The 71,373-nt window shown below is 38.0% G+C and overlaps 3 protein-coding genes and 1 pseudogene across 6 annotated transcripts; 2 read left to right on the top strand and 2 right to left on the bottom strand.

Annotated features, from left to right (window-relative positions):
• Positions 1-19,508: 19,508 nt before the first annotated feature.
• On the bottom strand, positions 19,509-21,311 carry LOC103464164 (UPF0462 protein C4orf33 homolog; annotated as a pseudogene).
• Positions 21,312-22,563: 1,252 nt separating this feature from the next.
• lg1h4orf33 (linkage group 1 C4orf33 homolog) lies at positions 22,564-28,014 on the bottom strand. 2 transcript variants are annotated; one of them, XM_008408118.2, is made up of 6 exons: positions 27,710-28,014; positions 27,183-27,376; positions 25,493-25,553; positions 25,339-25,390; positions 25,049-25,248; positions 22,564-23,303 (listed from the first exon to the last, which is right to left on the bottom strand). In XM_008408118.2, the coding sequence occupies exons 2-6, from the start codon at positions 27,361-27,363 to the stop codon at positions 23,207-23,209; spliced, it is 591 nt and encodes a 196-aa protein (XP_008406340.1). In that variant the 5' UTR covers positions 27,364-27,376; positions 27,710-28,014; the 3' UTR covers positions 22,564-23,206. The 2 variants fall into 2 exon arrangements, with proteins under 2 accessions (XP_008406340.1, XP_008406332.1); XM_008408110.2 differs by lacking the exon at positions 27,710-28,014 and adding an exon at positions 27,449-27,684.
• A 55-nt stretch (positions 28,015-28,069) lies between these two features.
• Positions 28,070-46,388, top strand: sclt1 (sodium channel and clathrin linker 1). Of its 2 annotated transcripts, none has more exons than XM_008408129.2 (22): positions 28,070-28,140; positions 28,444-28,483; positions 28,690-28,745; positions 31,586-31,638; positions 31,785-31,857; positions 32,032-32,087; positions 32,358-32,493; positions 34,407-34,529; positions 35,854-35,919; positions 36,638-36,708; positions 37,879-37,969; positions 38,232-38,323; positions 38,574-38,751; positions 38,937-39,035; positions 41,706-41,777; positions 41,899-41,973; positions 42,084-42,226; positions 42,315-42,507; positions 43,373-43,569; positions 44,799-44,877; positions 45,938-46,033; positions 46,160-46,388. In XM_008408129.2, the coding sequence occupies exons 2-22, from the start codon at positions 28,450-28,452 to the stop codon at positions 46,217-46,219; spliced, it is 2,043 nt and encodes a 680-aa protein (XP_008406351.1). In that variant the 5' UTR covers positions 28,070-28,140; positions 28,444-28,449; the 3' UTR covers positions 46,220-46,388. The 2 variants fall into 2 exon arrangements, with proteins under 2 accessions (XP_008406351.1, XP_008406368.1); XM_008408146.2 differs by lacking the exon at positions 28,070-28,140 and adding an exon at positions 28,177-28,192.
• An 80-nt stretch (positions 46,389-46,468) lies between these two features.
• Positions 46,469-59,755, top strand: LOC103464202 (dynein heavy chain 6, axonemal-like). 2 transcript variants are annotated; one of them, XM_008408156.2, is made up of 19 exons: positions 46,469-46,589; positions 46,774-46,861; positions 48,355-48,422; positions 49,799-49,978; positions 50,176-50,529; positions 51,136-51,270; positions 51,382-51,530; positions 52,664-52,841; positions 52,957-53,043; positions 53,131-53,232; positions 54,284-54,364; positions 54,476-54,596; positions 56,159-56,310; positions 56,746-56,898; positions 57,033-57,284; positions 57,996-58,124; positions 58,720-58,833; positions 58,938-59,081; positions 59,206-59,755. In XM_008408156.2, exons 2-19 carry the CDS (start codon positions 46,783-46,785, stop codon positions 59,371-59,373), a joined length of 2,646 nt encoding a protein of 881 aa, XP_008406378.1. In that variant the 5' UTR covers positions 46,469-46,589; positions 46,774-46,782; the 3' UTR covers positions 59,374-59,755. The 2 variants fall into 2 exon arrangements, with proteins under 2 accessions (XP_008406378.1, XP_008406386.1); XM_008408164.2 differs by lacking the exon at positions 53,131-53,232.
• Positions 59,756-71,373: the final 11,618 nt, after the last annotated feature.

The raw sequence follows: 71,373 nt of genomic DNA, 5'->3' as shown, positions 1-71,373 counted from the left end.
AATTAGAATTGTGCCTATTTTGAAAGGCACAAGCATTTTTCTCGTTCTGTTAACGAATGTAATTTTGAGATGTGCCATTAAAACTTACGGTTAAACCTAAAATAGTTAATTTTGAGAGTGTTTTAGTTGTTGACTTTTTAATGTATTTGTCTTTATGTTTTTTGAACCGTCACCTTCTTTTTTTAAGATCATGTCTTGCAATTTTCTATCTAGAAAATCTTGACTTATTCTTTTCCTGGGCTTGTTTCTGTATTCTGTGGATTGCGTGACATTTTAATTTGCAGAGCCTGTTTCTTGTTCACTTTTGATCACATTACTGATTGGCACTAACCTTTTCTCTGTACCTTTACGTTTCCTCCCTCTGAATGCTTTCTGGTCCTCTTTGTTCTTTACTAGATTATATGAAGCTACTCTTTCAGTGTGTTCTTTCTTATATAATGTTCTTTGTGCAGAGCTCAAAAAACAAAAGTCAGTAATTAAACTGTACCCCGGACCACCAAAAGAAAAAGGTCAAACGATGTGGCGTAATCAAGTTTATGTTACATCATTTTGATGGTGTGTTTGTGTGCCTTGAACTGCGCCACCTAGCCAGCGAATGCCACAGACCATGACCCTTTCACAGAACTTGAACCTGTTAGCTGGAGCATCTTTCAGCAGGTTAATGTAACCTGCAATAAAACAAACAAACAAACAAACAAAAGAAACATGGTTCATCCTCATAAAAGTGTTCAGAAAAAAAAACAAAACAGACTTCATTGACACCCCGATAGCATATTTGATCTCCAAGACAGACAATGCTAATTGGTATATATAATGAATGAAAGCTGAATGAGCTAAATCCCATGTTTTCTCTTGGGATGTTATTTATTTCAGATGAATGCAAATAATTCATTTGAGGAGATGATTTGAGACCCACATGAAGAGCAAAAGAGGACATACTCAGGTACTGAAATTACAGCTCAATTAATAGCTGGAGAGTTTTTTTGGCCCGCGCGCGACTGTTGGGAGGGGCCTACCTATCACCTTAATATGACAGACAGCTTTTGGATGGGATTCGGTCCACTGAGAATCAGCCGCTCACCAGCGCAGTCAGTCACCTTCATAGAGTCTGACACCGGACCGCTTTGGCCTAATTCAAACTTCACATCCGATCACTTTTCATCTTCTCATAAATCTCGCTAAGCCCCGCCTCCTTTCCCACTCGGCTTAGGTGATTGTGTGTTTTAATTGGAGTCAGCGAATCGGCCATTAGCTGCAGCGGACAAGCTACTCGTGTACCGTCGGCCAGGAGCCCGGCAGCTGTGACAGTTCATCCTCTTTCACTCACTCACTCACTCATTGCCCAACGTGTACTTGCTAACAAAAATTAAATGCCCCCGTCCGCTTTTAGGAGATGAGATTAGCCCAACTGCTCAAGCAGACAGGAACAGACAGGAGCCCTGAAAAACAGAACACAGAGCAGATGGGTAAATCTGACTTCCCTTGCTCCTGGGCTGTTAGGTTAAGGAGTAAGATGTATGCTGACATATTTGCAAGGTGTTGCAGAGCGGTAGAAAAAGAAAGAATAATAGAGAAGAAGATAGAGTTAGTTAATTGCAGTTGCAGAGGGTGTCAGTGTATTATCAGGGTCTTTTTTTTTTTTTTGCTTTGGAGTTGACTGGCAGCTTGAGAGAGGCTTTATCAGAAAGAAGGAGAAGTGAAAAGAGGCTGCGAAACAGGAGGGAATAAGTGATGAAAGAGAAAGAAAGAGAAGGGAAGAAATAGAGCAAAAAAACAAAAACAAACTAGAGATGGATAAGAAAAAAGATTTTCTTGTTTTCTTATTTGCAAAAATGGAGACGCTGAATCTTCTTCATTCATCAAGATCCAGTTCAGAACTTCAGAGGATTTTGACTTGTTGCCAACACAAAAACATTAGCAATTATGAAGAATAGAAGCTAAACAAACTGGCTTCCTTTTTGCTAATTCAAAACCCTCCTCCGCACAGTTCTTGTACAAGAAGGCCTGGTTTCGACTTTTTGCGTTTATTTCTGTCTACAAACATGTTTGCCCTCCATAACTGCCTCGCAAATTTTCCATTTTTCACGAGTTTTTGTTGCTTTTATCTATTTCCCATTTTGTTCTGTGCTGCTTGTGCTTTTCAGCTCTCCCACTCTACATTAGTTCATATAGTGCCTCCTTGCTCAGCTTCCCTCCCCTCTGCTGCACTTTATTGTCCTGCTCCAGTGAAATTCAGATCACATCTTGATATCAAAGATGCCAACCCTCCAGAAACCACTACTTTCAAGTGATGAAACCTGCTTATAATCCTTTCAAAGCTGTGCAGCCCAGGCTGAATATTAACATCCCACATTATTGACCTTTCTCCCTCCACGAACCTTCTTTGACTGCTATACTCAAAGTGTCTATGAACAACAAACTCCTGGGCAAAAAGCATCCCATCCAACATCTGCACATTAGGTAGAGTAGTTTCATTTGCTGCAGTGTAAAGGACGCAATGTTCGTCCTTGCCATGGTGAACGAAGTGTTCTGGATGTCAAGAATGGAGGCGCTTTTTTTTTTCTCTTTTAGTGTCACAATGTTTCCTCTTCAGTTGATGTCACGAGGCATAAGGTCATATTTTGCAGTTTTTTTACAGTTACCTAACCATTGCAGTTTGTCCAAATTGAAGATGTTTGGATGCTGACTAACCTGAAGATGTCAGCTGTGACGCTCCAATGAATGTCACATCACCTACAAAAGAACAAAACACAACAGAAAATGACTTGCTTATTAATCATGTTTTCTTTTCTGTCCTTTCTCTTTTAAAGAAGACAACATACATCAGTGAGCTGAATGGTTAAATACAATCTTCTTTTCTAGAGTTAAAAAAATTGGGAGTTTTCATGAAGCAGCAATCTCCTGCATTTTTGCACCTGTTTTATACCCATATTCTAAAGTCATTACATGATGTTTGTACAGATATACTATACTAAACTGCACATTTGTAATTATATCATAATATTTGTTCATTAGGCAGGATGTAAAGTTATTCCTTGAATGTGCCTCACCCAAATTACAATACAAATTTTTTTTTTTTTTTTTTTTTTTTTTTTACAGTTAATGTATTTAAATTCTGCTAGTTTATGTGTGTAAAGAATAATCTGCAGTGCTTCACAATCATAAGGTCAGAGTTGCACATCTAAAAAAGCTAAACAACCTTTTCATCGATTAGTGAAATTATTTGCAAAAATATTCGTCAGATCTTTCTAGAAGAGAGGATACTTTCCCTGAACTCCCTGACCCAAGTTTTTTATAGCCAGACGGACAAAAGGTTTGTGTTTTTTCTTCTTTTTCTTCTTGAACCAAAACGACACTCAGACTTCAGCAGAAGGGATTTGTTCACACAAACTCTGTGGTACGAGTCTTTGAAAACTTGAAGGTATATGGTCTGGCTGTAATTTTCATAAAGTATGGACAGACTTTCCCTTAAATGCAAAATAGCTAATTTAAGTGTCCAGGAAGGGAGATACATTTTGCTTGTCCATGATATTTTAAAGCTGAATTATGCAACTGTTATGATGTGTTAAAACTGCCACCAGGTCGTGACAGTGTAGGAGACAGATAATCTGTTCAATCTTACGATCCTTCACCTTCTTCCACTGCTACTATTGCCTGAAGAAATGCACCGCTCCCAGTCAAAAACAACCAATCAGAGCCAGAAGAAAGGTTTTAGTGCTGTCAATCGAGCTTGTGCATGTGCTGCTAAATGTGCTACTGGTGGAAAAACAGCTGACCATTCCAGGGAAAGACGTTTATATGTCTCCATCAGTGGCCATGCCAACTAACCTGAGCATTCATGACAGCCTCTGCTGACAAGGAAAAGCTCTAGCATGGCAGAGAGCAAGGGTGGATGTGAGCAGCATGGATGACTTACAGTGCTAAGCCCTTCCTGCTGACTGTGACTGGTTGCTTCTGACCCAGCTGTGTATTTCTGTAGTTAGTACTGGGAGCACTGGGAGAAGGCAGAGGAGCTAGATTTGTTTGACCACTCAATCACACCACAATTTATCAGTAATAATTCTGAACGTTTGGAGTATTTATTTTGTCATTTCAAAGTGTCGTGAAATGCGATTTTACAGCTGGACCAAAATGCACACAGAAGGATGGGATAATCAATCAAATTCAATCAATCAAATTTTATTTGTATAGCACATTTCAGCAGCAAGGCATTTCAAAGTGCTTCAGATAATTAAAATAAAAACAGCATGTGACATTGAATAAACAGTGAGAGAGGGAAAGAGATTTTAAGAAAGCATTAAAACGGAAACAGTGAGAAAGAGAAATAAAAATAAATTAAAAAGTAGATATAAAAACATTAAAGAAATAAAAAGAAAAATACAACAAAAACATCAAAGACATCAAAACCCACACTCTAACCCTAATTTAGCTATAAGCAACTCTAAACAGGTGGGTTTTAAGTTGAGATTTAAAGGCACCCAGTATTTCAGCTGTTTTACAGTTTTCTGGAAGTTTGTTCCAAATTTGTGGTGCATAGAAACTGAATGCTGCTTCTGGGGATGCAGAGCAGACCAGAACCAGAAGATCTGAGGGGTCTAGACGGTTGGTACAGCAATAACAGATCTTTAATGTATTGTGGTGCCAAACCGTTCAGTGATTTATAAACTAGCAACAGTATTTTAAAGTCTATTCTCTGAGCTACAGGGAGCCAGTGTAGGGACTTTAAAACTGGTGTTATGTGCTCCTGGTTTTAGTGAGAACGCGAGCAGCAGCGTTCTGGATCAGCTGCAGCTGTTTGATTGATTTCTGTATTGATAATCATAGTAGAGGTTTAAAAATTAAACGTACAGAACTTGCAGCAGTAGAATGAGGAGTACAGGACATGGAGCACAGATAGACAAACGGGAGAAACCAGTGACGAATAATGAAAACCAGTGTGCTTAAATGCTGATGGAGAAAATAATGATAATGGATGCAGGTGAGGAAATCAACAGAATGGGAAAACCCTGAAGAAACAGCCAATTGACCAGGTGGGAAAACACATAATGCGACACAGTTATAACAGAGCTGCTAGGTGCTTTGAAAGATATGCTTATGTTCACAGTAGCTGTTCGTGGCGATCAGATGTTATCTCAAATTCATCAACTTTAACATACTAAAAGATGGAGTTTGATAATTGAGGCTTCTTAGTAAAGTTGTCGCCAAGAAAAGCTCTCTGTTAAGTGGATTGATCTGCCTAATAATGGAAGCACAATTAATTGAGTCAGGGGAGATAAATGGCTGAGCACCGATGATCCGGTGACTTTGCAAGAATTGATTTGTCCCTTATCTTTGCTAATAAGATGCAGTGGGAGGTGAGGGGGGAGTAGCGCTAGTTATTCAAACTTAAGCTTTTGTATCTAACTTAAGGATGAGGCTGATCTCTGGTAAAAACAATATTTGTTTAGTTATCAAATGTGACTGAGAAGGAACTGTGATGGGAAATTCAGGGTTCTTGAGGCAGAAAGAGAATTTGTAATTCTAATTCTAATCTAAAACCCAATGAATATGTGTAAGCAGCTTTAAAACAAGAAAGTATTTTACTGCTGTAGGTTGAGCCTCTAAACTATTTGACCCACTAACTTTGGGTTTTTCCATTCGAATGCATTTTAGTTGACAACTGCACCAGTAAATGTGCAAATTCCTGAACTTAACCAGTCACATTTAACATTTACTTACTTATTTTGGCTGTGATCCTGCATCAAGACTGTGATTAGTTGGTGTTATCCAACTCTTTTTACACTACAACTGTTTCAGGGAGCAAAGAAACCTTCAACAGTGTGCTACAGGATGAGTGACTGTGCCTCATGATTGTGCCCTATTGCCACAAAGAACATTGCCACTTGAACAACAGCGACCATAGGCAGCCCTACTGGGTGCAATTTCAGAATAAAGCATTTTCTATGTTGCAGGCAGCAGAGGGCTGCTCGGCCTGAAAACATGACATCCACAGATAAATTTCCTGATTACCGTGCCTGTAGTCGCTCCTGCAGTTGTGAGATAAGCACACTTTAAAATAAGCGCATCTTGCTTAGAGTTGTTTTTAGTTAACACTATTCAAACTGCCGTTTTACTGAAGACTGATTGCACCTGATCCATCTTTACTAATTTTAGTGGAAGTCTCATCAAGTGGAAAAGTAATCTTTTCATTAGCTGCGATGCATCTGAAGTGACTGCCGGTTCCTTGGGGTGTATGCAACCTCTGCATGGTCAGAATGTTTTGGAAATACTCCAAAGATAGATTCATACTTTGTCAAGAAATGTCAGTAGATGACCTGCTTAAGGAAGTAACACATGGGGAAAAAAATGGATAGAGAACATAATAGTTGACATTCTGAATAAAAGACTGACATGTAAATTATATGTGTCACCTCTCTCTTGCATAGCGTATAGTATTTCCCCTTAATAAGTGAGGTGCAGGTGCTGGACTGATGGAACTCGGTGAAAGACATTTCAGCCTTTTATCTGCTCATAATGTGGCAACGGCAGCCATGACACAAAACTTAGATAAATACTGTAATTATTATTCCTGCCTTTCACAGCTCACCCGTTTGCCAATCGTCTGTCTTATTCATCATGCCTACACAAACACGTATTTGCACACATGCCAACAGACAAGCATGTGCACGCAGTGTTTCGATGTGTCAAAGCTATATCCATCGTGGCGAGTCAAAGTGTGATTTAGTGCAGCACACTGGCAGGGTAACTGCAGTGTGGGCGACTTCATATTAAATTGTCTACTGAAGTGGGCCAGATTGTGTTAGGGCCAGCCTATCCATTCATCTGGGTTGGTGCTTTACTGCCTTCATCTATTTCATGAGGGGTAACAGAGGAGGACAATTCCTCAGGGAGAAACAGAGGAATGATTTTTTTTTTTTATTTTTTTTTTAGAAGACCCAAGATAGAAAGGTCGCTAAAGAAATTAAAATTAAACCAAAAATATGCAGCACTGTTTAGATAAAAAAGTATGTTCACAATGCCTACGTAAAGCTGCTGCTTACATTTGCCTGGCTCAAGTACACTGGGTTTTTTTGAATGTCTGCATATTTTATTTGCCTTTACTAGTTTTTAAACTAATTACGAGTCCTTCTATCTGACAATGACAGCGTAAGAAATTAGGAAATCAGATGACAGAAGAAAAGGGTCAAGGTTAAACTATATGTTGCAGTTGAGCCATATTAATAACACAGAGTTTATAAATAGTTTTCTTAAAGGTAGATTTCACGAATCCCATTCTGTGATTTAAACAGTTGGTAATAAGTGTAGAATACACTGCAGTCCAATAATACATTAGTTATTCAAATGATATTGTGCTTAATATTTATGTCTAATTATATGGTGAATCTATGGTTTAGCAGATTCTGAGAAAAGTTTTAAAAATGTGCATATATTTCAAGCTGCATTTTAAAAAATGTCTCCTCAATGTGTGATGACGAAGTTTGGGTTTGACTGGTTCAATCTAAAGCAGCTGGTGGCGGTCAGAGGGCCGGCAGCCTCGCTTCTGTCAGACTGGCCCAGGACGGCTGTGGCTACACTGTAGCTTACCACCACGTGCATGAAGGACTGAAAATAGTGTGAAGGAAGCGCTTTGAGGTCCTCTTGACTTTATAAAGCGCTATACAATACAGGTCATTTACATTTAAAAAAAAGAAAAGTCTAAGCAGATGCTAATTTCAGAGTGATTAATGGCCAATTTCTTGGTACTTTGTCACTCTGTCAGAATTTCTCTTTGCTGTTTGCAACAGTATGTTGCTGGCCCCTTTATCAGCATGGCCTCTCTCAACATAGAGTTTGTCTTGCAAAGTGCTGTCCAGTTGCTGCCACAGCATGTGAGTTTGCCCGGCAAAAAAAAAAGTCTGAAATGCTATTATAATCCTAGCCTTGGAGAGGAGCGTTTCAAGCGCAACACTGCTTGAAATTCCTATTAAAGCATTAAAGCAATTAGTGTTTGAGCTGCTGTCCTGTTGTGTTAACATAACCCTTGTAAAAATATTGTTGGCCTTACTGGCAATGCTCTATTCAATAGTGAAGAGCCTTCGACCCCGTTTAAGTGTTTGTGTGTCAGGATTCTGGGTCCTTGGTGGCAATAAAACAAACAAACACTGACATAATGACAGACAAGATGTGGTTTGTAAGAATCGATTCCTGAGCACACTTTGACTAACCAGTAGCCACAGATGATGCTGAAGTCGGCATCTGCTTCAGAGTTTATATGAAGATTAAATGAATACAGTTTGAGATTTGTGAATTTTTCATTCATTCGTAAAAAAACAAAAAGGGGGCATTTTATCCTATTCTAATTTTATTAACCCATTTTCATGTATTGTTTCATGAGCTGGATCTATCATTAGGCCAGCTATTTACTATTGTGCAGTACAATACCATACAGACCCATTAAATAAGTTAGAATTTTAAGAAAAAACCCATTTATTTCAGTAGAGAAATGCATCAAGTAAAATATTTAAATTAAACAGAAACTGATATCTACAAGCCTTTTTTTCTATTAAGTATGTTTTTCTCCTTAGAGCTAATAAAAAAACATTTAAGATCATAATATTACATCACACCAATTTAAACTTCTAAAGCAGATATGTGGGCTTCATGAAAAGTATTAGCACCTGCTTGAAGGCCACCGTTTTTTTCAAAAGGTACTTTTACTCCTCGTTTTGATTCATCACCAAGAACTCTACTCTCTCTGCCCAATTCAACAGAACCCAGAGGAGCTGGGGACCCTTTGGCATGGAGAGTGCGGCTCCTCGTTGTGTCGAAGAGCTGTCAGTTACCTAAAAGCAAAATAACAGAAAGCACAATAATCATCACCATTTAACCAATAACATGTTCCTCTGAGTCTGCCTGTTTTCTGAATTATGAAAATGATGATTAGTGGATCTCCACTCTTAAGAAAAAAAATTTGTATTACAGATTGCAAGTGGCCTTGGAGTCCTAGCATGATAGTTGTAATTTTATGTTAGTATCACCTCAATGAATTCAGCTGTTGCTTCAGACTGTTGAAACCGTGAATGGCCGAGGTCCCTCGGCGCACACAGACGGTCACTGTGACAGAGCGACTCAGAGTCTGTGCAGCAAGGGACACCTTCATCTTCTGTGAATCAAACTTCGCTTGTCTGTTACCCTGTTGGCAGCATGCAACCCAGCTTATGTTTGGACATCGTTCAGATGAATGATGTATCTCCAGTTGATCCGGCCACTGGTGATTGTTAGTGGACTGTAAGCCTGTAGCCTATCTTGTGCCGACCTTAGCATGGGGCAAGCATCCATCATGACAAACACCCTGTCACCAAGAATGTTTTGAAGGGTTCAACGTGGCTTCCCTTTAGCTGCTACCCAGATAGACAAGCCCATCCATTGAAGTCACATACCACTCGTGTACCACATGTGTGCAGTTCGTCCAATGGATGAACAAGCAGAACCTCCTGAGTTTCTGGCGACAGGCTCTCAGTCAGGTAGTAAGCTACCAGGGCCTTCCAACAGCCTTTGTTGGCCAACCACCATAGGAGAAGAGCTTCAGTGGCAACATCTGTCCCACATCCACAAATTTTGTTATGTGGGTTGTACTGGACATGTTTTTAATGTCTAAGGTGTCCAACATGAGACACACACAACCATATTTAGCTGGGTCTTCGTCTTGTCTTTCCTTTAGCATGTCCAGCATCATGACGTTAAGGTCAGGCTTGGTATCCACAGAGCCCGTCCACCGTGGCAAGAAGGAATAGCAGCCATTTAATGTGGCTGCCTTGCTAAAGATTTTTTTGTTTTGTTTTCACTAATCCCCAGAAGCAGTATTGGAACACGTTTTTCACGATAGATGTGGACATGTCCAGCTTTTACTCTGTGCTGTTAAAACAGAATAAGATGCACAGCTAACATGGAAAATAATTCAAATAGCATGAATAAATCTCTTTGTGGATGTGGGAAGTTGAGATTAAAACTCAACTTTGAACCACATACAGTTGAAACCAGACATTTACATACACCCAATAAAAAGACAACATAAGTGAGGATAGAGATAATTTAGGTAATTCGAACTAAGCTAAAACAATAAAAGTTTGGCTGGATTTAACTTCACAGTGAGAACAAAAAAGCTTGTTTGTGTCCTTATTTGGTGCAGGTTGGAGTGTTTATGGCTTTGTGTTGTCAAGAGGTTCTAATTAAATTTTGAGATTTAACATTCAATTAAAATTTTAGATCTCAAGTTGCACTGAAATCATTGCCACAGTCCAGTGAGAGGGTCTCCTGTACTCTCTCAAAGGATAAACGATGGAAATGATCCAGCAGTGCAATGCAAAATACATCCTTGACTCCTTCACATTCAGAAAGGGGAAAACATACAGCAGAGCTACACTGCAATCTTGTGGAGATGAGCTGTGAAGCTGAGGACTAAAGGAAACCTCTCCAGCTCTGATCCTGACTGTCTCTGTCCTGTCAAAATCATCTGGTTTGAAAAGCTCATTGCAGAGCATGGATGACGAGCTAGCAGAAAACCGTTACCGCTTCTGACAGCTGTTTCTCATTGCTTTCGCAGCACTGTTTTTTGTTTTTTTTTGGAACACAGAGAATACAAAAAAAGCTTGCTAAGCAAATAGCAACAATCACAGTTACTTCCGGCCAATTTAATTAAATAGTAAATATGTCTTGGTTTTAGACTGGTTGAAGGGCAGAAAATCACAGCATGATGCACGGGAATTCACAATAACGTTAGGACATTCTGCTTGTAAAATGACTATATAATGGATAAATACAGTCATACATATGTTTCCATTGATTGTTAACTGTGAAAAGTAATGCCAATGGATCTGGTCTGTGCCATAAAATTGATAGTATAATTCCACATTACCCTGTTTAAAAACCAGTCCCTTGTTCTATGCTTTGCTACGTATAGAGGATCTGGACGCACGACTATATATATATATATATATATTGTTTCAATTGTCAACCAAAATGTACCTGAACTGAAATGGTTAATGGTACTGTATCCAGTGTTGTGAAACTTCAACCTTAACAAAAACTAGCTCTAGATTCTGTTGAGCCAGTTTAAAATGAATAAATACATGTTCACAGTTCACCAGTTAAAGACTCTTCACTAAGCTAACTGCTGCAATATGAAATAATTCTCATTCATTTAGCATTTCTTGTCTCAATTTTTAAATATAGATGTCATTTAGAAATTACCACATCAGCTATATAATCTGTACAGCTCATTTAAACTGTATCTTGTAATGACTGAATTACCCCCAAAAACATTGCTCCAAGCTTCAGTTTCATTGCTCAACTTTGCTGTTGAGCATGTAAGAAAAAACAAACAAACAAAGCGGTGCAAAGTTGAAGGCTACACAGACCCGTTTATAACAGGCAAAAATGCATAAGTCTGTATTATCAATATGAGTAATGTGAGATATGGCAAAAATGATTCACTTGTGTCTGAACTTCATATCTGCTGCCCACATGTGCGCATTCACTTACCAATAACTCAGTGCTCGCCTCAAGGGAAAATGTTCCAGCTCTTCTGCTTGACATATCCAGAGGGTGCCCTTAAAAAACACAGTGTAAATCCCAGAATTAAGCACAGATGAATGAAGTCAGGAAAATGATGAGATGTGTTTAAGTTCATCATGTAAGAAACGATATTGTTCAACTCAGAGTTCTCAAAACTCCACTCATACACAACACACTGACTGTATCAGATATTACTACTTGATTCAAATGTGATTTACTGCAAAGAATGTAACGAAATATTTTTGTTTGTATTTTAAAAAATGTTATATATATTAAATAAAAGCAATGAAAACAAGATGGGTCTTTTATGAAACTCTGGTGGTAATGAGGTGCCATTTTTGACAGGTTGTTGACAACATTATTACGTCTTACTTCTAAACAATTCATAAGTCATAATTAAGTGGCTCCACAAAAATGGAAGAGGAAAAAAAAAGACAAAGACACATTATAGTTCTGGATTGAAATTTAGTGAGAAAAACAAAGCTGTGAAAATCTAAGAGGAACCATGAAAAGCCATAACAAAGCTTGAATAAAAATGGACTAACAATAACAAAAAGACTGAGATTAAAAAACGAATAAAGAAGGAGCAACTTGTTTTGAAGAATTCAGTGGATGTAAACAAAAAGATAATTGCAACAGCAGAGGCATTTTAGGCATTGGTTCTCCATAGCAATTAGCTGCATTGTTATTTTCACATTTGCTTGTAGTTTTAAACGTTTTCAGCTCATAGCTCCTGCTGTAAAAACCAATTGAACTAAACAAGACCTAATGGAACAGTACAGCATGCCATGTACAGTACACAGCACAAGCCCCACTAACAAGGTTCTGTGGTAATGAGCTGGAGTAGCTGAAAACACATATGCATGAGTGGACACACCCGCGCACACACCCACAAGCAACACCTCAACGTGCCGAGACACCATCAGCGGGCTCCCACTTGCCGTCACCCCTTTGGAGTGTGCGTTGCTATGGCGACACTGTGATTTATTTCCCAATTAAGACTCGGTGAACTTGCTCACTTTACGCCCGGTAATATCAAGCTGCACATAAATTACCTTCAAGCCTAAAGTGGCCTGTGTGCTACTAAAAACAAATGAATACCGCCATCCTGTATCTCTCAGACGGGTAAACTTCGGCATCAGGAGTTGCGTCTTTGTTTTGTTTATCGCGCACGAACGGATATTTCCTGATAATTGTGCACTGTATCTAATTGGCAATTAATGCGCCTCCAAAATACAGATGAATTCCAGCGGTCTTCACATCCAATAACAGGCCCTTTTTTTCATGCGCCTCGCTTAAAATGAAGATAAACAACATGCGGATGGATGAGAGAGTCAGCAGGCAGGTGGGAATGTAATGGAATCAATTAGGCAAACACTCGTGATTTATATTCGGAGCTGATAACAAAGAAAGCTTAATTTAGTTTCCCTTCCCTTCTTTTCTTCCTAATGTTTGTACGAAAACAGCTGATAAATCCCACACCGCATCTTGTGACAAATAACCACGGCGTCAGGCCTTTCTTTCTCTGTATTTCCTTGTTCGTTCTCGTGTTGGAATTAGCTCATGCGCGTTGTATCTGCGCGCATATGTTTGAGTCTAAATTTCTTTATGTCGACGCGAACTGTGTTTGCATATTTCAGGGTGTTTGAATGTGAGTGAAAGAGCCTTGTTTGTTCGAGTTTGCAAATGCGAGTTTAGCATTCTCCTGTAATGAACCCCTTCTGTTGCTCTCTCTTATCTGTTCCCCCTCATTGTCTCCCCCCACCTCCCCTCCTGCTTGCTGCGGAGCTCTTGAGAAGAAGAACTCGTCTGGCCCTCATTAATGTCCTTGGCATCCGCTTGGCTCTGCAACTCTCTCTTCCTCTCCCCAGCCTCTTACAGCTTCATCCCACATTCTGACCATGCAACTGTTGTACACAAAACACTAGCAGGCTTCAACTGCAATTAGTGCTTATGTCGTCAGGCGCTTGCAAATGCGTACACACACGCACGCACACGCACACAAACACACACACTGGAGAAGTGTTTCCAGCTAGATCTTTTTCATGCCATAGACCGTCTTTCCCATCCTTCACCCCTGCAGTCTTTTAAGTAATGAAGGACTTGTTGGACAATAATTAGACTGGCTTATTAAGCATTCAGTTGTTTAGCAGAAACACACTAGGATGCCATGTTCTCTTAGAGAAGGCCTTCATTTAGGGCAAACACTGGGACAACTCAGCTCGAGAAGGAAGTGTATGTGTGGAGACAAAACTGAGGACAAGGTTGCATAAAGTTCAGGCCTAATTTACACTTTGCGTGTTGCTGTCATATTTTGCCTTTTAGCAGGCAGAAAAGTCTATATGTTGAATTGGAATTTCACAAGGGAGACCTACGCAAAGTAATGCATAACTTGAAAGTTGAAGGAAAGCTATGCATGATTTTAAATGTTTTGGGGTGTTTTTTCAGATTAAAAATCTCAAAAGTTTCCAATGCTATGAATGCAGTTTTACTTTTGCGTTTCTAAATAGAATCTAGTCCAATCAAAAGTCATCTGATTATTAGATTCCAGGTGTATTAAGTATTACAAATACTGGGTTTTTGAGAAAGACTTCTGAGGTTTGTTAGAGAACAATAACCACGAAAACCAAGGAACACACCAGATTGGTCAGAGATAAAAACTTGTGGAGAAGGATAATGCAGAGTTAGGTTACGAAATAATATCTCAAGCTGGCCATCCATCCAAACTGACAGGCTGAGGAAGGATAGTTTTAATCAGAGTAGCAGCTATGACGTCCCTTTGTAGTGGTGGAGGAGCTGCTGATATGCGCAACTCAGGTGAGACAATCTGCTGACCTGACCAGTGAGTTGTGCAATCCACAAATCTGGCATTTATTGCCAAATGGGAAGGTTGTTAAGTTGTTGAAAACAAAGCCAAATATTTAGCACAGCTACTATACTATTGGGGGGTAAATCAAAGATGACTAATTCAAGCAAATGGGACCAAAATTAACTAACACCATAAATACAGCAGTTCAACCATGAAGCCTGGTGGTGGCAGCATCATGCTGTGTGGATGTGTTCTCTTCATCAGTAACAACAAGGTTGGTCAGAGTTGATTGGAAGATGTTTAAGCAGTCATCCATTCCTGGGTCCCCATCATTTGTAGGTCTATATGACAATTACTGTATGGTCAGGGTGGAGCTGCTGGCGTCACTCAACAGAGTCCATTAAATAAGGAACAGAAAAACGGCGCTGTTTGTGACAAGCACAAGACATTTGTTGTTCCACTAGTATAGAGTCTATCTGGCAGTGGAAACACTCTCCTGGATAATCTTACTGAACACAGCCCTGTTGTTCTAAGGGTACATTCACATCAGTCATGTTTAGTCCGCTTTAATCAAACTCTGGTTTATTTTCCTAGAAAGTCTGGTTTGTTTGGGGAGGTATGAATGCATAATCAAACTCTGATGTGGACCAAAAAAAGAAAACTCTGCTCCGCCTCAAAACCGAGGTCAGAGTTCTGTTGAAGTGAACTCTGGTGCGGTTCGAATGCTACGTGAATCCCAAACAAACTGGAGACTGTTTCAAAAGCAGGAAGCGGACTAAGCGCAGAGCATTTTGGTTAAATCCTACCAAAATAAATGCACAAGTCTTGCGCTAGTGGGAGAAATGTTTTTTTTGTAACACACTAGAGATATCCTACAATCACTAAAGTCTGACACCACTCCATTTTTGCTTACAATGCCATAAAGAAGGAAGTTGGGTAACACTTTATTTGAAGGTGTGTGCATAAGACTGACATGACACTGTCATAAACATGACATAACACCTGTCATAAACATAAAGGAGTCTTTATGAATGTTTATGACAGTTGTAATGAAGTGTCATTCGGTAAATAATGACACTTTTAATGCAAAGTTGCTCTAAAAGTTGCATTGAAAGTCCATTAAAAATGCCAACTTTGCATTAAATTATCATAATTTACAAAATCATGTCATTATTTACTGAATGACACTTCATGACAACTGTCATAAGCATTCATAAAGACTTGTTTATGTTCATGACAGGTGTTATGTCATGTTTATGATGGTGTCATGTCAGTCTTATGCACACCCCTTCAAATAAAGTGTTACCGGAAGTTGTGGTCAGTGTGTCTTCTTCAGAGATTTTGTGTTTTTTTGTGTGTTGTTTCCTTCAGCGCAGTGCTACCACAGGCGAGGGGGAAAGTACGTTTTTCAAGGGTTTTTTTCATTTGACACCGTGGAGTGTGAAAGCGAACCGGACCAGCTGAAAATGTAACAATGTTGCAATTTTGATCCCCAGTTGAACCGAGTCCACCGGACTGTCAGCTGTGGAAACACTCTAAGAGTAATTTTCTCCCACTCCGCAAATATGTATTTTGTGTGTTGGTCTACCATAAACAATCTGAATAACATACATTAACATTTGTGGTTATGTAACAAAGTTTAAAAAGGCTGATGGAGTATGAACAGTTTTGAAAGTCTCTGTAGGTAAGATTAAGTCTGTCATAAATACAGATCAAAGTTTACTTTTCATTGTTCGATGCCTTATATTGGAAGCCAGCCAAAAAATGATTTTTTTTTACTGCACAAAGCTGATAAGTTCTCTCACAGTGTGCAATCTGATAGGGTTTAAGCCATTAGCTTGCAAAAGTTATGGATTGTTTCATATTAGCTCTGGTGTAAATCTTTCATTTAGGCCTCTGTCACAGAAGCACTGAAACCAGGCACAGTCATCACTGTTTTCTCCACTACGCTCGATCGTTTTGTGCTGCGGGATCACTTCTTCATCCCTTGCATTCTATTTTTCATCACAACTTTATCCTCACTCATACACTCTTTTAACTTCAGGAAATGAGACGCACATCTCTCGGACAGGAAAAAAAAAAAAGGGGGAAATAAAAAAGAAAACGAGCAAAAGAACTAGGTCTGGTGTAATCACCAGAAAGTTTCTGACACCGAGAATCACCCCTAAGCTGATGCTGAATGTTTTAGAGCCGACTGGTCTCTCTTACTGAGGGAAATAAGACAGCTCTTGTGTTTGCATGTCTGCTGGGGCTTTGGAGGTAGAGGGAAGGCAGCTAGCTCTTCTGCTCTCCCCTCTCATCTCTTCACACTAATTAGGGAGAACTGGGTTTGAATTTTAGTGGGGACATGCATCCTCAGGCTGCTCTCAGGTAGGTGTGGGGAGTCATCATTCATCAAAGGCTTTTATGAAGATTCTGTTTTTGTGAGAAACATAATTTCAGGTCATATTTTATTAGAACCAGACATCATGGTGGAATGCAGCGTGACCGCTTTTCTGTCTCTGTGTGTTCGTCTAGGTGAATTTTGTGCTGTGTGGTGGCAAGGCACCACAGGCAATGATAAGGAGGGGGCTTAAGCAGTCGGCTCTCTAGGCATAATCACAGCTTCCATTTCAAAGGCGAGAATGCCAATTAAAACTGATAGGGCTCAATACGGGCTTTGGGGCTGCCACAGTAAAGAGCAGCACAGGCAAAACGAGAATCTTTCACCTTTCTGTCTTCTGGTCAGGAGAAGTGGTTTGTTGGTGATCTGACGGAAGATTCTAATAAAAAAAAAAATGCTGGTTTTATTAGGACCTGTAACAAGGTATTGATGAGGTAATCACAGAGTAAACAGCACAAGACATTTAGACTCCTAAGTAAGATTAGTGTCCATAAATCATGCCTTGTAAAAAGATTAGCACCCATAAACTTTCCTATATTTTATCACATTACAATCACAAACTTTTATTTATTACATTTTTATGATTCACCACTCTAAAAAGTACATTTCAAAAAAGACATCTAAAGAGTGTGTACAGGTATGTTTAGAGTTTCACTGATCAAATACTTCATAGAAACATACTTTGCTCAACTTTTTGGCCCATTTAATTTGTGACGATGTGCAAACTCTGCTGAATTTGATGGACAATTATCAAATTTTCCTGAAGATGCTAAATTAGACATTAGTTAAATTAGTAATAAGGTTTCCTCTGTTATAGGCTGCTGTCAGTTTTATTAAGGGGTGTCACAGAAAAGGGGGCTGAATTTAATTCATCAGGCATTTTAAAACCTTTTAAAATCTTTCCTTCACTTCACAATTTTCCATTACTTTGTTTTGTCACCTGGAATCCCAATATATGTATATTAAAGCAAATGAACTGCAGAGGGTTATGAAGAGTCAACTCAACGATTCAAGTATCATTTGTCAAAGTAATTCATTTAGATTTTCACAAGCTCATTATGACTTATGTTTCACATCAGGCAGGGTAAAGGTAAGTAGTCATCATTACAACTGCGAAACAAACTAGCTGATTAAAACCGACTCATTTAATTGTGCAGGAAAAAATGAACGAGCGCTTATGATATGCAAAAAGTCCTCAGTAACATAATTGTTTTGTTATTTGGTAAGACAATCACAGGGACAAAACACAGATTACATGAAACAATGTTTTATTTATTTATTAGGTCTCGTTGCTGCTTATCAGTGTCGCGTGAAACTCAGGTTACACAAGCAGTCCTTATCACCAAAGCAATCGAGAATGGTAGATAGGTCACACCGTGCTGATGTGATTTATGCTCATGCCCAATATTATGTGACGAGTGTATCTGGATGCTTGGACAGAAGTGTGTGAAGTGCAACACTGTCTGACAAGCTGATAACATATTTTCTGTCATATTGTTTTACATCATTAAGTAATAAAGATTGATTGTCCTTTGGCTGCTGTCAGAGAGCGTTTTGCACAGTCGCCCTGTTGCTTTTGTGATGATTGTGTGTGTGTGTGTGTGTGTATGCGTGCGTGTGCGTGTGTGTGCAAAAGACAAGAAAACACAGAAAAGAATAATGTTTTTTTTTTTTTTGGAAGCTCAGGCCTTCCCCCTCCACAGATCGGATTCAAAAACGAACTACAAAGAAAGGAGTCGGTGGAACATTAATAATATATTTCTCCACAGCTGCTGCTACTAATACACATAGAAAATAAGTTGACCTCCTTAAGAAAACTTGCGCGTCTTGCCAAACAAATCGCCTACTTCTCCTTGTGAAATTTACTCATCATTACTTGCAGTTTCTTTAAAGAGGATACACACTGCATGTATCATTAGTGATCTCATACTCAAGCAGATCAGCAGTTGTTGCTGCTGAGGAATTTCAAAGGGCAGTCGTTTCGGCAAAGATAACGGATACAGCATGTAGGCCTGTGCAGCTGTCCTTTCGAGGCAGATTTGTTCGTTTGTTTTTGTGTTTCTACCTTTTCTACCTATTTGTTTTTGCTTTGCTCGTTATATGTTTTTGCAATCTTAACATTCCCAGGTATGTGGGGTAAAGAAAATAAAAATATGGACTCAAGCAACAGGGATAACTGGAGCCCTGAGAGAACTGTGAAGTGAAGCACATTTAAAAAGGACATTTGGAGGAGATTCAAATGGCTGGGGCTGCAGCTGGAGTTAGCGCTTCAAGAGCCATTACCACACAACAACTGTTGCTTTCCTCGCGTTAAGTCACTTCAGAACCCCAGATATTGGAAGCTTTTTAAGCAAAGGAGGACTGTTCGACTGCACTCGCTTTAGAGAAAGAGTAGAGAAGCTGACATGTTTTATGGCGATGCTGATTTCACTTTGCAGCAAGGCTTGGCACCTCCTCACACTCCCAGAAGTGCTGATACTTTCTCTAATGGCCCTGACGTCATGGTGTCTAGGGGAACCTTACACACCTTAGAGAGCATATGAAGTGTTTTATTTATTTATTTCTTTTTTTTTGTTTTACTGAATAACTGAAATAAAGATTTTACTTTCAGTTTATGTTGTGTACACTGTATCCTTCTTAGTTCATTTACTTGTCTATTTTCTCTCATCAATGTCATGCACTTTAAATCTTATAAACGCTCCCATTTGATGATGCTTTCCCAGAAAAAAATCAAAGTCAAGCTATTCTCTCGAGTTGGCCTACTCAAGCATCGGGGTACAGGCCTTCCACTCGGTCCTCTTTGGGGACGGGGTATAGTGCTTCGTGTGTCCGGTTCTCTCTTATGCCATGGCTGGCATAGCAGTTCATCTTGTTGACATTGGGGGGGAAGTATGTCCATGGGATTAAAGCCTGACCCTGCCATGTGTCCCCCGTGATTGTGGTTGTGAACTCAATTGGCAGTAGTTGCTGGGGAGTGAGATAATGAGGAAACTATGAATGATTAGCACAAAAACAAGCGCCTGACACGCAACGATAATGTTAACTTACATAGAGTGGATATCCGGCTGCTTTCAAAACTATTAGGTGTTGTCTGTATCTGTAAAGTAAAAACACAGGAGAGATGTTCACTCCGTCTTCAAACATATAGACATGAAAAGTAAAAAAAAATTTTTTTAAATGGCATAAACTAACTTACGGGCAAAGCACCACCCCCAGGTAATTGTTTTTTGTGCTATCAAGGAATACTGAGCTCGCAACTATGAAAATAACAAAAGCAAAGACCTTAATTATGAATCATTTTTAAACTTAATTCTTAAAACCAACCTAATTGTTACAGAAATCAGTGATCAATTTTAAAGTGTGCTCAAAACCTGAATATGTGCAATAGCTAATTTCCCATTTCAACATATTCAATGCCTACATACATTCATTATGGTTCCCAATCTGTTAAGTGGTATTAATTAGGGCCAATGTAGGGGGGGCTCAGTAACCAGAAATCACGCTTCTTTATGGTCATTTAGAACAGACTGTTATCACTCATGCTCATTATAAAGTTTAATTGCTTTGTATTGCCATAATAATGAAAACGCTGTTACTATAATGGCCTCATAACGTTGACAGGCCCCATGTCTCTCATATCTCATTGGAATACATGTGACATTTTAAATCAGGTTAAACACTTAGTCTTCCAATTTATATTACTGCTCTACTTGTGGCTTAGAGTGACGAAGGTACTGTGGGGACTATTAAAGCCGTACATGTTCTCACGTGGAATCTATCAGGCTGTAAATACTTGCTTTGGAAGGATTTTAAACTTGGATTTTAAATTACTTGTATGGTATGTGGAATTGGTAGGTCAGGAATGATTTGCTTGTTGTTTGAGAACACACTGAGTTTAAAATGCAAGTTTGAACTTGGAGTGTAAAAGAACATTACGCTGAATGAAGAAAGGGTTATCTCGTAAATGATAGAATTGGGGAAAGTGCAGCTAGTTATTGAGTAGGAAGATTAAGTGGATGAAGTCAGTAGTAATAATTCTACAATTAGGTAAAACCGGTTCACCACCGAAGCGAGGTCAATAAATTGTGTTTTCTGCCTCTTAAAATTAAAATTTGAATATTGTATTTACATAAGTGACATTGTAAGTTTATTCTCGCTTTTTACACTATTTTTCTTTGTTGCAAATCTGTTCATACACTCTTAGGACAGTAGCAACACGCCAAACTGCGTGGCTCTCATACCTTCATAAATCCTGAGCGAGAGGTCTGGAAGGCCGGGTTCAGCTGGAGGATGAAAACCCTTAAAGAACGGACCAGACACTTCAATTTTCAACCCCGCCTTTCCATCAGAGTAGGCCACCCTGATGGGTTCATGATCCACCGGATTGCTGTCCCAGGTGTGCTGGATTGCAACTCCATTTTCCAGAAATGACTGAAAATATGCAAATTAGTCTGAATGAGAAATTGTTGAATGACAAGAAAAGAAAGTATAATAAAATAATACTTACAGAGCTTCACAGCATAACAGAATGTGGACCAGTGCTAGAAGCTGAAAAGTGACCGCCATGATGTCCAGTCTTCCTATACACTACAGCATCCCGTGTTGCTGCACTCCTTCAACTATTTAAGCAAGTTCTTATTAAAATGGGTCTGATGTTGAATATGTTCCTGTTACTCACTAGCCACAGAGTGAAATAAATTAGTTTTTTCAAAGTTTCCTTGCATGATAATCTTAGAAACTGATTAATGATCATATTTATAGCCAGCTAAGTTTAGCTGTGATCGAGTTGCTGCTGAATTATAAAACTTTGGCATTATAAAACATGCTAAAAGTCTCAAGAGGCTTCTTAAAGATTTCTTAATCAATTTTACATTCTATTCAGTGAAAATAGAATGGTTGAAATACAACTAATAGCTCCATTTTTATATGCAAGTAAAATATGGTTGCATCTGTAAAATGTAAAGCCTCAGAGTGCTTATCCGTTTTGACTTGTAGCATTTCTAATTACCTCAAGCTATGCTATCATCAGTCATACTGAAGAGCTCATATAGCAATGAGGTTGTTAAGATAAAATAAAAACATTTTTACTGCCTCTTTTACATCATTTCTGAAGTATTTTAGTGCGGTTTCAGAGCTCTTACAGTTTCTAAAAGGTCTTTTATTCGTCACAGCTTCAAGAAACTCTTCTTTTAGGCCCTTTGACACTATTGCCACTTCAGTAGTGGAATATTAAAAAGTGCCGTACTAGAGTGGCTGTTCTTTAAACCTCTGTAATTCTGTTTCATCTGCCGCTGTTCCTTGTGGAGTTCACCAGGATTTTTATTCTCAGGCCGATATCCTTCTTTATTTACATAATCTCCCTCAACGCTTCATTCTGTGGGCATGAACATCATGTTCATCTCTGGATGCAGGTGAGGTGCATGGACTCATTTTCATTTTGCATCCAGCATTTTAGGATGTTTTTTTTGTGTAGTAGGTAATGAGTTTTGTTACATAACAGCTTAATTGTTGCGGTGTGTTTTATGTTATGTTACCCAGACCTCTCTATACAATTTAGGAACTATAACACAGAACTCATCAAAAGAACTTTAAGCTTGAAGCGTGGATGAAAAAGCAAGCTGATATTCACAGAGTCAAAGTCAGAATACAGACTTTTCTTCTTATTTTGCCATATTTTGTGTAATTGAATATATTGTTAGAAGGGAAAATAAGCATCAACGACAGTGAGATGAGCTTCTTTTTCTCTTTATTAAGGTTAAATTTCACAAATTCATACAAATATATCCAATAACAAGGGAAAAAAAGAAATTACACAATATATTGCACCATAACTTTATTTATCACAAAAAGAGTTACGACACCTTACATTTGTGTGACAATTGATTAAGGAAAAGCAAGAGGTAAACTAGACAAATTATCTAATCGCTCTGGCAATTAACTATAAGTGTGTCTAATAGTGAAGTATTTTAATTCAACATATTCCTTTATCCTCATTTTTGTATGTTATTTGACAGGCGAATAAAAATATATTAAACTTTTGAAATACAGAGTTAACACGTAAGTAAGCTGTGCATGATCATATATTAATGTCTTCTCTAAACAGCAGCAGAAATAATCATTTGGACTTGCTGCACGGTTTGTTAATACAGCAAAAACATTTTGGCTACAGGTGCTGAATGTCAAAATTAACATTCATGGAAATCGTAGGTCACACTATGCTCGTGCAATTTATGCCGAGGATGTCCAGTATTATGCAATGTGTCTGGGTGCTTGCACACACGTGTGTGTGATGTGCAACACAGCTTGACAAGCTGATGGCATTTTTTTCTACATCAATAAATAATAAACTATGATTGCCCTTTGGTTGTTGCAAGACATTTTTCCTTGCAGTCCTACTGCTGATTTCGTTAAACATTTGTGTTAATAAAAGAAAAACAGAGAGGCAGCATTTCATAAACAGCTCAGGCCTTTTCCTTCCACAGATCCGATTCAGGCTGGACCCAATCTTCTCCCATAATGCTCTGCAAGCGGAAGTTTTGGAAATACTCCAGGCGATGGCTAAGAGACAGAGGGTTGAAAATGTTTGTTAGGAAAAAAATATTTATCAACCTTCACATATACGGTACTTTTTAAAATGAAAAGTTAGGGACATGTTTGAGAGAGCGTATTTGTTTTCCTGGTTTATTGTTTGCCATTATAAATAAGCTAGCAGATACTCATAAAACTAATAGCTGTAAACTATTAATTTTCCAGCTAGAAAACGGTTGCATAACTATTCCACGAACGGTTGTAAAACAGAATCCAAAGTCTGAAAAAAATTAGCAAAGAGGGATAACATTGAGGATGTTATCAAAATATTTTCCATGATATCTTTACGGTCCACGAAGAAGATAAAAGCCAGAGAAGTCAATTGAAATCACACAGTGTAGAACCATTTATAGTTATATAAGTTAGATCAAGAGCTGCCGCATAGTGATCGGAATAACTGAGAGGATGATAAGTGGAAATGTTAGAGGAACTTTTTGGTTAAACTTCCCTTTCTTATCAAGCAATCCACAAGATTTAAAGAGAAAAACAAACACTCTTAAGATTTCCTCATCATGACATATCTAAAGAGTGAACTCTCTGCATGTATTTTTAGTGTTCTTAAGCAGCTCAGAGATTACTGTTGCACTGATGTGGGAAAAGATAGTTGGTTTCTTTGACTGTGGCAGCAACTACTTTATCTCCGTCTGTACAATTATCCTTTTTATGTGAAAATTCTGTCAGCAGTTTAGTTGAGGTCGCGATTAGTCTGGCCATAAATTACATTTTTAATCAGTTGTTTTGAGTTTGTTCATTCCCTTGTTATCAAAGCTTGTTTTGCTGGGGGTCGTGATGCTTTTGTAATTATGAGATTTAAAACAGTTCCTTTGTAGTATAGCGAAAGCTGTATTTTTGTTACGAGGCTGGTGCTTTGTTGTTTCAGGGTGACATCATTTCTTGGTTTTCGCATTTGAACCATTTTCAGACAGTGATTTGTTCTTGATTTTTCTTGTGCAAGTTTTCACATACAGTTCTGATGAGAAATGTAAATGCACTCAGGAGGAGAAAGTTTGTCATTCTAACTTTTGGACTTTTAGTTACGTTTTTAAATTGTGCTTTTACAGGCTGGAATGTATTAATGGCATAAATCGCACTGTGTTTTCAAAAACAAGAACAGGGTGCACAATTATGTTAAGCTCGACCAAAACTTGCCGCCATTCCTGTAACCCACATGCCTTCCAAGGAAGAAAAAAAAGTTATGGGGAAAAAGATGGAGAAATGTTGCCACAACTACAAGAAGTTAATTTGTCTGACTCCGTGTGAGGCTTTCAAACTGAAGAAGACTTCAACAGCTGTCAAACAAGGTGGCAGCAACAGCCCCAACCTTAACCTCTATTGACTATTTGTGTACTGTGATGCTGGGTTTATGCCATTAAAAACCCATTTTAGGATAATTTCAACAATTCTGCCTTAAAGAGCAGTCAAATGTCAAGCCAGAAAAATGGCTTGACAGAAGATTGTTGATGGCTGCAAAACTAAGTTAGTACTTGAAGTTTAAGAGTTTATGCATAACTTTAACCAGCTTGTGAACAAACTGAAGTTTTATTGAAGATGAATCATTATTTCACCCAGATAAAGAGCAATTCAAGTAAATCATAGAAGTCACTAATTAATATGATATTCATGCCCTTGAGTGCATCTAAGCTTCTCCCTGGAACTGCTTGCAACCGTTTTGGAAAGATTTGTCTGAGATGAACTACGGAAGGCAGCATACTCACAAGTTTGGCTGCTGGCCTTCCACTATGTCGGCTTTGGGGATGGGGTAGAGAGCCTCATATGTACGTGCCGCCCCAGAGCCATGAATAGCATAGGAGTTCATCTTGTCGACATTGGGAGGGAAGTATGTCCAGGGGATTACAGCCTCACCAGTCCATCTGTCCCCTAATTTTGTGGTAGTAAAATCGATTGGAAGTTGTTGCTGGAGTAGGAGGCAATTAGAATAACTCGTTACCCAAGATGCATACAAAATCTCGGGAAAAAAAATAGGCGAAATACTCTTTTGACCTACGTAAAATGCATTGCCGACTCCTGACAGTAGCAGTACAAGGTGCTGTCCATGTCTAAAGTGGAAAACAAATGAAAGCCGTTAATGAACACGTCTCTTTGACGGGTTATGTAGCATTATAGAAGTGGAAAGAACAAAAGTTTTGCTTAGAACTTACGGGCAAAGCTCCACCTCCAGGTAATTTTCTTTTGTGCTGTCAAGGAAGAAGGACTCCACGACTAGCAATAGAACACAAAGAGAATAAAATGAGGATGAAACCTTAATTCTTACATTAAGAAATGCTTAAAACTTCTTGATAACATTATCAGCTGCTGTAACATAGAAGTAATGGAATAAAATGACTGCATTTTTTTTCTTGGACTGTTACAACATAAAAATACAAGAGAAGAAACACAGGAATTATAGTATGAGTAACAGGCCCCCTGCTAACCTCGAAACATGCTCATTACCTACCTACACTTATAATGGTTTCCTATTTATTAAGAAACAATAATGAGGCCAAATATGGGGGCCTCATTAACCAGAAATCTGACTTCTTTAAGGTCAATTAGAACAGATTGTTAATACTCAACCTCATTACAAAGTTTAATTGCAATGTATTACCATAATAATGATAATGGAGCCACTGTGTTCTCATAAACAAAGACCGTCCCCCCCACCCCGCCTCTCAAAAATCATAGGAATAGATGTACATTATTAAATACAGCTTAAGTCAGCTTTGCCCACACTCATTTAGTGAATCTAGAAGTGAACAATGACACAGCATTGGTTTGATGACTGGGGGGAAGATGGAGGACAAAAAAGCTAACACCGTCCTTGTGCAGAATTATGCAATCTTTTTCAAGAGGCCTACCTGTACACCGTCTCTAATTAGGTTTGTTCTCAATCATGTGGGGCAGTGAAATGTTATTTAATAATTGCAACAATACTATAAAATAAAATGTTCACCTTTAACAAGGAGCCAGCAGCTGCCAAAAGCATTATAAGGGACACACCAAACATACAGCGTACTGTGTTCTGGTCAGATCAAGAGTGAGATTGCTGGGCTGCATGGGAAGCCCTATGTCTGTACAACACTGGCACTGTATGTCACTGTGCACACACTGTCCCCACCATGAAGCATGGTGGTTGCAACATCATGCTTTAGAAGAGAAAAGGAAGCTGATCAGATGGAGCTAAACACAGAACAAGACAAAGGACATACGACTGGGTTGCAAGTTTACCTTCATAAAGGCAACAATATTCAAATGCTGATGATTTTTGATATTATTTAATTTCTAAAATGTGTAAACTTGTTACATCTGGCAAAATGCTTGGTAATTTTGCTATATTTGTCGACGTTTAACTTTTTTAATTTTTTTTATTTTAAAGCCCTACACTTTTATTTTAAAGTGGCACAGTGGTGCAGTTGGTAGAGCTGTTGCCTTGCAGCAAGAAGGCTCTGGGTTCGATTCCCGGCCCGGGTCTTTCTGCATGGAGTTTGCATGTTCTCCCTGTGCATGCGTGGGTTTTCTCCGGGTACTCCGGTTTCCTCCCACAGTCCAAAAACATGACTGTCAGGTTAATTGGTCTCTCTAAATTCCCCCTAGGTGTGAGTGTGTGTGTGCATGATTGTTTGTCCTGTGTGTCTCTGTGTTGCCCTGCGACAGGCTGGCAACCTGTCCAGGGTGTACCGTGCCTCTCGCCCAGAACGTTAGCTGGAGATGGGCACCAGCAACCCTCCCGACCCCACTAAGGGACAAGGGTGTCAAGAAAATGGATGGATATTTTAAAGTGGCAGGAAAACTACTGAAAGTCTTTGAACAAAGACAATAGCACAGTGAAAAAGAAAAAAAATCATTCTTTACCTTCGTAATCCCAGAGTCCAGGGAACGGGATACCGGGTTCACCTGCAGGAGATTCTGGGTCATTGAAGAATGGACCAGACACTTCCATTCTCAGTCCTGATTTCCCATCAGAGAAGGAGATTCTGATGGGGTCATGGTCAACAGGGTTGCTGTCCCATGTGTTTTGGATCGCAAACTCCATTTTCCTGAAATGCCTGAAAAGATGTGATTTAGTCAGAGAGGGAATGTGTTGCATGACTACAAAACACAGTTGCATAACTACTTACAAACTTTCACAGCATAGGAGAATGTTGACTACTGTTAAAAGCTGAAGTCGAAGTGAGACCCTCATGTTGTCAAAAGGTTTTTCACTCAATGCTGAATCAATATGTTGCACAGAAGTTCACTGTGTGTTTAGCTGTGCTCTCTGTTCAGCTATTTAAGCAGGCTCCTGGTCAATTAAATCTCACCTCAAATAAATGTTTGTTACTCAGTAACCAAACGGTGATTGACCTTCTGATAGAGAAACGTTTGAGGTATAGGCTTACTTGATAAGGTTGTTGGAGGGCACACTGGCATTCAATAATGGACACTTTAAAACACAATACAGAAATTGTTCCAATAGCTCAGCAAGCCTTATGTCAGCAGCCAAACTTCAATATTTGTTCTCCAGACGTCTGTACTGTATTCCTTGTGAAGAGTGAATATTAACCTAACGCTTTTATGACTTGATGTGCAAAAGATTAAAAAAAAACAACGTTATGTTACTTGGTGTAAAAAAAAAGACTGCAAATTAAATGAAAATGAAACAAAAACACGGTATTTCCTGTTTGAATGAGCTGATCCTTCGAAATCTTTCAAAGAGGAACTATCGTGCTTATGAGCGTTTTAAGACGGAAGGACTTCAGCAGCGCACAACTTAATCGCCATTGGTTGTTATTTGTTTACTTCAAAACGGACGGCGGAAACGCAGATTGGAGTAAAAATCCGATTATTGTTGTATTATATAATACAATACACACATTGTGTTGGTAAAATATAACAAAGCTACTGAATCCACTTCCGATTTAGCTATTCAAACGTTAGTTTATCTCGCTAAGTTTACCCGTGATTGCCTCACTGCTGTAGCTAGCTGCAGATTTCCAGAGGCAGCAACTGAAAAGTAGCTCTCAGTCGATTTTTCAATTTTAACCTGCCTCGCAGGTTAAAATTGAAAAATCCTCTTGCGTTTATGTAATTATATCTAACAACACTACTTTATTTACTTTTGCCTACATTCTAGAACACCATGGAGGCAGAAATTGAATTTTTGAGAGATCAAGGTAAGAGCAAATTGAGGGCAGTTTTATTATTCACCACTCTCTATTTGTTTTGTATCCCTTTTTTTTTTTTTTTTTACATGTTGTATTCCCCAAAATTACGAACAAACAATAGAAATGTTGTGGACGTTAACTACAATTGAAAACATTTTTCCATCAGAAATAATTCTGTTCGGAAACTAAGAGCTGATGCTTTGTCCCGTCTGCAGTCCACAGGTTAAATTCTGCGCTTAGCCGCTATCAGCTGGGGGTCACATCGTCTCAGGTAATACATCAAGCCTAGCTAAATGTGAAGTATATAACGTGATGATAATATTTATCTGCCTTATTTTCAACTTTGCAATTTGCGTTCATATGTCTTTAATCAAAAGCTGGGAAACAAGCATTATTTAAAGTTAGGTGCAGTGACTTGCAAAACTATCCACGCTCCCGGTTTGTCAAAATACAAACATTTTTTGTGATCTGAAAATGTGCTTACATTTGTATTCAGTCCATCTGAGTCACTAGTTTTGGTAACCACCCTTTGCTGGTGGCAGGTGTTTTGAGATGCATCTCTAACAGCACATCAAGAAACGGACATTTTTGCCTATTTTTCTTTGGAAAAGAGCTCAAGCTCAGTCAGACTGCATAGAAAATGTCTGTGAACATCAGTTTTCAACTTGTGCCGCAGATTCTCCATTACACAAGGGTCTGGATATTAATTGTCTCATTTAGCACAGAAATTTGATTTGTTCTGAACCACTCCATTGTAGCTGTATTTTTACTGCTGCCCTTCTGCTGGAAGGTGAATGTCATTACTGAGATGTATTTGTAAAAATAACCCATCTCAAACAAATCAGATATTAACACAGCAATCAAACAACAAAGAGCAGTCTTTTCCTTTTTACAGAATAAAATTGCCAATTTCTTTAAATCTTACATTTCAATTTAAAAAAACAAAATCTAAATGCCTCTTCGCTGAAATTGTTCAGTCAGATTTAATAGTATTCTAATTTTCAATAAACAAATCTAAAAATGTTATTGACTAGGACGTCCATGATGGTTTGGGGTCTCTAAACAGTAAATTACTTTGCTGATGCATTTGCTTGACTCTGTATCTCCGGTTCCCTGTCAGTGCTGAAAAAAAGTATCCCCACAGCATGATGTTGCTACCACCAAGTTGTATTGTAGAGATGGTTTGTTTAGTTCGCAGTTTTAGGTGTTTTTTTTTTAAAAGAACCTTCTTCTATAAGTTTGCTGTTCCTTCCACATGTTTTGTGGCAAACTACAAACAGGGACTTTTAGGACTTTCTTTTAACAATAGCTTGCTTGTTAACCCTCTTCCATAACTGCCAAATGCATGACCAGTAGATATTTGCTAAGCAAAGTATTTCACCCAGATTGTGCTGAGCCTGTAGCTCCCACACTACCAACTATTTTTAGGTGGACATCCATGCCCTGGTTTGCTGTTACCCCTGACTTATTTATTGTGATGTTTGATCTTCATGATGCTGTTTCTTCACTGATGTTCTCCAAAAATCATCTGAGGTCTTAACTGAACAGCTTTATACTGAGATTGGAAAAAAAAGAACAGTAGGTTCATTCTATCTACTAATTATATTTATTTAAGGGAAATCAAAATAAATGAGGACTGCCTACAATTTCATGTCTTATCAGATCTTTATTTTTATACATTTTAATACACTTTTAATGTAACTTTATCATTGCCCTCCCTCTTCAAAATGATGCGGCATCTTCTATTAGTCTCTTACATAAAATGCATCAAAGTTTGTGGCTATAATCTGACAACATATTAAAAAGTTGAAGGAATCTGAACAGCTCCTGCAAAGCTATATGTGTAAGCAGATTCTGATCGAGATAATGTGTTTAAAAGTTTAAAAAATGATGAGCGGTTGCCCTTCTCCCACCAGGTTGCCTTTGCCTCGTGGTCATCCAGCTCTGTGTGCTTCGTTTTGAAATCCTCCTGGCAGAAGTCTTAGTCATTTCCTAGCTCAGCTGTTTCACTGCTCTGCGGGCCGTGTTTGCTTCCTCGACTTGCATGTCCTAGAGAGAGAACTGAACTATACATTTTTTTATGTCAGCTATTCAACAATGCTTTTGTCAGTTTCAAATTAAAAACAACTCTTAAGAAAATTCAACAGAGTCACAGGGAAAATGTTCTGAATTTTAAACGAAAACTGCACTTATTGACTGTCCCCGGAGTGTGATAGATGAGCAGAAGCAAAACCTCAGCAACTTTTGGTTTGAATGGGTGAGATGCAAAAAATGCACAAAACCATGCCTAAAACTTCTGCATTGGACTCTAAAGTTTCTATCTGCATTTTGATATGGTCAGTAAAGAAATGGGTTTACTGGAGCATCTCAATAAATATAATATCGCTATTTTTTTCCCCACAGTAATCCACAATCAAAATGTTATTACTGAATGCAGACTGGAGCCTTAGTTTCCAAATCAGGTGCAACATATATTTAGATTGGAAAAAAATAGACTTCAGGACACTGAGCAACAATCCTGTCCTTTTATTTCTTAGACCAGGTAGGAAGCTTCTGGTGTTTTTTCAAGAGTTACTTTCAGTGTGTGGTGGCTCTTGAGACGCTGACTCCAGTTTCATTCCCCTCCTTCTGAATCTCCCACAAGTTACCAAATGTACTTTGCTTCAGTACTTATCAAGACTGTCATTTTCCCTTTTGTCTGTAAATGATTTTTCCACCACACGTTTTCCTTCCACTCAACCTTACATTCATTTGCTTGGCTTTACTGCAGTTTGTAAGAAGCCAGCTTTCATAACACTGACCTCATTGTGAAGCGATTGAGTGGCTATCTGCTGGGCAAACCATCAGTCTTTTTCACGATTGTGTTGGTCAGCACATAAGATGTTGGTATAAAGTCATTAAGCTATAATCATTAGAGTAAACAAAACTATATACTGTCTTTATTGAATCTGTGGCGTGTATGTTTTTTTTTTTCACTTTCAACATTTCTTTAAGTTAAAATAAATGAGCATTTTGTTAATGTTGTGACTTACAAATTGACTGAGCTGGATCTTGGGAACTGTTGGGGAACACAAAGCTAATCTGTCCTGCTGGGTGTCTTGTGTTTGACAGCTGGATGAGGCACAGCAGGCGGAGTCTCCTCCACCCTGGCTGTCAGACAGAGGGTCAGACATGTTTCTTTTCTTTCTAATAGTTTAACACATTTCAGAACCACCCTATTATCGCTTGAAGTTCTTATAGGTAAAAAAAAAGGAAAAGCAATTGCTTTTATTTAGACAATTTTTTTTGTAATTATTACTCTGTGTTATAGGATAATGGCTCCTCTAATAGCAGAGTATGACCGGCACATGGACGAAATGACTGAAAAGCTTCAGAAATATCAGGTAGAAAAAAAACCTTTATGTGACATGTTCTTAATTCATATTCCTACTTAAAACTTTGGCTCTATTGGGAAAGGGTTGCTTCTGAGGTGCTAAAGACCATCTAAAAAGATGGACTTGGATGGTAAAAGTTTCTTGTTTACCTGTTTGAAAAACACTTATGTTGTTGCTTCACAGGAGACGATGACAGACGTCAGACTGAAGCTGGAAAAGGTTGTAGAGGAAAATGAAAGGTAGAAGGATTTTAGTCCTGTCAATGGGTGGGCTTGAGCTGCAAAACAGAAGTCAAATTGGTACCATTTTCTGTCATCAGAGACGTGTTGAAATGATAACCGGTCATATAGCACTTGAAATATCTCTAAGAAATGACATCGACTGTATCGGCGTCCCCCGCCAGAATACATTTTACAGGAATCAGGTTCCCCGGCCTACGGTTCAAAAGTTGTTGTTTTTTAAAATGATCTTTACAATGTAATTTTTCCAACACTCATCACATCCTCCAGGTTGCACACAGAGCTGAGGGAGTCTATTGAGAAGCAGCTCCAGTCCCTGCCCGTGGGCTCAGAAGCAGAGGGCGGCGCAGCAGAAGACACGGCCATCCTCAGAAACCTGCAGGAGCAAGTTCAACTGTCTGAACAGGTCTGCAAATGTGCCCGTAAATACCATGTGCTGTTTAAAGTTTCATAAAATGCGTCTGTAGGCTTCTGTCTTTTGACTCGATTTGTCAAAGTATCCAAAAAGAATAACAATTATAGTGACTTTTTTTTTCCTTTTCTTTTTTTTTAGATCCGTTGTATGTTGTCCTCAAAGCCATTTTTTTAGAGAATGGAAGACCACTTAACTATTTACATATAGAGAGTAAGAAATCTTGACTGATATTTGATTACTTTGCATCGATGAATGAGAGGTTGGAATCGGATATTTTTCCCTTGATCAGCTCTTGTCGGGATGTCTGTAGGGCAATTACTGAAATAGCCAAGGTTTTTATTTCTCCTTACAGCAATCCTTCATCAAAATGAAGGATTGCTGTAATTTGTGGTCGATAAATGCATTAACCAGTAGCGTTCAGCTTGTATTTTTCGGATAGAATAGGTGCTTCGATGGTTAAATTTGGGTATTGTTACATTTATTACATTTTTGTTGTTTTTAAACGTCTGCCTCTCTCAAAGGACCCGGAACAGTTTTTTTCTTGTGTCGACATATGTTAAAATTTTTATGGAAAAAAAAAGATCTGAATCAGTCAGGAATGGAATCTGCAAACCCTCTTTCTCACCAAGCCAATGCTAACACGGTTCTGGTTTTATCTGATAACCTGGTATCATAGAACGGTACTTGTCAGGAGCTTGGGAGTGGAGTCATGGAGACAAGCAACCAATCAAAATGTTGTAAATGCCATATTTAAAACACCAGTTAGTTTTGCTTTTGATCTCCTTGTACTGCGTTTCTCCATAAAAACAGAGCATTTATCAAACATTTAGCAGATGAGACGTTACTCTGTTAGATTTCTGGACCTGATTGTATTATATTAGGTCAATATCTTGACAAATCTCTGTCCTGGACTTTATAAGAGGAACTGGTGAATTTTTGCCTCTTCGCCAGTTAATTGTTCTGCTGTTTTTTTTGTTCTCGGCTTTCTTTGATTTATGCCACTTCATGTTTTGCATTGGCCTTTTTAATGCCCAATTTATTTTATAACCTGCTAACGGTTTATTTGTGGGTAAAGGTAATGTATTCAGTCAAATAAGCAATATCGATCCACAGAAGCTTGCTTAGTAATTTTACTTTAATTCAGAATTATAATTTTCTTTTGAAAATATCATGCAGTCAAATTTTACTTGATTTAAAAAAAAAAAAAAAAAAAAGAGTTCTACATATGATGATAGATTTTGATTTTACGAATGTGGCTTTAGTGCCACAAAGATTACTTAGGCCATGATTGAATAGAACCAGCAATAAAAACCATCCTCTGCTTATAAAAACCCCAGAGATTATATCCTAAATCTGTGAAGCAGCAGTTATTCCTAACCTGCTGAGATCCAGATAGAAGACTCAAACAGAAATACAGAATCAAAATGTTTTGTTTACAAAGAAGAGTTAAGGGAAGAAAGAATATTTCTATATTAATTCCCAGCTTCGAATATCAGAAAAAAACTAATGGCAAAAATGTTGGCAAAACAACTCAACTCCATTATTTCTGTGAACAGTGAATGGCGACAACGCTCGCTCCCTGAAACACTTCCTGCGGATTCTAAAATTGCAACAAAAGCTTTGCTGAGCCACAGAAATTTGATGCAGCTGGATGCCGTGAGCATTTGTCGTGACTGGCACATAAATTAGACGATCAATATAATTTTAATCTCTGCGTTCAGTTGTGAGCACCAGGAAACGCGCCGCTCCTGCTTCGTCAGAGATACTTCCTGAAATCTTTTTTTTCCTCGTCTGTTGGGTGGCAGCAGGAAAAAACAAACACAGTAGTTATGAGAATAAATGTGGGTGGATTTTATTTGTGTGTATGCGTGTGTGTGTGTGCGCGTGTGCGTGCGTGAGTTCAGGAGCGGAAACAGGCCACGGAGCTGTGGCACACGACGGCCCAGGAGCTGGAGCGCCTACAGCAGGTCTACCAGAGGGCCCTCTCTGACGGGCAGCTCCACAACGCTCAGAGACAGCAGCTCAAGGTTCACTTTCCCACACCAGCTTGCAGGACTTTCGTATTCTGCAAGCACAGAAAAGGGAGAAGCTTAAACTTTTACACAGTGTGATGGAAAAGTATTCAGAACCCTCAAGGTTCTTCTCATTTTATCACATTTCCGCCACAAATTAAGCGGGATTTATGGGCTAGACCTTCACAAGCTAATGCTAATGCATTGGCAGACAAAAACACAGGATTTTCAATTCCATTTTTTTACAAATAGAAATCTGATTAGTGTGTTTTGCACTTGTATTCAGCTCACCTTTTACTCTGAAACACCAAGTTAAACTAGGGCTGAAACAATTAATTGTGATTAATTGATTATTGAAATAATTGTAACTTATGCTTGATTAATCGATTAATTGTTAACTGGACTATACAGACTCAATAGAAAACCATTTGCTGAAAGAACAACATAATCAGAGCAGTAATTAAGCCACAACTGTACAAATAATGTACATTTTGCATTTAAGATAAAACAAATAAACCGTTTGTAAATTTGTTCTACCCAGCACTTCTCAAGAGGATTAGTTTTATTTCACGATTTTCAAATTCTGCAAAAAAAAAGGGGTTATTAAGCAAATAATAATTATTCATCAAAGTTAATCAACAGATTAGCCCTAATCGGTTGATCAGCACCTGCTACTTAACCTCTCAAGTTAAGTAGCAGGTGCTTTATTTAACTTTCTGTTAAGGAAAGCAGAAAGGGCCGAGTTTTTCACATGTTGTTAGGAATGTTATGTTGTCACATTTTACCCAATAAAATGTTTATTTTCTTATAAAAAAAAAAAAAGGAATTACGTTATTTCTTATCTGCATTTTTTTGCAGAATGCGACAATTTGTTTTATCCGATTACGAGATTAATCGTCATCGTCTCTAGCAGATGGAGACATGCTTAAAAAAATTTTACTGTTACGTTGAAGGTGGTTATATAGCATTGACTGGAAACGTAGAGTAATATAAACGTATGATCATGTTATTAGATTATTATTTTTTTATCAGTTTCAGATGAGTGAATTAACTATGTGTCTTTTGTGCTGGTTTTTTACATGAGCTCCACGTCAAAGTTTGTAGTTGTACTCTAGCAAAATGTACAAAACGGACTCGAGAGTAAATGATGTCCACATTTCTGACCCGACTTTAGTAAAACTGTACCATTTTTGCGATGCGGCCCTCACCCCTAGGTGGAGCTGTTGTCCTGGCAACAGGTTTAATTAGAGTCGTTTGGTCTCAGGTAATTCTTGATGTGTGCTGGAGGTAATTACTGGCTCTTAAATGCTATTGAATGCCCTCTTTTCTGCCATCACAGGATCAGCTTGTTCAGTTCCAGCAGCACTCTTACAAACTCCAAGCAGCCAATCAGAAGCTGGAATCTGTAAGTAATGCTTAATTAAAAGTGTGTTAAATTACTGGCTTCCAATTAGCCGTGGGATCGAAATGCTCTGCGCTTTTCTAAAATGAACCCTGCTCTAATAATTAATCTTGTAACTAAGTGAATGGGTTTCTAAATCCCACTGGTAGTGAGCCAGAAATGTCTTGTTGTATAATGGACTGTCAGCTTACTCGGTAATCCTCTAACTATCTTGGCATTTTTTTTTCGCGCGCCTTCCTCCCCCCCCAACACATGGCGCCGTATACGACTTCCTCTCCGTCACCTGAAATCACAGACGCAGCAGCCACCGCGCTGATCACGGCTGCGTCTCAAACAACCAAATCGAGCTTCGCTCTTTACGGACGTGTTCTTAACAAAATACACATGTGCTTACTTTGCACAACATTCAGTGCGTGTAGAGACAGTATAGTAATACTATATCTTCCTAATGCATTTTTAATGTGCGGTTAAGCCCTGGGCTTCCCCCCCCTCTCTGACTGTTCATGCAAGCAGCCTTTTTTCACCCGCTGCATATGAGAGCAGTTTACTTTGTAGCGGTGAATGACTGATACAGGGCTCCTTAGGGTTTGTTCTGAAAGGACATGGAAAGTTTTAAGTGAGAAGTTTTGCTGAAAAGTTGCTTCTGACAGAAACTTTCGGAGCGGCGTGTTTGGGAGCAATGCCTCACAATTGGCATTCTTGTCTTTCCTGCCACACGCAGGCGAACCAGCAGCTCCTGAAGACGGTGACAGAGCAGAGCACAGAAATGGAGGAGCTGCACTGCCAGCTCAGGTAACAGAAAAAAAAAACAACACCTTTGCGTTTTTAAAGCTGCTGCTGCCAAAGGGTCTTGTTTCATTATGGATGCACAACACAAGGGAGGCTTCATGCCGGAGCCCTTCTTGTACCCCTTTGACAACAATTTCCCATCCAATTTGTGGAATAAAGATAAGTGTAAAAGGTTTTTTTTTTTTTTTCTTTTCCATTAACTGCAACCTGTTCACAAGGGCACAGAAAAGCAGCTAAATTAACATCTGCTTAACACTATTATGTCTGTATTGTCTTTGTTTGTCCTCAGGTACTCTTCAAAAGGAATCCTCAGCAAATGTGCCCGCATAATTACGTTACAATTATTACCTTAATTATGCGTTTAATTGGATCATAAGTCGGGCAGTTGTTAAAAAAATAATCAATCAATGCTAATTATTTCAAAACAGCAAATAATTGCCCTAATTAATCCCTCTGCACGGCATTATTTTTTTACTGAAGCAGTTTTGGCTTTTTTTTTTTTTTTTAAAGATTACATTTAAATTCTTGACTTTGCCCTCAAGTTAGAAGTTAACTTTTAAGCAGCATTGACAGTGAATATATTGTACACTGTGTATGAAGGATCTGCCAACAAAGGATTAGTGTCTTCATCAGGTCTTGCTGTCAGTGTCAGGTTGCCAGGAAACCAGCTGGTATTCAAGAAAGTCACTCTTCAGAGGCATCAGATTTAGAAGAAAACTCCGCTGTCGACACAGAGCGTCACCTGCACTTGTTATTCTTTATATTCATCAAAATGCAAAAGTTGTTTGAGAGCCAGAAAACCCAAAGGGTCATCTAGAAAGTTTAAAGCACATAAAGTAAAATCCTTCCATTGTTTTTCAAAGCTAATTAGTAATTTTCAAGCATAATTCTTTTTGACTTAAGAAGAGACTTTAGACGCACAAACCTTTGCAGTGTTTTATTGTGGCTTTTAATTTTGAATGCGTCTGCTGTGAATATAAGACCTCTGCAAATTTAGGGTGTGAGATATTAGGAAAATGTGTGATTTTGGTAATATTGGTGAAAGCTGCGATACACCGATTTGACTTGCGATGAATAAATAATTAAGAATTATTAGTGCCTGCCTCCACTGGTTTTCTCTCTTAAGTCGAATGCTTTGTGCTCAAACCATAAACTCTTTCTGCACTGGGTTAGGCAGGCCAAAGCTGAACTCAGGACGGCCACAGCCAGAGTGGACGAGATGACCAAATTTTTAGAGAACCTCCAGGAACAGATGCAACGAAAAGTGAGTAAATCTAAGTAAATATTGATGCATAAAAGATCCGTTTAATAATTGTTGGGGAAATTTTGTGGATCTGACTCTGGCGGATTATTTTGCCTTTCAACGTGTGCGTGTGTGTGTATGACACTTTACCAGTATTGATGCTGTTTGATGTTGTTCCTTTTTTTTTCCCCAAGTTTGAGTTATAACCAATGTGTTACCTACTTCTCGAATATATTTCTACAAGATTCCGGTCGACGACTCATAGTCATGCTTTTGTAATTAGGAGGAGGACATGGCTGAGGCTCAGGCCAGAGAGGACGCAGCAGACAGACGACTCCAGCAGCTTCAGTCATCCCTGAGCCAACTGGAAACCCGGTGAACACATTTTTAACCTGCTGTTACTTCACCAGTAATCACCTGTCACTTCTTATAACAGGTCTGACGGGCGAGAAGGAACTGTTCTGTCCATTTTTTTATATATATATATATTTTTTAAAGTATACTGCAATATTGATCTGATGGGAAGTCATCGAGTTCCACATCTGAGCTTTAAGTGTCACAAGGCCAAACGGCAGCGCTTACTCTCTCTCCGCTGCTCGCTCTCACTGTTTTCCTCCTTTTCCAGGCTAAAGGCTGCATCTCTGGAGACGGAGGCAGTTCGTCGAGAGCAAGCTGTGTGGGAGACAAAGGTGGGGGAACTCCAGGCGCGTTGCACCGCCCTGGAAGAGGAAAAGTTCGAGGCTCTGTCCAAAGTCAGAGAGAATGTTCAAGTAGCTGAAGAGGCTGTATTGCAGAAGGAGCAGGTGACCCCCCCCAGTCTCTCCTCGTCTTTCCGTCAAATCTTTTCTTTTTCTCTTTTTTTGTACTGACTTGAGTCGTCCTCTCAGTCTGCTCAGCTGCACCATATCCCTGACAACTCTTCACATTCTCTCAGAAATACCACCTCTGAAATGTGCACCTTTTCCCCTCTCTTTATTTTACCCTGCAGTCCCTTTTAAGAGAGAAGCAGAAGACAGAGGAGCTTGAAAAGACAACGCAGGCCATCAAGCTCTTGATCCAGGAGGCTGCAGTCCGAACCAGGAAAGAGGTACAATATTTGGAACTGGTTGGATAAACAGTTCTCTTGTTTTAGCAGAATAAATTGTGCCATTGATTGCAAAGTACCAGCTGAGGTTCATTTATGAAGTAAAAATGCTGCATTTAGAAAAATGATTAAACCGGCATCACACTTTTGATGGAAGATTGGTACATTCTCATGCTCGATTTTTTATTTATTTTTTTGCTGATTATCTGTCTCATGTTAAACTGTCACAATACACTGGTAGTTTTTGTGAATATATAAAAAAAAACCTGTTATTTGTGCAAGTTAGCTCCTGCAACTCATAGAGTCAAAAACCCATACATTGTGCATAGATGTTCCATAAATATTAATGTTTGTATTTACACTTCAAGAAACGCAGAAAACTCTGAAGAAGAGTCTGAAAAATTCTGCAATTTTGACATGAAACATAGGAACACTGTGCAATCTGAAAGTTATAGTGATTTGTGTTCCTGTCACTGCAGAGCTCCATGTCCAAACATGGCTGAAGCACTGGCTCGCATTTATTTATGTCCCTACTCTTTTAAAATATGTCAAGGGAGGACATTTGAGGCCTTGGACCTTCTTCATTTAAGGACCCACATGCATATTTAACTGTTTTACCTTCCAGGTACTTAATTTTAAATATTACTTTGAGAGCAAGACACTTTTTTTTCCATTTTAATCTCCTTTTTGCCCCTTTCCCTCTTTTAAAGCCACTCAGAGGGAAGACAAGCATGTATAATGAAGAATTAATCTCCAGGTTACCTACAAGTTTTAGCCAGACTTTGTACTCTGAGGACATAAGTATTGCCCAGACTGTTAAGCATTAGAGGGAAAACTTCCAGAACATCCCCTACATTCATATGTGTCCCTGGGAAAGATGTTACTTCAGTATATAAAAATCTTTTTTTTTTTTCTTTCCTGCAGTAGTTTACTTCCTCAAACACAAACAAATAGAATTGGTTAATCTTTAATTTGAAAATGTTTATTCATTGAGGAAAAAGCAAGTTATATAAAAACGAATAAATAAAAACTCAGCTGCACCACTGTAAAATTAATTTATAGTTGAATGTTGACGCATATTCTTTAAATTTGTGTATTACTTTTTTTTTTTTTTTTTTTTAGTCGATCAGATCTTGAGAAGCATTTAATTTTTATCCCCGGCTATAAGTTTCCCCCGGGGTGTGATTAGGACATGAAGCAGAATCTCTAAGCTGCTCTTCAAAACGGGAAAAACTAGAGTATGGATCACAAGCAAGGAAGATGTATCTTGATCTGCCTGGGTCTGCACATGGCATCAAGAAAATTTGTCCTCTTAATGCACTGTTAAACATGGAGGGTGTCAATGCATTATTTCTGACTTTCTGCTGGTTGTTAGTATCTTTAGAAAACACATTAGCTATGAATATGCAGGAATATATCATATACTTTTGCTCTGCTCGATTTCACTGATGAACATTTGGAGAACATCGTGTGCCAAGAAACTGAACCAAAACTGCATCAGTAACACAGCTGCAAAGAACATGTATGATATATGTATTTCTGTAAATAGGTGTAAAAATCTACCTAAAATGGCTATGTGAGTGTTTCTTGTGAAGAAATGCATGTGAGATGTCAGAAAGCAGGGAACGAAGCAGGCTGCTCACTTTGATGAGTTTATATTGTTTAGTTAAAGAGAAGAACATTCTCTACAATAAGTCCAAGAACATATCTCAGATTTTTCATTTCTCTCATTCTGTTTTTTTTTTTTTTTTTTTTTTAAACATGTCCTTTCCTGACTTTTCTCTCTTGACTCACCAAAGCATTTATGAGCTTAGCAGTCATGAAAATTATCAACTGAGAAGCCGTCATTAGTAGTTGCAAAAAAAAAACTTGTATTATTTTGACAGTGTCTTCCTTGGGAGGTCACATTAGCTCATTTATTTTTTTGTTCAATTTTTTTTAGATGATATATGAAAGAGAAAAACAAAACTCTTCAAGTTCTTTTTTTAGACATTTTTTAGACATATGGTTTTCTATGGTATTAAAACCATAAAAAATTAAGCAATCTCAATATTATTCCCATTTATCCACCAAAGCCTACATCCTTAACCTATGTGCTGTTTGTTAAAGTGTGGATAGACCAAAGATGGGTGTAAATTCTTAGTTTTGTTCCTAATTTCTTTTTTTTTTGTTTAAAAATGGAGTAAACTTGATCGAAGGAGAATTGTCCAAGGCCAATCTCTGAGTAATCTGTTGGTGTATTTTCACTACTCATCCTTGAAACAAACTAAAACATCAGTCACAAATATATTTCAGCCATTAAATAGTTGTTGTTATTGTAAATTATGGCTGTCATTTCCTTAGACATTTACATTTTCAAAAGAAAACCTTTATCTTTTGCATCATCTTATGTTGTGTTCACATTGCTACTTGTGTGGGACTGAAGGGTCATTTATTTATCTCGGCATTTAAATCTCCATTTCTTTTAAGCCTCATTTATGCCTCCTGCAAGATTTTCTGCTCGTACTTTGAGTCATCTAATTGTGCTTCCTGGAAAGGAAAAATATTCAAGGCACAGTCTGAATACAAAAGTACTCGATTCATTTTTATTTTCCTCCATCTGCCGTGTTAACTCCTTAATCGCTCGAGTGAAGTCCTCTTTGCTTTTTCTTCCGTTTCTTTTCGTTCCAACAGGTGGAAAACGTGCGCAAGCAGTGCAACATCCAAATCCATCGTATGGCAGAAGAACTGTCTGCACTGCAGCTGGTACAAACCTTTCCTCTCACGAGGATACTCCTTTCAAAATGAGACTAAACCCTTTTAGTCTCTCTGTGTCTGTCTTCAACTCATGTCTTCCATGTCAACCCTCACACCTCCCTCTTTCTAGGAGTGTGCAGATAAAGAGGCTCAGATCGAAAGGTCCCAGCGTGAGAGGAAAGCTGTAGAAGAAGAACTGGAGAAGGTACTCGCAACAACTCGAGCAAGTTCTCTGCTGCGGTCGGATGAAGAGACTTTGACGCCGTTTGATTACGTGGCTCTACAACTGGGCACGTGGGATCTGTTTTTGTTTAGGTGTACAAGGAAGGCAGGGCGGAGCCGGAGTTCAAGAAGATCGAGGCCCTCCATCAGAGGTGTCTGAATGCAGAGAGGTTGAAGGACGACGCTAGCCTCACTCTCCAAAGCACTCAGAGCAAGCTGAAAAAGATGGAGATGGAGTAAGTGGCATCGTGCACGTCACTGTAGGCGAGTGACTCGTTTGCTTAGCGGGCAGGAAATGAATCCTCCTCATCTGGTCCACCGTAGCTACAGCGAGGAGGTGTCGCGGTGTCAGGTGGAGGTGCGGCGGCTGCAGGACTTGCTGGCTGCGGCTCGGAGCGACTGCGTCGGCGTCAGCGACGAGCGGCTTCAGCTTCAGCAGGAAAACACGCGGCTGCGCAAGGAGATGGATGACCTGCGCAAGGCCAGCATGCAGATCCAAAGAAACGCCAAGCAGAAAGTAATGGGGCTCAAAACGATTAGTCGAATTAATCGTGATAAATCCATTATTGAAATAAAACTAATTTAGTAATTGATTAATCGTTAGCTAGAGTATACAGACTCAAACAAAGATCTCATTTTGGATGTAAGATAAAAAAAACCCTTCTTTGTCAGTTAATATGTCATTTTAATAATCTAAACTTAATTGACATCATCTGGCTTCAAATTCTGTAAAAAGTCAATCTTCTATTAAGCACCTTTTTTTTTTTTTTTTACCCAATTACGAATCGGGTAATGCAACAAATAGTCGACAGATTGTAACCCACTGAGTATTTATAAGTCGAGCAGAAAGAACTGAGCTTCTCACATGTTGACGAGGCATTTTCTAGCTGCAGACGCATTCTTTACTACAGATGATCAAGCATTCACTAAAGTAAAGTTATGTTACTCCATTTCGGGCAATAAAGTGTTTATTGCCTAAATAACTAAACAATACTAGACATGAAGGCAATAAGAAAAAGGGTTCAAATAAGGTTGCGGATAGAGAGGAGCCTCTTGGCGATTTACTGATACTGACTGCCAGGAAAGATTTTTAGAAAGTATGAAAAAAGGTAACGTTGGTAATTACTGACACGACTGTAATTCAGTGTTTTTAAAGAGGGCGGCTCTTTATTTCAGAAAATTGCACAGGATTCTTCACAATTTGTCGTCAGTTTTTACAATATACAGACGATTTTGATCATACGTACATTATTCATTCAAAAGATGCATATGATTATTACTTCAGGGTCAGTGTTGCAGACTTTATTTAATTGTACAGAAGGAACTGGGTATTTAAAAGCATTTTAATCGGCAAGCTTCCTCTGTGGCCGTCTCCGCTTTAGGTCTCCGAGATGGAGCAAGCATGCAGCCTCAAAGAGCAGGGACTCGACGCGCGGGTGAAGGAACTGGAGGAAAGGAGCCGAAGCTCCAGCGCCGATCTGACACGCCTCCTTGCAGCACAGCAGAAAAGCACTCAGCGATGGAAGGAAGAGGCCAAGAACCTAGCGCAGGCCTTTGAAACTAAAATCACAGCTCTCAAGTAAGAATGTGTGGAGATGGGGCTTTAACATTTCTAAGGAAAGGAAGAGATGCACAGATGTATTTCTGGTGTTTTTGAAGAGGAAGAGAATACGTTTATTTATGTAAGGTCTGTGTGCAGCATGCTGTACAGGGCAAATGTATTAGGTTAGATCTAAGCAGTTCTAAGATGCAAGAGATCAATACATGAAAGTTGAGACAACAACTAATTTCCATTTGGGATTATTAAAATATTTCTAAGTGGAATAGAATTTTATTAGAAGTGTTTAGGGTTTGTTAGTAGTGAGTGATGATCTGTATTAATCTGAGCCCCAAGGTGGTCTCTGGTCTCTGAAGCTCCTTTCGGTGCCAGTTTTTCCCCCCCAAGATCTTTGTTGCGGTTATCTTACATGTGTGGTTCAGCTTCACTCTTGGGATTTCTTTCATTTTTCCACGACCTATCGAGCAAGAGCGAAAACATCAGCGCGCGGCTCTTTCATGTCTCCAGAGACGCTCTGCTGGGTTCAGGTCTACATCCCGGCATTGTCACTCTTACACCATTACCGTTTTCCTCAAGCCACTCGTCTGATTCGACGGCACTCCGGTTTGGAGTGTCTTTGTAGCCTTTGACTAAGCTGACTACTTATCCAAATGGGCTGGCAAATCACATTAACAAATGTGCAGCGTCTATTGGTATATCTGAGTGCACCTGTGCCTTTCACTCGATGCAAAATGCTTTGCTTTTTACCCCCCTCTTTCTTTGTTTCTCATTAAAAAATGGAAAGCTGTGCGGCGCTCGACAAAAGCCGGCACATTCTTTGCAAGATAAAGCCCTCAACGTGAAGTGTTGAGCCATAACAATTTAATGTAAAAGTAGTTAGTAACTGGCAGACGGCTTAAAGGGGATGTTTAAAATTGATGAACTGCATAAATATTTAATACCGTGATTCATTATGTACAAAACAGTGTATTATTCAAGAACAAATACCCTTATTTTTTTTAAGCTCCGCTGCCTGAGGATTTCATTGCATCTGTTTTGCCGTGAACACTATCAAAGGTGCTGAAACATCTCATATAAAAATTGATTTGACACTTGATGTTGTTCTGCTCTGAGCAATAGCCGAGATACATCTGAAATAGTGCAAATGTGGGAAAACAAAGCTTTATAAATGTTTTTGTTGTGTCTTTGAGCTGAGCCTCGGCTCTAATGTTTTGTTTTTTTTCTTTCTTTCGTCTTTGCTATGTATTCAGGGCAGAGCTGAAACGGCACAAACAACGCTCGCTTGAGTTAGAGATCCAGCTCCAAACGGACCATAACACAATATCTGAGGTGTGTGCGACTCGCAAACGAGAGCAAACTAGTGTTCGATTTAATTTAGCAGATCACGTAGTTGATATCAGCGAATGAAATACTGTTAAATGACACTGATGGTTCTCAATATTTTAGAAAATAGTTGAAAATGTTGTGAAGTTTACTTAATTGAGAAAGTGAAACTCATATTGCGTATAATAACGACACACCGTCATGCATTTATACCCTTTATTTTGGCTAACTTATATTTTTTGGCTTGGTTCTAATGAAAACCCCAAATGAAGTTTCTTGTAGAACTTCAGAGATATATAGGACCTGTGCACTTGACAAAACACAGTGGACCAGCACCAGGAAATGACATGGTTACCAAAATGTGCAGCCTTGATACCTTCAAGCACAAAAGTCCTTTCAATCAAATCCCAGCCGACGTCATTCTGTCTATAGTTTGCATCATCTCTTCGGGCCTGCATTGGTTTTGGATGGATACTCCACTTTAGTGAAACAGACTCAAGCTTGCATGCAAAGTTAATTGGTCATCTGAAATTGCCCGGAGGTGAGAGAGAATATGTGTTCATAGTTGTTTTTCCTGTGTTGCCCTGTGATGGACTGCTGACCTTTCCACAGTGTGCCACTGCTCTTACCCATTAGCTGCCAGAGATGAGCACCAGACCCCTCTTGACCCTACTAAGCATATAGCGAGTGTAAATGACAGATGGATGTTTGGCCACAGCACTCTATGAACAGTCAGCTTCTTTAGCAATGACCTTTTGAGGCTTAACCTCCTTGAGGACAGTCAAATCCTTTTTAATTGGTCTTATGTTAAATTGTAATTTCTGACAAACTGTTTTTTGCGTTTTTATTCGCTGTAAGCCTTTATCGAAATGAACACAGATGTATGTTAGATATGAGTTTCAGTTGTTTTCAATACGATAAATGCAATATTTAATTATACTCTAATTTATGCTTAAGGATAAGAGATAGTTGCACTATTTGTCTGAACTGTTGTGCTTTGAAAACAATCTTAAATAGAAACTTTGGTGCTACACCCCATGTGTCAAACTGATCTGTGTTTGCTCAGTATGAGAAACAGCTTGCAGAATATCAAGAGAAGACAAGTCGTCTCCAGAGAAGACTGACACAAGCTGAACAGAAGGCAACTACAGCTTCGCATCAGGTACTGGTAGCTGCATTTTTTTTTTTCTACACAGGATAAACCTACACACCTCTCCCATTGAGATGCATATATTTTTAAGTTGATTACATTTGTAGTTACAGTATGTCCATGTTGTTTGTTTTACAGCTGAACATGTTCGCATCACAGCGAAGGAAACCTGCCACAGTGGATCCAGGGACTCTATGACAAGTGGCCATAATTTTGGGAAAATAATAAAATAGCCATATGTTTTGATAACTCTTTCTTAGGTTCACATAGTTTGGGTTGTTGCTGTGTTTCCTGAGGCATTTAATAGCATATTTTCTAACAAGGAATTGTATGTATTTCAATAAATGAATAAAAAGTGAGAAAACCAGTGTTTTTGGTCTGCTTCCACTCAAACTGCAGGGGGAGCTAATGGGTAAGCCTTTTGGATAAAATCTGTAAGTAAGGTTAAGAATTCCGTTGCTAGGTAACTAAGCGTTAGTTTCATGTTTGTAACCATAAAACAGACGCGAAAACATTTGTTCGTAAAGGAGAGCACTCTTTGGAGAATTCGTTGGAAAACGACGCTAAAGTACGCTAAGTGTGTTTTAGTTTTTTTGGTTGTTTTTTTTTTTTCCCAAACATTTTCAAGAACACTGTCGAAACCAGGTTTCACATTTTAAAAACTCTGTTCGCCCCTATAATACTTGCGTTACGCCGCAGTTCGTTTCTTTTATCCACGGGCTTTACTAGTGTTTCTGTCTCAACGTCTGTAGTTCCCAGAGATGATGGCTTCTGCATCGTCGTCGTCCTCTTCCCGAGACGTTTCAAAGCAAATAAAGGACGGGCCACTCCGAGGTGAAGGTGGGTGTAGCTAAAGAGGAGTTGAACGCTAAGAAAACGAGACATTTTGACATGGGTTGTTAGCTACGGCAGCAAATTTAACTTCTAAAGCTAGGAAATATTCAGGAGCAGCACCTTGTCATTACGAGATATAAAACTTTTTCTCGTTTTATATTGTTATAACGAGAAAGTTTTATTTTTTAACAAGATGTATATGCTCTTAACAGTGAGAAAGTGTGAGTCAGATGGGATATATGCCTTTATGGCCGTTCAAGAAGAGCTGTCAGAGGAACTATTGTTTTCTCGTTATAATGACATAACTAGTCGTAGAAACTAGTTACATTTATTTGAGTAACTTTTTTGGGGGGAGTACTTTTAGAAGTTATACTGCGCCGTACTTTTTAATATGATGACACCGTTCATTCCTGTATACAACTGTGAGTAGTTTCACTGAATGAAGGACAAACATATTTTAATCAAAAAGACACCAGGCACAGACCCATTGATAAAATATTTGATTTGCCTGAATTTGTAATGAAATTAGTATTCGTTTTCATTTTAGTCTTTAAAATACCAGAACTGGCACATAAATGAATGTTCTTTGTGTCTTTCTGATTGTAAGATATTCAATTAGATATGATAAACTTAAGTAGTTTTTTAATCTTGAGTAATTTCTTGGAGGACTACTTATTATTTTTACTCAAGTTAAAAAATATCTTGAATTAGTGCTACTCTCACGCACAATGTTTGGATACGCTACCCACCTCTGTTTGAACTATTAAACCTGTAGAGATTTGCACTGACATCAGTTAGTATCCAGGGAACTCGGATATAAATAGTGGACTCTTAAGTACCTTGGTATTCATCTGAATAATTAACTAGACTTTGTCGCAGCTCTTTCTCAGCCAGTATCCCTGGGTTGGCCCATATCAGGACAAATATGTAGGGGCCTCCTTGGAAACCGCAAACAAAACCTTCTGGGACCCATATTCTTGCTCTCATTTATCCCACATGGGTCCCACTTAGTTATGCTGGCTGGGTTATAGCAAGGGTCAGCGTTCCTCATGCTTAGGAGGCTGAAGTCTTTTGGAGTGCTGGGGATGCTACTGAAGACCTTTTTGACTAGGACGGCATTAGAAATCTTCTAAAGTTTGAGCAGCAACCTTAAGCATTCTACGCTTTAAGCAGTTAGATAAGTTCATCCGGGAGGCCACCTCTGTGCTTGGGTGCTCCTTCAGTGATGGATTTACGATGGTCACTTGGTCTACAAACGTTGTTAACACAGGCTTCGAGACAGACGCTCTGTGAGAAAGAAGCTGTTCTAGGTACTTTTAATCAGAAAACAAGAAGCTCAACAGTTCTAGTGTTAATGGGATTTAAAATTTATTTGGTTAAAGCAAGTTTAGCATTTTGTTCTAACAAGATAGTGCTGAATTTATTTCCTAGCTCTGACAGTTAAATACTTCTGTAATTAGCCCGTTTCATAATGGTAGTAAACTTTCTTTTTGCCGTAGAACGCAATATCAATCGAGTGGAGTGCACCACTGTACCACCAGGACCTGAATATAAAGTACATCCACAGGTGAGGCCTAAAGAAAGTGTATCTAATCATTATGCTCATAAAAATATGCCATGAATCACAGAGGGAGGTGTGGTCTAAGCTTTGTGGCTACTTAAGGGGCGAAGGAGCTGGAATTCACCCAGAACAGGTATAAAACTGTATAAGTTGTACTCATACTAAGCTGATATATTAACATCCAGGACTTTTGGATGTTATGTTGACAAAATCACACAACACAACCAATCCTTCCATAAAAGGAAAAAAAAAAAGAAAAATTACCCAATTTTACATTCTGATTAACAGCTTCATCACACTCGTTTATAATGTTTAAGTTACATTTAAAACTAAAAATATCTTTGTAATTATTTTCCTTTTTTTAAGTTATTGAAAAACATTACATTTGCTCAGAGTAAAGTAACTTATTGTTTTTTGAACTTCTCCTTTGGCAATTTGTTTCACTCTTTTTTTTTTTTACTTTGAAGTCAAAGTAAAACATGTTCTGAGTTCCCAGTTCAAAATTTATTAAGAATGCCTGCTAAAACTGAAATTCAATTCAGTTATCACTGAGCAACGGTGAGTTTATTATCCAACAGTGGCCAGTGGCACCCATAGTGCTCTTCATTATCCATTTGTTAATGTGTTCCTTTGTTTTTTTTAATGCATGTAGAAGATGAATTCGCTGTAGCATGATCAAGATATGCTAGCTTTAGTTCTGAAACCATTGCGTTTCTGTTTTTCTATTTAACAGTTGAAGTAAGGACAAACAATGCTAAACTTTTAACGAGCAAGAAGAAAATATTACCAGACTCCAAAATTCTTTGAGTTATATATTCCATGTAAAGGAAAGATATGAGCAAAGGAATGTCTAAAGCTCAGAAAAGCTTTATTGAGTTACTTTAGAAATTAGATATAGAAAAATTTAAATGTCTTATTACTTTTTCCCCAGTTGGCCGACATTGCTGTTGTTTAATATTGAGTATCTGTTTTGCTGGCAGTTGTGCACCAGATTAGTCAACTTGTTTTAGTTGCTTGAATGCCAGGACTTTTGTGTGATTCTTAATCATTTGAAAGAAAATAAATGCAATGTTTGAATGTAATGTAATCTGTGCAGATAGATGTTACATTTAAACAACCGCAATATTGAAGGATTTTAAAGTAACTGAAGCATTACCTTTGTTATATTGCCTGAGTGCTTTTCTGCCTAACAACATCCCTCCAGAGTCGAGAGAGACTTACGTTTACAGGCTGATCATACTAAATAAACACTTCCAATTTTATGCTCAGTAAAAGCCACTTGGCGCAGACCATGAATGGCTGTCTCAGAATATATCTGTAAAGCTTTGTTAAAATTTTACACTCTCAGCACATTTTTAGACATTTTCCTCATCTTAATCTAGGCTGTATTAAAGAGACCTGTATTACGAAAACAACCCAGTGTGCAACACTTGAAGGCCCGTGAGAAAATGATATTTCTAGGCTGGTACACCCCGTCACCCGCAGATAAGGAAAAGGAACCAGAAAGCACACAGACGGTCCCTGAACCACAACAGTCTACTCTTCTAAAACCTTCGCTTAAGGTGAGATTTTGACAAGCTAAGATCAAACCATAAAGCTAAAAAACTCATAAAAATGACTGAAACACTTTAGATTCAATGTTTAGAACATAATTTGAGCAAGCTGTAAGTCATCTATGAACCTCCTTAAACAAATAAAAAAAAAAACATTTTATTTGTAGTAGTTTTTTTTTCTACATAACTGCCTCTTCTTTTTCTAGAAACAGGAAAAGATCACAAAACATGAAAAGAAACAGGAAAAGGTGACAAAAACAACCAACTTCCAACTTATAAGGGACTTCAATCGGATGCTTTTTACAGAAAACCAAACCCAGTCAACTACGCCCTCATCAAAACAAAGGGCATACAGTTATCCAGCTTTATCAGTGATCGACGATAAACCATTGGCAGACATGACAGAAAGAGAATATTATGAGTTAGATCCCGAATCCGCTGCAGCCTTGACTTCCCAAAGACTTTCGAAAGCCTTTACTCTGTGGCACAGCGAGGTGTATAAGAGGAAGCGTGACGTCGCCAAGACGGTTCTCAACACCGACCTGTTTATACTGGACCCGGTATGTTTTGTGCAGAGCGTGGACAACTGTAACACAGAAATCCTTACAAGCACAAGTCACAGGTACATCTCAATAACAAAAAACTTCGTGAAAAAGTTAATATACTCAAATAAGTCTAAAAAGTGAAACTCATATATTGAGTAGATTCATTGCACAGATTGGGATTTAAAAAAAAAAGACAATATTGTGCACAGCTAATGAAAACCTAAAATTCAGTTTCTTTGAAAATTTGAATCTTTCACAAAAGGATTTTAAAACAGGAATGTTATGTTATTCCTTGCACATTCATGGGACAGTTATCTAGTCATTGACACCGCCAACGAGGATGGTGTTCTATGCCAAAAAATGTCATCGCTAAAGAAGCTGGATGGAAAAGTTTTTTTGTATCCAGCTATAGAGACTCTATGACAAATGGATTGACTACAGCCTTGTCAGAAGTGTGCAATAAAGACCATTCAATAACATGTCATTAATGTAGATAATGTGTTAAGCTAATAATTAAACTTTTTGATAATATTTGGAGTTATTAAAATGTACCTGGGATATAGAAAAGAATCGTGTGTAATTTTCACAATGAATTGTTACTAACATGTATATGTTTTCTAGAATCTAAGAAAGGCATTGATGAAAATCAGGACACTCTCATGCAAGCTCATTGAGACGGGGACGTATCAGGTCATAGCAAACCAAACATACACATTGACAAAGTTCTACGAGTCCCAGGTCCAACAACAACATGAGGTGCAGCAGTGCATTCATGAACAAATGCGTCACAATTAATTGCTGTACGCATTTCAAGTTTTGTCTTTGTTGGCCTTTTCTGAAACCTTTTGCTTGTGTTTGTTTGGTCAGATACAGAGTAGCCTTCTGCACTTTCGAGAGACTGTTAAGGGGGTGACAGTTTGTGCTGGACGTGCATACCTCCTGGAGCATAAAGCTACGTCTGCGAGGAGTTTTAACAGTGACGTCTTAAATGCGACTTTTTATAGGCGGATGACTTGGTTAGTCAAATTTCTTCTCTTCGTTTGTGTTCTTAATTTTACCATTTGTGTCCAACTTCGCTTTCACAAAGTTAACATGCTCTGCAAAATGTACTAAAAGTGGTTAGCAAGTAATTTAAATCCAACATTCAATTAAAATAAGAAGCTTTTCGTTTTTTTTCTGGATTTATTTTTTTCAATGTTAGCAATCAGATTTGTTTTTTTTATTGATCAAACAGTGTAAATATGCATTTATTCAACTTGATTTCTTCACTTACAAAAAAAAATTATTATGAAACCACTTAAAAATAGGATAAGTTCACGAAAGTTCAAAATGACTTTGTTGCACATTCATGTTCTCGTCTGCTTCGGCAAGAGTGAGTTTACTTTATGCAAGTTTTTTCAATGTTTTTTATAGAGATTGTGATAACATTAGATCACATTCAGAAGATAGCAGACATGTTGTTGTGGTCAAAGACTTTCATGATCAACTGAGCATCTAAATTCACATTTAGATATTCATACAGATCATCTACATGAGCTGACAGAGTGAGGATGGGTTGAGCTTCCGGCTGGCCACAGTTTAGAGTTGGCCAGTGCTTTTTCCAGCTGATGGTTATACATTGTATAGCAGGATAGAGTATTAATAGTTTCTAATACACAAATAGCACATACACCAAGAAGTAAGGGCAACAAACACGAACAGCATCAGATGCATGTCAGAAAATACCACATTTTTTCTAACTGTAATTTTGGTCTTCTACAAACTAAACATAGCAAAAACAAAATGTGTTTTTTTTGTCCAGATTGCATGTGTGATATTTGTTGTGTGAATGACATAAACTCTGGACAAGAGAAACAAATTTTGTTTTTGCTACGTTTTTAAAAATATCAAATGGCAAATACATCTCTTGCTGTTGCTTCGTTTGTGTGATATTTTCTGAATGCATATTTCTTGTATTAAATACATTAAATGAACTTTTTAAACAAAAGTTGTGGAGTTATTCAAAAGTAAAAAAAAGTGCATGTTATGTCAAATACCACAATCAGAAATAGCAGTAATGATAGCCTAATTTCACTTACTGCAACACTGATGTCTTATCATTCATTGAGGCAAATCTAATGCAGGTGTTCCGTGTTTCTAACCCTCCCAGCTTCATTCGTCATGTTGACCATTTGATGTTTAACACAGTGCACTCCATGGTGCTAAATGCAGTGGATATCATCCTGACTGTGTTCCAGGAACAGGTAGGTTGTATGCCCTGCCAAATCACTCCTCCCCCCCCAAGTGACCAGCCTGCGCCTGCTTCTGAAGAGGAATCTGAAAAGAAGGTAGGACAGTTTTTCATAACTTATTTCAGCAAAGACCACTCTTATCTACTTCAGATTATACTGAACATTGTTACAAGTTATTGAGGTTTTGTTTTTGCTTGTTTGTGTTTCAAAGGTTCTTCCTGACTTTCCTTTATTAACAACTGAGCTATTGCTGGAGTTAAATGTTTTGACGTTCAGGCCCTCCGAGGAAGACTTTAAGGTCTGTTTAGTATGTTCTGCAACAAGTAATATTTCACATTTCAAATACACATATGTAATATATTTAAAGTATAATTTATATATACAGAAAGCCATTAGAGCCCTAATCAGGGAGTTCAAGAACACAGGAATGTCTTTGATTCCCATCACAGGAGACCCTGAAATGGTTCCACTGATAGAGTTTGAACAGGTGATGGTAAAAATATTCATGAATTTAATCACATATCTCTGACTAGACATAAGTTTACCCCTATAAATGTTTCAGACATTTCTTTTAAACTTTTATTATGTTGAATGTAAAGTTAATTGTATTTATGTTGAAGATAATAACGGTACATGATGACGTTGTTTTCAGTTAATATATTTCTAATATTGACATAAAATGCACATCATATTTCTGTAACAATACAGATGCTTAAAAACTGAAAGTAGTCCATAACTTCTTTGTAAAAAAGTGGAATGACAGGATAATTATTGAACATGAAGATTAAGAAGGGCATAGAAAGCTTATAAAATAGTCATAATCTGTCCAGTATTTAGAAAGTTTTGCATTCGTATTTTCTGGTTGCACCAAAATTTATGTTTTCCAATTCCATTGCTTACATCATGTTTGGAGGAGGATTGGAACTTCATATCAGGCCCTGAACACCTTGTCTGCAGTAATGTTTGGAAGAGAAAACATTCTGCTGTGGAGCTGTTTTTCAGGACCTGGTGCCAGCATCTAATAACTTAAAGGGATAGTAAATATTTCTATACAAGATATAAATCCCAAATAGTCAGTAAAGCTCTTACAAAAAAAAGAAAATGAAGCTGTTGGAATGGTGAAACACCCAGCTTGACTGCAATTGAAATTTTTTGAAAGGATCATAATGTTTAGAATATGCTCTGAGTGTCTTTAAGAATCGATGCCATCTGTGTGAAAGAATCAATGTGTGACATCAATGCATGTGGCTAATTTTTCTATGCAGGATGTCTTGAAGCCTTGCTTACTTTAAATGCTTCGTGCAACGCATACAATTCAAGATGTGCATCCACTATTAATTCTTTCATCCTAGTTTACTACACATAACTTGAATATGGACTTACTTGACTTCATGTCTTTGCATGTGTGGATTACTGGGGTTGTTATTGAGATCTGGTGTGAATTTGATGCCAATAGCCTTATTTCTTGTCTGATAAAACCATTGATGTGTTCAATGCTTCCTTTCTCTCATGTATGTGTTTATTTTTGACACTTAAAGGAGGAACTGGAGGGTGGTCCATCTTTGAACACTGTCTTGGAGGAAGATATCCACCTTCAAGGTATCATTAAAAAGATCATGGTAGGTCTTTACACAATTTCTTTCAATGGAGTCTTTTTGTTCAGATTTAAACTCTTATGTAGTCACATCCACTTTTTTAATGCTTGGGGGGGCTTTTTACCTTCCCTTCAGGATTCACTCCATTTAGCTTTTAATTTAGCCCACGTCTCTTCACGCGCATTTGAGCATTTTCTGGATTTCGCTAAGAAGAATAAAGATCTGGAACTTGTTGCAATGGAACAAACAGAACCAGGTGATTGTGACAAAATAATTACAGTCAACAAACAGTTTTTTGATTACATTTTAGGGGAACATTTTTAAAGATTTCTTCTTTTGTTAACAATTGTTTATTTTATTTTAATTTTAATAATGTTTCAGTGTTATTAAAATTGATGTAAAAATTTCTATGTCCATTGTTTTGCACATGATTTTTATCTACACTATAGACACCATAAGTCCATATTCATTTTGTAAGTAGCTTGTACTAATTATAAGGTTATATTATTATTCTTAAGATTTTCTAGCTAACCTTTCTGTTTTTCTGTTGAGGAAACACATTTTCAAATCAAGTCTTCAACGACAAAACACATTGGATGTATCCATTAAATGTAAAAAAAAAAATAAAAGTTGGGAAAGATTACGTCGGCACTCGCATGTTGTGCTGAGTCTATAAATTGTTGGAATAGTAAGAAATTAAAATTAGTAAGATATTGACAAACTTAACAGCAGTTAACAGTCTGCCAATCTGGTGTCAAAGCCTTAAGCTTGATTTTTTCATGTAGAACACGGAGTAAAAATATGTACAGTGAGATTTAGATCTACACGTTGTATGGCATTTGAGTAAAAAAAGCTGGTAATGTTCTGATTTAGTTTTTTTGTTTTAATCCTTTCCCACACATTTTAAAAACAAACTGTATAATTGAAGAATGACATGCAGCTACAAACTTATTGAATATTGGAATAAAGACACACATTGCAGTAAGTTCACATTTTTTCTCACTCGTTTCGTTTTATACAATATTTTGATGCACATAACACTCTCGACCTTGGACTCTGTAATCTATGTCAAGTGTAGGAATCTACTACACTATGACTCAATCCAAAAGACTGAAAACTGCCAGTCACAGAGGGAATTTCTCACACTTCGATATCATGATATTTTATTAGCAATACTTTTGTGTAGACGTGTTTTGATATATTAAAAACCCCAAATCAGTCATTTTTAATTAGGAAATAATGCACGGAAATACAAATTGTCTCCTTTCTGTAATAAATTTGTTTTTAGGTATTATATAATATTGTAAAAAAATAAAAGAAAAATACAATGAAGCCAAGAGTGTAAGGCCATATAGGGTCACAGAAGTTGAGAATCACTATAATACATTTTCAGGTACATAAACAGCTGTGAAACAGCATTTGCTGTCATTTTTTTTATGACGCATGAATGTTTATGAGCATCAACCAAATTTAAAAAGCAGACAAAGATAACCTGAGTAAATGGAAAAATACATTTTTGAATGCTGGTTTCATTTACTGCGGGAAGAAAGTTATCCAAACTAACCTGGCCCCTTAATTACAGTTCATTTTTAATCTGGCTTGTAAATAGTTACATGTTGCTGAAAGAAGTGGCCAATGCATTAATCTGCATGCTTTACTGTAACTTTTAATGGATGATCTGAAACCTTTAGATGTTGCGAGAAAAAAAACAAAGAAATTTAGTGTGCACCAAGTACTTTGTCACAGTCCTGTTGAGTATGTATTCGTAAGTCATATAGATGGTAGCAGTTTTTTTTTGTTGTTGTCTTTGTCTTACAGATTTGAGCTTTTTTGCCAAGACCTTGGAGTTATACCACGGTAAATATAAGGAGGCCATAGCTATCCAAGACAAGATGCATCTTGGCTTACTGCTGGTGGATCAATTACTGCTCAAACAGCAGCTTAATGCTTCTACTCTCTCTTCTCTGGAGGTCAGAACTACTTTAATGGAATCATGAATATAGAGACATTTTATCCAACTGCATTGTAATCCATTGAAACACTTTAGCATTTTCTTCTCTAAATCAACTTCTATTGGCTTCATGTGGTCAAAAAATCCCATGTATTTGCAACCTACCGTGCGCAAATTTCCATTGTAAACATTAGGTACTGAAATGATCTTCAGTAATGCTTTTTTTTTCACTACAATAATATTCTGACAAATTAGCTACGAGGCATTTTTCTTTTTTTTTTTTCTCTCCTTTTAAATAAAACCCAGCTGACATTCTGTTGTAAGCAATGTTCGATGCCACAGGAAGACATTTAATTAGAGAAATACTTTCCAGTCCAACCGAAGGTCAAATTAACATTTTTATTACACAAGTCAAGGGTGTGTTGTAGAAGTTCTTGTTTCTCATCTTTTCTAGGAATCGCATGGAATGCTCATAAAGCTGGCTAGGAAACAAGTCGATGACCTCCTGACTAAAGTCGGTGAAGCCAAAACTAAACTGGAGTCATATCCTTCCACAACAGTGGAGATGGGCGATCAGCTCATATTCCTGGACGAGTTTGAGGACGGAGTGAGAAGCAAATTTTCCCTTTGTTGCATTAAATCACAGCTGCGATGTCAAAATAAATATTTGCTGTAATTGATAAATAGGAATCCATTTTTGTCCCCTCTTTTATTTATAACCCTTCTTCTCCATCTCACCAGATCTTGGACGTACAGGAGCAGCACGACAATGTTTCCAAGGTGTACAGCCTGTTCAAAGCGTACTCTGTTACCGTACCGTCTCAGGACCTCGTTGATTTCGTCACACTGCAACCCAACATCAGCTTGTTGTATTATTTAATTGACGACGCTGTGACAGACAGGGAGTCGAGCATGGAGAGATTCGTCAGCTCCCTGGTCACGGATGAAAATAAAATGCAAGAAGAGATCAAAAAAATGGCACAAGTGTTGCAGGTACAATGTGTGTAAATACTCTGCTTCTTTTCGGCTTTAACCCTGTATACTACGAATGGAATGTAAATTGAAATAACAAACATAATACAATTACACCTCCCTGAAACAATTTACATTATACATGCATTTAGAACTTACAGACAAATGACTCATTACAGTGGTTTTCAAATAGCTGCCCTTTAAAGATGGCTTCTATACACACCATTGAAATGTAGAGAAGAATATGATGTGTGCGTTTTTTCATTTTATAGATCTGGTATGAAAGAAACTAATAACTTGGGACTGGATAAAATTTCAAACAAACCACCCACACTTTTTTACAGAAAGAAATATGTTTGCAAACTGCTTTTTTAAAAAAAGCACGTGTTTATTGTAGGGTACTCCCATCTATATGGGCAAACCATGAAAAGTCCAGGAGTTATAGATTTTGAAATAGAGCAGATTTATTTTTGTTCGTACATCAGAAAGCAGAAAAAAAGCAATAAAATTAATATCAAAACCCAGTAAATAAAACGCTCTTTCATGATTGTTTTGTTTTATTTTTAGTGGAACCTAAAGATATTAAGACCTGATTAGTATTATTAAAGCAATTTGAGGTTAATATTTTGTTCTCAAATGTCCAGAATGTCTTAGAGTTTTCAGAAATCGGTTACTGGAGTAGTGTGAAATTGTAAAAATCTGACTTGTTGAGGTGTGTTCTTCTATGTGCAGAATCCAGACTTTTTGGACATCAGAGTAAACCCCTCGTCATTGCATCCCTACTTTGAGAGGATCCAGATTGCTGTAGACAGGCTGGAAGCCCAGGCATCATCCTGTAATTTCTATGAAACTAGATTCAAGGTGCTACTTTTTGTCTCTTTTTTTTTTTTCAGATACATACTGTGATATCAAAGTAAACACGGTCTTACTGTGATGCTGAACTGCATCAAAGTAAGATGCAATCCAGAATCTTACTTTGCAGTGAATTTTTTATTTAGTTTTGACAGTCACAACTAGGGTGCACCAATTGTAGTTTTTGATGATCTTATCCACCATAACATTGGTGGATAAGATCGGTGATCGCTGATCAAAAAACGCCTGACCTGCGGAGTCAGATTTATGCCAATACTGTTTTTGTTTTGTTTTGTTTTAGTCTAAAAAGTCTCTTAATATAGCAACAAAGATTCTTAGTTGGCAACAGGGGGGGGATGACTGTTGATGGCACTTATGCAGACGTGACCAGGTGGGTGGGTGGGTGGGTCTGTCAGTCAACCTCCTCTCGACAGGGAACAGAAGCTGACTTTTAGACCTTTGGGAACGTAGATAACATTGGTGGATAAGATCGGTTTTTATATTAGCCAATCTCCCGAAATAAAGGAAATTGGAGCAGATTTATTAGTGAACCCAAATAGCCAAACTCCAAGGTAACTAACTCTTTCTGCTCTGATGGGTAAAGCTGGAGTTTACCAAGTTTGATGTCCTGGAGGAGATGGCGGCAAAATTCAGGCTGATCCTGCTTCTCTGGAACTCTTTAGAGGAATTTGATGATCTACACAATAAATGGCAGCAGGTCAGATGCTTTAGTGTGTTGAGCATATAAACCTAAAAATACATTCTTTGTTATGTGCAGGGAGACCTTATGTTGTACGTTTGTGTTTTTTGACTTCTCCAAAGACCCAACTGAAGGAAATGGACATGGAGGAGTTGAACTCGCAGATCAGCAAGTTCAACCAGTATGTCGAGCAGCTAGAGAGGGGCCTGCCTCCAAACTCTTCAGTTGTGGTTTTGAAAAATAAGGTGGAAAAAATGAAACAGAAGGTAGGTAGAACAAAGTTCAAATTAGACGGATGAACTTTTAGACGCTTTGGGTGATGTCGTTCTAACTTGGGGCTGAGATTGTTGACATCAGAGTTTATGAGAGCTGATTCTGCTTTTTCAACAGGTGCCTGTCATCGGTAATCTGTTGAATTTGCGTTTGAAGCCGGGACGGTGGGTGTCTTTGGAGAATTTAGTGGCCGCCACTCTGGATGTGGAGGAAGTTACTATTGCCACACTGGAGGAGCATGATGTCTTCTCATATGGATTAGAGATACTGCAGATATTGAGTTAGCAAACTTAGGCCCTTTTTCAATCTTTATTTCACTTCTGTGTGTAAGTACATGTGTGAATCTTAATTATACTCCTTAAGTTTGCAAATACCCTTAACCTGTAAATTAACCAGGTGGAATAGACACAGACAGGCAAACGGTTCAGATTTACAAACCATCGTTTACCAGCATCATTACCAGCTTTATTCTGTTGGTCAGATTTAGTAAACAAGGTAAAAAAATAAATAAAAAATTTGCAGGTGCTGATGAAAGGATCTATTGACTCAAGAAAATATTAGAAATATAAACACAGAGTTACGAGCTAACTTATTTTTTTGGTAGGAATGTTATCACAATATTAAAGGCAGCTAAATTAACAGTTCTATTAAACACATTTATTTTCAACCTTGTTTTTGATATTTTATCTCTGCTCTGGCAAATGGATTGCAACCATGGTGTGGGAGTGTAGAGAACACAGTTCTTGCGAAAGGAGGAGGTTGTAACACATAATTTTAAACTTTGGTGGAGGAATTTTAAATCTACCAGCAAAATGAGGACATCACCGAAATGAGGAATGGCCCACACACTTTGCGCTAAGAACAGAACCATTTTTTTAACCATTGCTGTGGAAGGGCATTCACAAACAATAGTTGCGCTTACAGTAGTGAACAGGCAATAAGGTAAAGCACTGAAGCTAAAGGAAATGAATAAATAAAACAGACCTAAACTTAAATATGGTACTACTTCCTATCCTATAATATCTTCTCATTTTCCTGGAACAATCATTCTTCCTTCGCAGTCCAAAATAAGCAGAAGAAGGATTTGGTGTGGAGAGACTTTAGGAGGAGCTGACATCTTTAAATTAACTGTTACAATCCCAGATAGTCTTTTTGTTGTGTCCATTTGTGTCTTGTTTCTATGCCATTCCTCAAGACTGACCTACTGAAACATCACATCTGGATGCATGCTTGATGGTGTAATGACAAATCAGTGTCTGACTAAAACTAGTAAAGGAGGCTTGGGAAGAACACTTTTTCAAAACGTATCTTTGTTGTGATCTGATGTTCCTATTGTTTCAAACCCATCGGTTTAAACATTGTCCTTCCAGATGCTGAGCGAACTTTATTTTGAGAAATGCATCTTCACAACTGGACCTAGTACTTGTTACTTTAGGCCACCTTTTTATTTTTCAGCTTGTAATGAATCTTGCCGGTGAGCGATGCATAGAACGATGTCTCACGCTGACTTCTGGAACGTCTGAATGTTGAGAGGAACTGGTGGGACTCAAGTGTTACCATCCAGCTCTCACGCAGCGTTTTGTAGAACGGCATTGTGTTTGACCATCAGAAGTCGGACATTTGTCTGGTTTTACTGTGAAGATGCTTATGGAGGATTTTAACACCATGTTACTGTCAACAGCTTCTTAATGGTCAAGTTGCAGACAAATCTGGCTCTGTTTAATTAGACTCTGCTAAAAGCTTAGAAAGCTCCCAGTGATTTCTGTACAAGCAGGAAAAGCTTCCAAATATTCCTTCTTGTGGATTTGATTTGAATCATGCTGGATTTGTTCTCAAATTATTACACAGCACTTCCCCCTAGTGGCTAGGAATAAAAGACAAACACATTCATACTTGTGCGTAAGGCTATAGTTCACTTGCTTTTAGGGAATTATATTGATTCTGCTCATTCTCTAAGAGCGCCTTCTCTTGTACCCTTCCTCTTTTTTTTTCTTTTCTTTCTCATAATTTTTATGTTTTCTTCCAGGAAACGGCTCTTTTCAGCACAGTTGCTGTCAGTTTGACAGTGTGTTGTACACTTACTGTGGGAAAAGCGGATATTTGAATTCTACATGATTTCAGTTTGTATGAATCACCTGCAATCTCAGTCAGTTGTCTATGTTTATATTAAAATGATGTAAAATATATTGGGCTGCTCTCAGGAGACAGGCACTGGTCCCCACCCCCCACAACCACAACCCCGCATGCAGAAGTGGGTATTGACAATAGACATCTATTTTCTATGAGGACATAACTTGCTCAGAACATCTCACCCTCGTATTTCACTTTCTTTGCCATCCATTGCAAATTCATGGTGACAAGAAATCTTTAGCAACTGAAGTGGTATATAACTTTGTTTAAAAATGTGTTGGTGCACAGGTATCTTCTTCTTTTTTTTTTTTTTCCCAAAGAAAGCTTCAGGATGTTGTCTGTTAGATATTAAGTAAAGAGCAATGTGGATACATGACAATGTGCTAAATCATTTGTACTGAGCTCCAGTTCTCTAAAATGAAAGTAATCATCACATGAGATTGTAGCACAAACTGAAGCATGTTATGGCTTTTTATGCTTCTTTTTATGGTGGAGTGGTTCTTGTTGGGCCAGCAGTGGTGGGACAAATTTAAAACCACCAAAGACTTGACAAATCCCCTCTCTGTCCAGTTTGTGGTTTTTACCTGGTTTGATGGACATGACAAGGCCAGTCATGTGTCAACGCACCATAATGATAATCTGTGTTGACTGAACACTTTTTTTTTTTTCATCCCACAAAGTACTTTGGACAAGCAACAATGTAAGTAGGTCATTATAAAAAAAAAGAATGTAACTTCAACCAAATACAATTCAAACTGTGAAATACCACAGCAAGCCAGGAGTATGTACAAAAAAATGTCAAATGACAATCAACATTTATTACTGATCACTATAATATTCGTTGCCCCCCTTCTAATTTCCCATCTTATTCCTGCATTAAATATTCATTTAGCTTCTGTTTAAACTTGTTCGTTTCCAGGAACACATATATTTTCCTCCATTTTGTAGTTACATGTTAGCCCCACAAGATGGTGCTATTACAAAAGAAGTCATGCCAGAAGTCAAGCGAATCAAAATAGGACTGGTTAAAAAGACATTTTGTCTGCTAAGAAGGCGGCAAACATGACATAAATCAGGTAAAATGAAGTATACAGATTTTCCTCTTGAAGATAGAAAGATGCAAATGGATGTTCATCTGCACAGCCATGTCTTTTTTTGTTGTTGTTTTTATAAAGCGTAAAAATCACTTAATAAAATGTCATTTGGCTTTATAATGTTAGCATCTTTGTCATCTGAAGTGTCTATTTATGCACACTGTGTTTAAATTAATCCCCATCTTCTTTAGAGAGGGGGGTACTCTTAAGTGGTGTCTCTTAAAGGGAGTATGTCAATTTAAGAACAAGATAATAAGAGTAGCAACAATGAAAAATCAAGACAAGTACCAAGATAGAATAAAACATATGGCAATAATACATTGTGTAAAAATAATCAAAAGCAGGAGAAAAAAAAATTCTTGAAAAAAGGTTGGGGGGGGGGGAACAAAAGCAGGATAAAGTTTAAGATAATCACTCATAGAATCACATTATAGCTGGAAAGTTGTAGCAAAAAATAGGTCTTAAAATTCTTTAAATATTCAGTGGAGCAGCTTCTCCAATATCAGTAGGTATAGTTTCAAATCTTTGGGGCATCTGTGGTGAACTGTAATAGGGAATAAATGTCTCACTACTTGAGCTTAAACATGATCTATGGGTAGATGTATCAGTTTAATCAAGCAAAATATATTATTTTAATTATTCTCAAATCTTTTCCTTCTAAAGGGTAACTTCTCTTTGTCACTGAGCCTAAATTGAAGATATCAGAGGAATATTCTGTGAATATAATTATTTTCACATTCGAGATATTAACAGTTCTATTTTGCTTCTAAACTGAATGATTATATTGCATCTGTCACTAATAGAATCAATAATAAAAAACCACATCTAAAGTAATCATCAACAGAGAGATGTGAACAAATAAAATTACAATCTTAACTACTGAAAGGGTCTCTCCAAAGAGTTGGAGAGTAAAAGTTCAGGTTTCCTGGCTGATAAAGGGGTTGTCTCCATTAAATGTGAACTCAAAAGTTTATGCGCCTAAATTTTTTTATTTCTAAATAACTGACTTAACCTTAGGGAATGTTTGGAAAAGAGATAAATAACTCACCAGAGTGATTCCACTCCAGGTCCCAGAGACTGATGTCCGTTAACAGCCTGAGACACAGCGATGGTGAGGCATCGGCTCTCAGTGTGTTGCCTCTTTGCAACTTGAACTCAAAACCATAGATCTCTTGACTTGTGGGTTTGAACTTTCAGCACCTCGGCTAAGTGGATGGAGAATCTCACCACAACGTTTGTTTGGCCCGACTGCAATGTTTCTCTCCACTGCGTGTGTTCATCTCTTGACCAAGGTGGTGGAGGTTTGCAAGTTCCTCTCTATGGATTTCAGAAACAAATTGGAGGCAATTAAATACCTTAAGGTATTACTACAGGAGATGTTGGTGAATTAAAGGATGCAACCAGATTTTAAACAAGGGAATTAAAGATGGCGGTTGACTCGACTGGGCGCAGGTTCTGGGTTTAGCATGTTGACCAGTTAATCAGTCTCTGCCCACCAATTTCTTTTCCCTCTATTTCTTTCTACCTGTGACCCGGCTCTCAGGAACACTGGGAGAAATCATGAAAGTATTTTGACTTGTCTGGAGTACATATTAAGAAAAAAGATTTGGCTACTTTTCTGAGGGAGAGTATGCCAGAGACACATTATAAGAACTGTAAGCAGATGTCAAGGATTCAAAGTCGACAATATTTTTAGCAACAGAAAATGACACAGTTACATGCTGTTGAGAGTTTTAACTTTTGCATCCAAATGATAGTTATTTTTAGAAATGCTACATTTTGCACAATGTTGTAAATATTTTATAAGCATCTTGGTCGTGCTTATTGTCTTTTGGACGATTTCACAAACAATAAATGAAATTAAAAGATGGCTAGTAATCTAATCTCACCTGCAGGACATCTTTTTCAGTGTTGCACGTTCAAGGTTAGTTTCTGCTTCGACAACCAACATTTTAAGATAGCTTTCTGTAGTCTGCTTTTGGTGTGCACTGAGGAAAGGTACATTTTTTACCCTTATAAAAACCTGTGAATAAACCTGTGTGCTGATTATCCCTATTTTTTCGTAGTTCTTTAGAACTGGGCATCCATTTTCTCTCCCCCCTTCTTACGCTGGAGTTGTGCGCACCATCTTCCTTCTCTTGTTCGACAATTATCTTCACCATACACGGTAAATCTTCATTTGTGATCATTATTACGTAAAGCTTAGAGGACTCTTGTAACTGGCAAATGAGTCATTATCTGTTTGTAGCTCATTTCTACTCCCCCTGCGTTTGCTCTTTACTCCCTGAGAAGACTTTCATTACCTCCTGCATTACTGCCTCTAATGTTTCTACAATCCAGTGAAGCCTGCTTGTTTTGAAAAGTAGCTAGTGTGAAATGTAATTATAAGTACACATTAGCCTCCTATGCTCTTCATTACATCCGTATTTGTAAGTTCACAAAGTAATTATTACCTCAGTAACACATTATTATAACCCCAGTCTGCATTTAAATTCATACAGCAAAGCGTCTTTATGAATACTTGGTACAACATTCACTTCAATGCGTGTCCATCATTTATTTTTATTTATTTTTTGGAGTTTTGCTTTGGTCCCATTTTTTATCCACCAGGTATGTCATTCTGTGAGGTTGGTGCAGCGTGTTGTGCTGGTGGGGTGGAGGTCTGCCCACTGTTTACACTCATTTGGCAGGTTCTTCGTTGGACAGGGTGGCATGAAGACAACCCATTTCATCAGCCTGTCAAAACCAAATATTCAATCTACAATCTGTCTTGGTGGGAGAGCTCCAAGGAGATGAATTTTGTACAAGTGACTGAGAGCTAGAATTGCTTCGTTTACTTGCCTCTGTCAATATAAATGTATTTTTTATGCTGAAACTACAGTTTAGCATTTTGACCCTGAACTGGTGTGCCCAGCGAATAGCACTTTTTTTTTTTTTTAGAACTGGGATTGACGACTCACACAAACAACTGGCTGATCTGTGACGGTTCTGTTGATGCCCTGTGGACAGAGATTAACACTGCGTTGACGGCAAGATGCTGTGAAGCAAACAAAAACTTCATTTGTGTTTTTCTGCGCTCTGTGGTTTAGATTTTAATTTTATCTTTCTAAGTTCTTAAAATATTTTCAAGTCTAAAATTTGCCTGCCACACAAATTTATTATTGATAGTGACTGTATTCCAAATAGTCGGTGATCTCAGGCAAAAGGTGGATAAGTGCCTTTTTTCAGGACGAAATTATAATTGAATTCATCTGAAAGGCACCACTGAGAGATTTGAACACGCTTATTTAAATATTCTAACTTGGCTCATCTAAACTCTACTTTGTCTTTTGAATTATGGTGTAAACTGCCGCTATTATCACCAAATTTTCTTTAACATCTGCCGCTGTCCCTGGCAAATCCAAGAAGGGGGAAGGAGGCAAGCAGATGCAAATTAAACATTTTTACTAAAAAAAACCAGGACAATTCAAAACCTAGAAAACAAAGTGCAGGGAAATCCAAAGCAGGTTGGTGGCAATAACTGGAGGTCAAGTTAGATTATTATTTCTTTCTTTGGCACCAATAAGATGATTCTTAATGGGCCTAACAACAAAAGAGATTTACGGTGTGCAGCGTGTGAATACGTGTAACAGACCATTGCCTAAACTTTTGGCTGCATTTGTTTGCCGCTCAGTGGGGCATCCAGACAATTTACCAAGTTGACATAAATCAAATCCCTTCTATTTGATCTCTGTTGGAGGGCTTTGTTTGCTTCTGGAAAGACTCTATGGCGCATAAAACATAAAATGAAATACTTTCCTTTTTATGGAACCAAAATTAGTTTTTAGCGCAAATAATTACAATTTTACTCAAAAAAACTAAATACAATCAAAACATTTCAGAGCATCAGAATATCACTTAGAATATCCCTCACTTTTTCTGTGCATTCACTAAGATTCTTTTTAATGCAAGATTTTTGAGCAGTCAAAAAAAAATGTAGATTCACACTTGTTAAAATTTGGTTTTTTTACAAGAGATGCTATTTTTGAATTAATACAGTGACATTTTTTCCAGAAAGGTGACTCCCAGCTGAAAAGATTGATGGTATTAAAAATCCATGTCAGCAACAAAAAAACACATCTGTCTGATTCACAGCAGTCTTATTTATAGCAGTTTATGAAAAACGTAAAATCAGCTGCTCTGCTCTCATTACACATGCTAGATGTTTACCTTTTCAGTTTTTGTGATTTATGGTGATACATTTTGTTCACAGAAACTTTATGAAAATTAGGAATTAAAATAGGACTTTTAATAATTACTAAATTCAGGTCACATTTTTAAAATTAGAAACCTTAGATGAACTTACATACATCTGACACTTTGGTTATCTTTTAAACTTTTGATCTATGCTATCCATTCCACTCTGTTTTTGTGAGCTCGATCCAACCTTTCTGTTTTTAACATGGTGTTCTTTTAGTACACAAGCTGCGGTTGTTGTAAAAAAAAAATTATATCTATACATTTAGGAGTAATCTAAACTTCTCTGAACCATCATAGATTAAATAATCTATCATTATTTGTAATATATGTTGCCAAACTCATCTTTGCTTTCTCTTTGTTCCATAATGCATCAATCTTTTATATTAGCACAAACTTATTTGAGTTTTTATCTATCTGTGTTAGCTAACCTTTTTTTTAGTATTTGTGTTATTTTTGGCTTGGCGGTCTGTTGCACTTGCAGTGAGACCTACTTTAATGTTTTGCGTTTGCACTAAAGAGCCTCTGAATACACTGTAACACTTGGACTTGGCCCCAGACATCCTATCTAATTAATCGATCAATACATAATCAGGAGGTAGACCACATATGGTCATTAAAACAGCTTTTATCCCAATTATCCAATTAAATTAGATTAGACTGCATTTTAAAGTGGGCTCTGGGCAGATAATTAGAAAAAATAATTATTTCTCACATACTCTTCATTCAAACTGGATGATAAAACCCATGAATTTATTAAAGCAAGAAACTAAATTGCATTTTCAGCAAATGTGTCTCAAATTGATGCCATTTAAACAAAACTGCATTTATCTTAAAAACATAGTTTTGTGACACTCTCTTGAACCTTAAGAGCCTATCTTCATTTGTAAATAATATTCAGATTATTGACTTATTGGGGTTAAAACCACATAATCCTTTAATTTTGATTTGATTTCCATAATCCCCACCTCATTTATGCTGCCTTGTCCTGATGGAAATTAGCTGACCTTGGAGCAGCATGCGGACCTCCTGGTGGGGGAGCACAACCTGGCCATCCCCCTGATTTATTTGCCACTTAAGCCTGGCGTGCCTGGTGACACATTCAGAACTTAAACACGGGTTCAAATGAGGAGCAAAACATTCGTCCAATGCCTCACAATATGCAAAGGTTCATTACGCTCGTTGAGTTTGTTCATTCGATTGGAAATTCCAGTGCAGACATTGAAAGGTTAACACTCATTTTATTGCTGCTTTGCCAGCCCAGACTCAAAATCACATGTTAAGTGAGTAGATAGAAAAGAGTACCTGTCTCAGATTGTCTGGTTCTTGACAGGACATTTGAGCCAACATGTTTTCCTGTCTGTCATGCCTCAAAGAATCCTCCTCAGTCTCTAAATCTCCTAACTTACACTTCTTTTTGGATATGAACTGCTACAACCTTTGCTTCCTCTGGGCTGTGCTGGGATGTTTACTTAATACATCTTATAAAAACAAGCCTAGGAGAGTAATACATGTATATAATCTGCTCCTGATTTCAGATAGGTTTCACTGTCTAATGATCTAATCTGCAGGAGCTCCCAAAAATTGTAAGCCAGTTGAAGCACAAACGGGGTTAATTATGACAAAAGGCGACACATTCAAATAAGTATATTAAAACTGGGGATGCACATTCGGTTTTGATGGATTAAAAGCCTATTTTTGTTTGAGAAAGGTAGATTTTACAATTACATAAACAACAGATTCCAACTTTGAAGATTTTGTGGTTTTCCCGCTCCAACGTGCATTTGGTGTGGACTTGCTATATCATGCACACGGACCACGTTCACACTTTTGTGCCAGAGCCGGAGATGATTGCTGCTCAGATACATAACTGCTGATTTACACATTCTGATTATCACAGGAGACACATCTGTTGAAATATCTTCTCCTTTTCCCAAAAGCTACCATTTGTGACTCTGAATGTAGGAATCCATTCGGTGGAGGGAGTACGGCTGCTTCACACATAAAAGAATATAGCCTCCACCGCTCGTTCCTGAACGGTACAAACTAACTCTGGCTTTGTCAAGGACACCAACAGATACACGGTTTAAGTCTTTGTTCCGCCACAGCATGACATGCAGCTATAATTTATCTGTTCAAGGCAAATTACTAACATTTACATGCCCTGTCTGTGCTTTCTGCCTCACATTTTCTTCATTCCCTTTTTCTTATCTGCTTCTACATTCCTTTGGTTTACCCAGCAGGCATGATTATTGCATGAAAATACTCGAAATAAGCTTTGCAACTTCTTTCTAGGCTCTACCTGACTATCAACAGAAATAGACATCAGCTCGCAGTGGAGACTTTTACAGCATGTAGTACTCTCTTGACCTGCTGTTGAAGTGTGCACCTGTAGCTGTTCAAGGTTTGCTAACACAATGAAGAAATTCTCAATTGTATCGTTTTTTCTTCTTTCCATTTTGTTCAACGAGTGATATTCACGTTTTCATATTTTTCATGAGCACTATATTCTACTATCTCTATGTAACAGTTGTGTAATAATTTATATTTTTTACTGCTTTCTGGTCATGATGGCTAGGTACGCTGCAAACTGAGGCGTGTATATTAAAGTAATGTGAAAAATTAATGAATTACATTGAATAATTCTATTTCTGTATTAAAAAGTCTAAGATAAAAACTGTTTTAATAACATTGTTTTTCAGTTAAAAGGAAAGGAAAGTGAAGGAACGTGACATAAAAACAGGTACAAAAAGATGGAGGTTAGAAACTGAGGCAGAAAGTTTTCTTTGGTTCTTTCCCACCTTTACCTTTTGGCCGTCATTTATTCTTGTAAATTTTGGTTTATTATCACATTGAACTGTTAATCACTAGCTCACAGAATGTGAATGATAGTGATGGGTAAATGAGGCGTCATGAGGCGTTTCGACTCATGATGCCTCATGAGTTTCAGTTTCCATCTCCTCAGTGGCCAATCTGTATTAAACACCGTAACGTTATTGGCACTCAGGTAGCGCGGAGACTGTTTTTAACAATATGGTCAACTAGGACGAAGAACACTGTGGAAAAAAAAACTGCACAAATAAATCTGTGATGCAGTGAAAAGTGAACCGCGTTACAGCGAGGGTTCACTGTATATGAAATAATTTATAAAAAGCAACTGAGTAATTTGTAGAATGGCTGTGTATCTGAGTTTATCTGGGTGAATCTGGGACTTCATTCTCATGCCTGGCTCATAATGCCTCAGCATTGAAAAAGTGGATTTATTTAAATAAGACAGTTTAGTTAAACATATGCGGCACTTAACCTGCAGAACATAATATGACAGTAAACTAAAAGTCAGTTTCAGCTGAATTTGGATTCAGATAGATTAAGTAGAAACTGACAAGAACCGGATGAAACGACAAAAATGAAAACAAATGTATTTTCCAATGTAAGATCAAAATGGTCCCACACTGCGGAAACATTTCCTTTGAAGCTGCTCCATAGATGACAATGCAAAAGTTCAAGAATTTGTTTGGCAAATGCTTTTGACAGATTCGCTTCCTTATAAACACAGTTTGGCATCCAGTGGCACTTCGAAACAGTTCCTGTATTGGTCACGTGACTTGCTGAAACCAATACGCGCACCGACACGGGTGTTGGTCTATGGTAGCGGTTCTCAACGTGGGCGGTGCCGCCCCCCAGGGGGCGTTCAGAGGACGGCAGGGGGCGCTGGAGGACATTTTTACAAAAGGGGGGCGCTGGAATGCCTCTGGGGGCGTTTGGTCGAAGGTAAACTTTACACCTTATATGCACAACAATGCCAGTTTAGACTTTGAGCAACTTGTTAAAACTGTATTGTATAACATTAAACCATGCTTGGCTGCAACTGTATCAATGGCAGCTCTTCTTCTATTCAGTGTTTGTAGCTTCTGTTAGCTTCTTAGCGCAGCTCCGTTCTCCTGCTACTGGTAGCTAAAATCACGATACCCTCACTGTGTATCCCTCTGAAAAATGAACCCATTTAAATAAAGAAATAAAGAAATCCCTCCATGGGTGATACCACGATAGAGGGCGTTCATTTTATAGCGTTAACACGGTGCTGTAAGTGATCCGGTATGAAACTGGTGTGATAGAACAACACAGCACTTTTAAATTTCAATAATCAGAATGCAGAAATTGTTTCCGTTGTTTTAAAAGGTTTTTGTCAGTCTGCCTTTTCCCCATCGATACGCTTCCCAACCGCCCTGCACCTTAGGGAGTTWAAAAAAAAAAAAAAGACGTGCACATTGCGCAAAACTCTGAAACAGGAGAAGAGGGACATAACACGGAGCGACGAACTAGATGTGAATTATGGCATAAAAACAAAGAATCCGACGCTGAACAGTGAAAAAATCAACAAATGACGTGAAACACATGACGCAGTAGGTGATGAGTGAAGATTATTCGTCTTATATCCATCATATAATGGATAAATGATCAAATAAATCTAGGAACAGGAAATAAACTAAAGTGGACATAACAATAAACCAAGAGAGGACAATACTAATCAAAGGAAATAAAATGGAAATGAATGAAGAACAAAATGCAAGAATAAACTAACTAAATACAGAGGAATAAACTTCTATGGCAAGACCTTTCAAGCAATAAGTAATACAGAGGACTGTATGGCAAGAATAAACAGAAACTATTTCCAGATAAAAGGTAAAATAATATTGTTGAACTGCCATGAGTTTGTTGAGGCCACATCTAGTACTGAGAATAAATATATCTTACAGACCATAACAGTACTTACCACTTACTTATGTTTTTAATTAGATTTGATATATTTATTTCTTCAATATTA

Source organism: Poecilia reticulata, linkage group LG1 (genome assembly GCF_000633615.1).
Source record: "Poecilia reticulata strain Guanapo linkage group LG1, Guppy_female_1.0+MT, whole genome shotgun sequence".
Taxonomy (NCBI): domain Eukaryota; kingdom Metazoa; phylum Chordata; class Actinopteri; order Cyprinodontiformes; family Poeciliidae; genus Poecilia; species Poecilia reticulata.
This window is presented reverse-complemented; position numbering and strand designations above follow the sequence as displayed.

Excerpts from the sequence above, each read along its gene's own strand:
- lg1h4orf33 (XM_008408110.2), bottom strand. The coding sequence starts at position 27,513 with ATGAGGGTCTCACTTCGACTTCAGCTTTTAACAGTAGTCAACATTCTC. Across the intron at positions 25,554-27,182 it reads TGGACTCTGGGATTACGAAG|TCGTGGAGTCCTTCTTCCTT; the intron begins GTAAAGAATGAT and ends TTCTATTGCTAG. Across the intron at positions 23,304-25,048 it reads GAAGGCCAGCAGCCAAACTT|CCATCGCCTGGAGTATTTCC; the intron begins GTGAGTATGCTG and ends TCTGTCTCTTAG.
- sclt1 (XM_008408129.2), top strand. The coding sequence starts at position 28,450 with ATGGAGGCAGAAATTGAATTTTTGAGAGATCAAG. Across the intron at positions 31,639-31,784 it reads CCCTGGCTGTCAGACAGAGG|GATAATGGCTCCTCTAATAG; the intron begins GTCAGACATGTT and ends TCTGTGTTATAG. Across the intron at positions 34,530-35,853 it reads CTCAGAGACAGCAGCTCAAG|GATCAGCTTGTTCAGTTCCA; the intron begins GTTCACTTTCCC and ends CTGCCATCACAG.
- LOC103464202 (XM_008408156.2), top strand. The coding sequence starts at position 46,783 with ATGATGGCTTCTGCATCGTCGTCGTCCTCTTCCCGAGACGTTTCAAAG. Across the intron at positions 53,233-54,283 it reads CACTGATAGAGTTTGAACAG|GAGGAACTGGAGGGTGGTCC; the intron begins GTGATGGTAAAA and ends TGACACTTAAAG. Across the intron at positions 54,597-56,158 it reads AATGGAACAAACAGAACCAG|ATTTGAGCTTTTTTGCCAAG; the intron begins GTGATTGTGACA and ends TTTGTCTTACAG.